Raw genomic sequence first — 72,089 nt, 5'->3', positions numbered from 1 at the left:
GGCAGCCCCAAAACCCCTCAAGTATATATAGGGGGAGAGGGGGGGCTGCGCCCCCACCTAGGGTTCCACCCCTAGGGGTGGCGGCCAGCCCAAACCCATCTAGGGTGGCGGCCAAGGGGGGGAGAGGGGAAACTTGCCCCCCAAGTTAGGTGGGTGCGCCCCCTCCCCCAACCCTAGGCGCCTTGGGCCCTTGTGGGGGGCGCACCAGCCCACCTGGGGCTGGTCCCTTCCCACACTTGGCCCATGCAGCCCTCCGGGGCCGGTGGCCCCACTTGGTGGACCCCCGGGACCCTCCCGGTGGTCCCGGTACGTTATCGATAAAACCCGAAACTTTTCCGGTGACCAAAACAGGACTTCCCATATATAAATCTTTACCTCCGAACCATTCTGGAACTCCTCGTGACGTCCGGGATCTCATCCGGGACTCCGAACAACATTCGTTAACCACATACAAACTTCCTTTATAACCCTAGCGTCATCGAACCTTAAGTGTGTAGACCCTACGAGTTCGGGAACCATGCAGACATGACCGAGACGTTCTCCGGTCAATAACCAACAGCGGGATCTGGATACCCATGTTGGCTCCCACATGTTCAATGATGATCTCATCGGTTGAACCACGATGTCAAGGACTCAATCGATCCCGTATACAATTCCCTTTGTCTAGCGGTATAGTACTTGCCCGAGATTCGATCGTCGGTATGCCGATACCTTGTTCAATCTTGTTACCGGCAAGTCTCTTTACTCGTTCCATAACACATCATCCCGTGATCATCCCCTTGGTCACATTGTGCACATTATGATGATGTCCTACCGAGTGGGCCCAGAGATACCTCTCCGTTTACACGGAGTGACAAATCCCAGTCTCGATTCGTGCCAACCCAACAGACACTTTCGGAGATACCTGTAATGCACCTTTATAGCCACCCAGTTACGTTGTGATGTTTGGTACACCCAAAGCATTCCTACGGTATCCGGGAGTTTCACAATCTCATGGTCTAAGGAAAAGATACTTGACATTAGAAAAGCTTTAGCATACGAACTACGATCTTTGTGCTAGGCTTAGGATTGGGTCTTGTCCATCACATCATTCTCCTAATGATGTGATCCCGTTATCAACGACATCCAATGTCCATGGTCAGGAAACCGTAACCATCTATTGATCAACGAGCTAGTCAACTAGAGGCTTACTAGGGACATGGTGTTGTCTATGTATCCACACATGTATCTGAGTTTCCTATCAATACAATTATAGCATGGATAATAAACGATTATCATGAACAAGGAAATATAATAATAACTAATTTATTATTGCCTCTAGGGAATATTTCCAACAGTCTCCCACTTGCACTAGAGTCAATAATCTAGTTCACATCGCCATCTGATTAACACTTACAGGTCACATCACCATGTGACCAACATCCAAAGAGTTTACTAGTGTCACTAAACTAGTTCACATCACCATGTGATTAAGTCTCAATGAGTGCTGGGGTTTGATCATGTTTTGCTTGTGAGAGAGGTTTTAGTCAACGGGTCAGCAACATTCAGATCCATATGTACTTCGCAAATCTCTAGGTCATTCTGTAAATGCTGCTTCCACGCTCCACTTGGAGCTATTCCAAATGGTTGCTCCACTATACGTATCCGGTTTGCTACTCAGAGTCACTCGGATAGGTGTTAAAGCTTGCATCGACATAACCCTTTACGCCGAACTCTTTATCACCTCCATAATCGAGAAACATGTCCTTATTTACTCCAAGGACAATTTTGACCATTATCCAATGATCCATTCCTGGATCATTCTTGTACCCCTTGACTGACTCATGGCAAGGCACACTTCCGGTGTGGTACACAGCATAGCATACTATAGAGCCTACGTCTGAAGCATAGGGGACGACCTTCGTCCTTTCTCTCTATTCTGCCGGGGTCGAGCTTTAAGTCTTAACTTCGTACCTTACATGTCAGGCAAGAACTCCTTCTTTGACTGATCCATCTTGAACACATTCAAGATCATGTCAAGGTATATGCTCATTTGAAAGTACCATTAAGCGGTTTTGATCTATCCTCATAGATCTTGATGCTCAATGTTCAAGTAGCTTAATCCAGGTTTTCCCTTGAAAAACACTTTTCAAATAACCCTATATGCTTTCTAGAAATTCTATATCATTTCTAATCAACAATATGTTTACAACATATACTCATCAGAAATTATATAGTGCTCCCACTCACTTCTTTGGAAATACAAGTTTCTCATAAACTTTGTATAAACCCAAAATCTTTGATCATCTTATCAAAGTGCATATTCCAACTCCGAGATGCTTACTCCAATCCATGGAAGGATTGCCGGAGCTTTGCATACCTTTTAGCATCCTTAGGATCGACAAAACCTTTCTGATTGTATCACATACAACCTTTCCTTACGAAAACTGGTAAGGAAACTCGTTTTGACATCCATCTGCCAGATTTCATAAATGCAGCTAATGCTAACATGATTTCGACGGACTTAAGAATCGCTACGGATGAGAAAATCTCATCGTAGTCAACTCCTTGAACTTGTGAAAAACTCTTCGCCACAAGTCGAGCTTCATAGACGGTGACATTACCATCCACGTCCGTCTTCTTCTTGAAGAACCATTTATCTCAATGGCTTGCCGATCATCGGGCAAGTCCACCAAAGTCCATGCTTTGTTCTGATACATGGATCCTATCTCGGATTTCATGGCTTCTAACCATTTGTCGGAATATGGGCCCACCATCGCTTCTCCATAGCTCGTAGGTTCATTGTTGTCTAGCAACATGACCTTCAAGACAGGATCACCGTACCACTCCAAAGCAGTACGCGTCCTTGTCGTCCTATGAGGTTCGGTAGTGACTTGATCCGAAGCTCCATGATCACTATCATAAGCTTCCACTTCAATTGGTGTAGGTGCCACAAGAACAACTTCCTATGCCCTGCTACACACTGGTTGAAGTGATGGTTCAATAACCTCATCAAGTCTCCACCATCCTCCCACTCAACTCTCGAGACAAACCTTTCCTCGAGAAAGGACCCGATTCAAGAAACAATCCCTATTGCTTTCGGATTTGAATTAGGAGGTATACCCAACTGTTTTGGGTGTCCTATTAAGATGCATTTTATCCGCTTTGGGTTCGAGCTTATCAACCTGAAACTATTTCACATAAGCATCGCAGCCCCAAACCTTTAAGAAACGACAATTTAGGTTTCTCCAAACCATAGTTCAAACGGTGTCGTCTCAACAGAATTACGTGGTGCCCTATTAAAGTGAGTGCGCTTGTCTCTAATGCCTAACCCATGAACGATAGTGGTAATTTGATAAGAGACACCACAGTACGCACCATATCCAATAGGGTGCAACTATGATGTTCGGACACACCATCACACTATGGTGTTCCAGGCGGTTTTAATTGTGAAACAATTTCCACAATGTCTTAAATGCGTGCCAAAGCTCATAACTCAGATACTCATCTCTGTGATCATATCATAGACATTTTATCCTCTTGTCACGATGATCTTCAACTTCACTCTGAAATTACTTGAACCATTCAATAATTCAGACTTGTGTTTCATCAAGTAAATATACTCAACATCTACTCGAATCATCTGTGAAGTAAGAACATAACGATATTCACTGCATGCTTCAGCACTCATTGGACTGCACACATCAAAATGTGTTACTTCCAACAAGTTGCTATCTTGTTCCATCTCAGTGAAAACGAGGCTTTTCAGTCATCTTGCCCACGTGGTATGATTTGCATATTTCAAGTGATTCAAAATCAAGTGAGTCTAAACGATCCATCTACATGGAGTTTCTTCATGCGTATAAACCAATAGACATGGTTCGCATGTCTCAAACTTTTCAAAAACGAGTGAGTCCAAAGATCCATCAACATGGAGCTTCTTCATGCGTTTTATACCAGTATGACTTACATGGCAGTGCCACAAGTAAGTGGTACTATCATTACTATCTTATATCTTTTGGCATGAAAATGTGTATCACTACGATCGAGATTCAATAAACCATTCCTTTAGGTGCAAGACCATTGAAGGTATTATTCAATTTAATAGAGTAACCATTATTCTCCTTAAATGAATAACCGTATTGCGATAGACATAATCCAATCATGTCTATGCTCAACGCAAACACCAAATGACAATTATTCAGGTTTAATACTAATCTTGATGGTAGAGGGAGCGTGCGATTTTTGATCACATCAAACTTGGAAACACTTCCAACACATATCGTCAGCTCACCTTTAGCTAGTATCCGTTTATTCCGTAGCTCTTTTATTTCGAGTTACTAACACTTAGCAACCGAACCGGTATCTAATACCCTGGTGCTACTAGGAGTACTAGTAAAGTACACATTAACATAATGTATATCCAATATACTTCTATCGACCTTGCCAGCCTTCTCATCTACCAAGTATCTAGGGTAATTCTGCTCCAGTGGTTGTTCCCTTTATTACAGAAGCACTGAGTCTCGTGTTTGGGTTCAACCTTGGGTTTCTTCACTAGAGCAGCAGCTGATTTGCCGTTTCATGAAGTATCCCTTCTTGCCCTTGCCCTTCTTGAAACTAGTGGTTTTACCAACCATCAACAATTGATGCTCCTTCTTGTTTTCTACTTTCGCGGTGTCAAACATCGCGAATACCTCAAGGATCATCATATCTATCCCTGATATGTTATAGTTCATCACGAAGCTCTAGCAACTTGGTGGCAATGACTTTGGAGAAACATCACTATCTCATCTCGAAGATCAACTCCCACTCGATTCAAGTGATTGTCGCACTAAGTCAATCTGAGCACAAGCTCAACGATTGAGCTTTTCTCCCTTAGTTTGTTGGCTAAGAAAATCATCGGAGGTCTTATACCTCTTGACATGGGCACGAGCCTGAAATCCCATTTTCAGCCCTCGAAACATCTCATATGTTCCGCGACGTTTCGAAAACGTCTTTGGTGCCTCTACTTAAACCATTTAACTGAACTATCACATAGTTATCAAAACGTGTACGTCTGATGTTCGCAACATCCACAAACGACGTTTGGGGTTCAGCACACTGAGCGGTGCATTAAGGACATAAGCTTTCTATTGTCCGCATAATCACTACTATCAACTTTCAACTATATTTTTCTCTAGGAACATATCTAAACAGTGGAACTAAAGCACGAGCTTACGACATAATTTGCAAAGAGCTTTCTATCTTATGAACTCCCACTCAGATAGACATCCCTCTAGTCATCTAAGTGATTACATGATCCGAGTCAACTAGGCCGTGTCCGATCATCACGTGAGACGGAATAGTCATCATCAGTGAAGATCTTCATGTTGATCGTATCTACTATACGACTCATGCTCGACCTTTCGGTCTCTTGTGTTCCGAGGCCATGTCTGTACATGCTAGGCTCGTCAAGTCAACCTAAGTGTTTCGCGTGTGTAAATCTGGCTTACACCCGCTGTATGTGAACGTAAGAATCTATCACACCCGATCATCACGTGGTGCTTCGAAACGACGAACTTTCGCAACGGTGCACAGTTAGGGGGAACACTTTCTTGAAATTTTAATGAGGGATCATCTTATTTACTACCGTCGTTCTAAGCAAATAAGATGCATAAACATGATAAACATCACATGCAATCAATTAGTGACATGATATGGCCAATATTATATTGCTCCTTTTTGATCTCCATCTTCGGGTCTCCATGATCATCATCGTCACCGGCATGACACCATGATCTCCATCATCATGATCTCCATCATCGTGTCTCCATGAAGTTGTCTCGCCAACTTATTACTTCAACTACTATGGCTATCGGTTAGCAATAAAGTAAAGTAATTACATGGCGTTGTTCAATGACACGCAGGTCATACAATAAATTAAGACAACTCCTATGGCTCTTGCCGGTTGTCATACTCATCGACATGCAAGTCGTGATTCCTATTACAAGAACATGATCAATCTCATACATCACATATCATTCATCACATTCTTCTTGGCCATATCACATCACATAGCATACCGTGCAAAAACAAGTTAGGCGTCCTCTAATTGTTGTTTGCATGTTTTACGTCGCTGCTATGGGTTTCTAGCAAGAACATTTCTTACCTGCGCAAAACCACAACGTGATATGCCAATTGCTATTTACCCTTCATAAGGACCCTTTTCATCGAATCCGTTCCGACTAAAGTGGGAGAGACTGGCACCCGCTAGCCACCTTATGCACCAAGTGCATGTCAGTCGGTGGAACCTGTCTCACGTAAGAGTACGTGTAAGGTCGGTCCGGGCCGCTTCATCCCACAATCCCGTCGAAACAAGATTGGACTAGTAACGGTAAGCATATTGAACAAAATCAATGCCCACAACTACTTTGTGTTCAACTCGTGCAAAGAATCTATGCAATAGACCTAGCTCATGATGCCACTGTTGGGGAACATAACAGAAATTCAAAATTTTCCTACGAGTCACCAAGATCCATCTATGGAGAAACTAGCAACGAGGGGAAGGAAAGTGCATCTACATACCCTTGTAGATCGCTAAGCGGAAGCGTTCAAGAGAACGGGGTTGAAGGAGTCGTACTCGTCGTGATCCAAATCACCGGAGATCCTAGTGCCGAACGGACGGCACCTCCGCGTTCAACACACGTATAGCCCGGTGACGTCTCCCACACCTTGATCCAGCAAGGAGAGAGGGAGAGGTTGAGGAAGACTCCGTCCAGCAGTAGCACAACAGCGTGGTGGTGATGGAGGAGCGTGGCAATCCTGCAGGGCTTCGCCAAGCACCGCGGGAGAGGAGAAGGGAGAGAGGTAGGGCTGCGCCAAGGAGAGGTGAAACTCATCTGTTGGCAGCCCCAAAACCCCCCAAGTATATATAGGGGAGAGGGGGGGCTGCGACCCCACCTAGGGTTCCACCCCTAGGGGTGGCGGCCAGCCTACACCCATCTAGGGTGGCGGCCAAGGGGGGGGAGAGGGGAAACTTGCCCCCCAAGTTAGGTGGGTGCGCCCCCTCCCCCAACCCTAGGCGCCTTGGGCCCTTGTGGGGGGCGCACCAGCCCACCTGGGGCTGGTCCCTTCCCACACTTGGCCCATGCAGCCCTCCGGGGCCAGTGGCCCCACTTGGTGGACCCCCGGGACCCTCCCGGTGGTCCCAGTACGTTACCGATAAAACCCGAAACTTTTCCGGTGACCAAAACAGGACTTCCCATATATAAATCTTTACCTCCGGACCATTCTGGAACTCCTCATGACGTCCGGGATCTCATCCGGGACTCCGAACAACATTCGGTAACCACATACAAACTTCCTTTATAACCCTAGCATCATCGAACCTTAAGTGTGTAGACCCTACGGGTTCGGGAACCATGCAGACATGACCGAGACGTTCTCCGGTCAATAACCAACAGCGGGATCTGGATACCCATGTTGGCTCCCACATGTTCCACTATGATCTCATCGGATGAACCACGATGTCAAGGACTCAATCGATCCCGTATACAATTCCCTTTGTCTAGCGGTATAGTACTTGCCCGAGATTCGATCGTTGGTATGCCGATACCTTGTTCAATCTCGTTACCGGCAAGTCTCTTTACTCGTTCTGTAACACATCATCCCGTGATCAACCCCTTGATAACATTGTGCACATTATGATGATGTCCTACCGAGTGGGCCCAGAGATACCTCTCCGTTTACACGGAGTGACAAATCCCAGTCTCGATTCATGCCAACCCAACAGGCACTTTCGAAGATACCTGTAATGCACCTTTATAGCCACCCAGTTACGTTGTGACGTTTGGTACACCCAAAGCATTCCTACGGTATCCGGGAGTTGCACAATCTCATGGTCTAAGGAAAAGATACTTGACATTAGAAAAGCTTTAGCATACGAACTACGATCTTTGTGCTAGGCTTAGGATTGGGTCTTGTCCATCACATCATTCTCCTAATGATGTGATCCCGTTATCAACGACATCCAATGTCCATGGTCAGGAAACCGTAACCATCTATTGATCAACGAGCTAGTCAACTAGAGGCTTACTAGGGACATGGTGTTGTCTATGTATCCACACATGTATCTGAGTTTCCTATCAATACAATTATAGCATGGATAATAAACGATTATGATGAACAAGGAAATATAATAATAACTAATTTATTATTGCCTCTAGGGCATATTTCCAACATTGAGTGCCAAAACATATATCAAGTGAATCAATATGATACCCCATTGTCACCACGGGTATTCATAGCAAGACATACATCAAGTGCTCTCAAATCCATAAAAGTAATCAATCTGATAATAACGAAATCTCAAAGGGAAAACTCAATTCATCACAGCAAGATAGAGAGGGGAAAACACCATATGATCCAACTATATTAACAAAGCTCGTGATACATCAAGATCGTACCAAATCAAGAACACGAGAGAGAGAGAGAGATTAAACACATAGTTACTGGTACAAACCCTCAGCCCCGAGGGTGGACTACTCCATCCTCATCATGGTGGCCATCGGGGTGATGAAGATGGCCTCCGGTGATGATTTCCCCCTCCGGCAGAGTGCCAAAAGAGGGTACAGATTGGTTTTTTGTGGCTACAGATGCTTGCGGCAGTGGAACTTCTGATCTAGGGTTATTTCTGGGGGTTTCTATATATATATAGGATTTTTCTTCATTGGAATCATGTGAAGATGGGCCACAAGGGCCTCACAAGGTACCAGGGCGAGCCAGCCCCACCTGGCACGCCGTGGTGCCTTGTGGAGCCCTCGTGGCTCTTCTGGCCCTCCCACGAAGCTTCTAGTGCCTCTTTTCTTCGAAAAAATCGTTAGAAAGTTTCGCTGCATTTGGAGAACTTTGATTTCTCCACAAAAAACAACACCACGGTAGTTCTGCTGAAAATAGCATTAGTCTAGGTTAGTTCCATTTAAATCATATAAAATTGCACCCAAACCATATAAAATTGTTGTCAACATGGCATGAACACTTGATAAATTGTAGATACATTGGAGATGTATCAATGAATATGATTTGTGAGTAGTTACTTGTGTTCTTTCGGACATGGGAGAAGTCTTGTCATAAGTAATCATGTGAATTTGCTATTCTTTCAATTTTTTAATGATATGTATGTTGTTGCTTGCTTTAGTGGTGTCATGTGAATGTCGGCTACATGACACTTCACCATACTTGGGCCTAAGGGAAGGCATTGTAGAGTAATAAGTAGATGATGGGTTGCTAGAGTGAAAGAAGCTTATACCCCAGTTTATGCGTTATTCCGTAAGGGGCTTATTTGGATCCATATGTTTCATGCTATGGTTAGATTTATCTTAATTCTTATTTTGTAGTTGCAGATGCTTGCGAGAGGGGGGTAATCATAAGTGGGAGGCTTGTTCAAGTAAGAACAACACCCAAGCACCGGTTCACCCACATATCAAATTATCAAAGTAGCTAATGCGAACCAAACAAACATGATGAAAGTGACTAGATGGTAATTCCCATGTGTCCTCGAGAACACCTTGCTTACTATAAGAGACCGATCCGGATTGTCATTTGCTATAAAAAGGATTGGGCCACCTTGGTGCACCCTTGTTACAATTGTTACTTGTTTCTCATTACACTACAAACAACACTTTAGTGATGATACGTCACGTTTTTGCCATGCATGTACATCTATGACAAATTTATGACAGAATCAAGATAGTCATACCTCTGATGTCGTGGAAGTGTTCCATGACTACATCGAAACTATCATCACAGAAGTGTCCACTTCCATGACAATAAATTCCACATCATGGAAGTGTTTCCATCAAGGGTAACCGACATCCACCGTCACGGGTCACCGTTATGCTATCGAGTCTGTCTCGTGGTATAACATGGCCACCTATGGGACCATTGGCCCCTTGTGGTTCGGCAAGGGGGAAGAGCACATTGCACAAAGAGCGGAGAGCATAGAGCAGCACGACAGTGATGACACGAGCAGTTTTTGCCCAGGTTCGGGCCGCCGCGAGGTGTAAAACCCTACTCCTGCTTTGGTGGATTAATGAAAGGACCATGGTGGAGACACAATGCTCTAGCCCGGCAAGGTGGCCTCGGGAAGAGAGCAGCTGCGCGCGTATGAGTATACAAGAGTCCAAATATTTCTAAGGTTGCCACGGCCCTCCTTTTATAGGTCAAAGGGTCACCACAATGGAAAAACAGTCATTGCTCAGTGATTATAGATAGCCAAAGTGCTATCATACCTAACTCTACAGATATGACAAGGCGCATTAAATGCACCGCTTAGTGTCACATCATGGGTGTAGCCCGGCAAGCCTTGCCATGCTATTTATCCACCTTCTCGCCTGCCTGCGTGACACGCCTCTAGACAGGTGTCATTTGGAGGTGATTTCCTTTTGAGATGGCTGCCACGTGCTAAATAACAGCCACTTAATCACTTGGGGGCTCGACACCGCACCGATAGGTGACTTGCATTGCTGTGAGGTGGAGCGGTGGATCTTTGGCGGGGTAATCCACACTTGGTGTCCCCAGCAAGCTTGTCGGGGCAGTCTTGAGACTTGTCTACTAGGTGACCTCGACCTTGCCAGGTTCGCCTACCTGGTGAGGGAGATTTTTCCTTAATGATATCTTGACCATTTGGCTTGACTTGGTCTTCTTGATCCACCCTTTGATTTCTCAAAGAGTTACCTCTTCTACTTGGCCTTGTCTTCGATGCTTGGAGCAGCTTGCTTTGTCGCTGTCATGCCGGAGACTTGCCTATCGGGCACAAGTCAGAGGGAAACATACGCCCCCGCTTGTGTACCCCGACAGAAGACCTAGGGCCTGAGCCATACATGTCGCCGGGCACGTTGGGCTTGGCCCCGAAATGGCCCACAGACATGTGTCGAAGAGGTGCTACACGCGCAGTGATTTGTCATGATGACCAGTCAATCCAACGTTGATGTTTGCTTGAACTACATCGGTATTTCCCCAAAGAGGAAGGGATGATGCAGCACAACAACGATAGGTATTTACCTCAGTGATGAGACCAATGTTATCGAACCAGTAGGAGAATCACGCAAAACACAACGTAAACAGCTCTTGCACACAAATAACAAATACTCGCAACCCGACGTGTTAAAGGGGTTGTCAATCCCTTTCGGGTAACGGTGCCAGAAATTGGCACGGAGACGGGATAAAGTTGTAATAGATTGGATAAATAGATTGCAAATAAAATAAAGTGCAGCAAAGTATTTTTGTATTTTTGGTTTAATAGATCTGAAAATAAAAGCAAATAAAAATAGATCATGAAGGCAAATATATCAAAGAAGAGACCCGGGGGCGTAGGTTTCACTAGTGGCTTCCCTCGAGAAAAAATAGCAAATGGTGGGAAAACAATTACTATTGGGTAATTGATAGACCTTCAAATAATCATGACGATATCCAGGCAATGATCATTATATAGGCATCACATCCAAGATTAGTAGACCGACTCCTGCCTGCATCTACTACTATTGCTCCACACATCGACTGCTATCCAGCATGCATCTAGTGTAGTAAGTTCATGGAATAACGGAGTAATGCAATAAGAACGATGACATGATGTAGACAAGATCTATTTATGTAGAAATAGAACCCATCTTGTTATCCTTAATAACAACGATACATACGTGTCATTTCCCTTTCTGTCACTAGGATCAAGCACCGTAAGATCGAACCCATCACAAAGCACCTCTTCCCATTGCAAAATAAATATATCAAGTTGGCCAAACAAAACCCAAATATCGGAGAAGAAATACGAGGCTATAATCAATCATGCATATAAGAGGTCAAAGAAGACTCAAATAACTTTCATGGATAAAAACATAGATCTGATCATAAACTCAAAGTTCATCGGATCACAACAAACACACTGCAAAAAGACTTACATCATATGGATCTCTAAGAGACCATTGTATTGAGAATCAAGAGAGAGAGGAAGCCATCTAGCTACTAACTACAGACCTGTAGGTCTACAAAGAACTACTCACGCATCATCGGGGAGGCACCAATGGACATGATGATCCCCTCAGTGGTGGTGTCTAGATTAGATCTGGTGTTTCTGACACTTGCGGCGGCTGGAATTGATATTCGTCGACTCCCCTAGGATTTCTGGAATATTTGGGTATTTATAGAGCAAAGAGGTGGTGCAAGAGTCCACCGAGGTGGGCATAACCCACCTGGGCGCGCCTGGGCCCCCAGGCACGCACTGGTGGGTTGTGCCCCCCTCGGGGCACCCCTCTGGCACTTTTTCGGCCCAACTTGTGTCTTCTGGTCCAAAAAATCCACAAAAAGTTTCACTGCATTTGGACTCCGTTTGGTATTGATTCCTGCGATGTAAAAAACAAGCAGAAAACAGCAACTGGCACTAGGCACTATGTCAATAGGTTAGTACCAAAAAATGATATAAAATGATTGTAAAACATCCAAGAATGATAATATAACAACATGGAACAATAAAAAATTATAGATACGTTGGAGACGTATCAGCATCCCCAAGCTTAACTCCTGCTCGTCCTCGAGTAGGTAAATGATAAAAATAGAATTTTTGATGTGGAATGCTGCCTAACATGTTCATCACATATTCTTTTCTTTGTAGCATGGACATTTGGACTTTATATGGTTCAAAGCAATAGTCTAGTTTTGACATGAAGACTTTAATAATCAAGCATATCAACAAGCAACCATGTCTTTCAAAATATCAACGCTAAAGCAAGTTATCCCTAGCCCATTGTGCTCAATAATTGATCCATTCATGAAACACACTAGAATACTAGCTATACCCAATGCTCAAGTATGATCATAGTGCCCCTTAGTTGGTGCTTTATAAGAGAAGATGGAGACTCGAGTTAAAAATAAAAATTTCATAAAGTAAAAGAGAGGCTCTTCATAGAGGGAAGTAGGGATTTGTAGAGGTGCCAGAGCTCAAAGCGAAAATTGAGAGATAAAAACATTTTGGGAGGCATACTTTTCCCACCAACGAAAATGACTTAGAATTCCCAACACTTTCCATGCTAGATATATCATAGGCGGTTCCCAAACACAAAATAAAGTGTATTCCTTTTTCCACCATACTTTCACTTTCCATGGCTAACTGTATCCACGGGTGCCCTCGATACCAACACTTTCCAAGAAATTTATTATTTGACAACATAAAGTAAGTTCATTTTTTTTATTTCGAGACTGGGCATCCCTAATACCTTTGCCGTACTTTCGTGCAATGACAAGTGAATAAACACTCATCGTGAGAATAACACATCTAGCATGGAAAACATCGGCCACCCCTCACCACCTCGTGAGCGGTACGAGCACACAAAAGAGAAATTTATTTTTTAATTAGAGATGGCACATACAAATTTTCTTAGAACGGCATGGAAATACCGCATATAGGTAGGTATAGTGGACTCATATGGCAAAACTGGTTTAAAGGGTTTTGGATGCACAAGTAGTGATCATACTTAGTGCAAATGAAGGCAAGCAAAAAGACTGAGAAGCGTCCAACCAAGAAACGGAAAATCTCGTAAGCGAGCATTAAGCATAATTAACACTGCATAATGCACCACAAGTAGGATGTAATTTCATTGCATAACTATTGACTTTTGTGCTTGCATAGGGAACCACAAACCTTAACACCAATATTCTTACTAAAGCATAATTACTCATCAACATGACTCACATACCATATTGTCATATCTCAAAACCATTACAAAGAATCAAATTTATTTTGTCCAATGATCTTCATGAAAGTTTTTATTATATCCTCCTTGGATATCTATCACTTTGGGACTAGTTTCATATGTTGCTTTTAATAGGCTCAAACAAATTTAAGTGAAGAACATGAGCATACTATTTCTTTCTCTCAAATAATTTAAGTGAAGCAAGAGATAATTTAATTAAAAATTTACTAACTCCCAAATAAATCTAAGTGAAGCATGATAGCATTTCTTCACAAATAACAAAGCACACCATGCTCAAAAAGATATAAGTGAAGAAATAGAGCAACTCCAAGGCTCTAAAAATTTAAGTGAAGCATAGGAGCAAGCATAGCATAATTTTTGGCTCTCTCAAAAAGGTGTGTCTAGCAAGGATTAAAGACTTGAAACACAAAGCAAAACAAGCAAATACTCATATCATACAAGACGCTCCAAGCAAAACTCATAATATGTGACGAATAAAAATATAGCTCCAAGTAAAATACCGATGGTTGTTAGAAGAAAGAGGGGATGCCACTTCGGGGGCATCCCCAAGCTTAGTTGCTTGCTACTTCTTGAATATTACCTTTGGGTGCCTCGGGCATCCCCAAGCTTAGGCTTTTTCTAATCCTTATTCCTTCATCCATCGTAATATCACCCAAAACTTGAAAACTTCAATCACACAAAACTCAACAAAACTTTCGTGAGATCCGTTAGTATAAGAAAGCAAGCCACTACTATAAGTACTATTGCAAACCCATTCATATTTTATGTTTTTGCATTATATCTACTGTATTCCAACTTTTATATGGCAAAAACTCTTCAAAGAAAACCATAGAATTATCAAAACAAGCACATAACACAAAGAAAACAGAATCTGTCAAAAACAGAGCAGTCTGTAGCAATCTGACTACTTGGAATACTTATGTAACTCCAAAAATTCTGAAAAATTAGGACATCGTGAGCAATTTGTTTATTAATCTTCTAAAAAAATAATAAACTAAAAATCACTCTTCTGTTAAAAATGGGAATTATTTTCGTGAGCGCAAAACTATCTGTTTTTCAGCAAGATTAAATCAACTCTCACCCAAATCATTCGAAAGGCCTTGCTTGGCACAAACACTAATTTAAACCACAAGAACACATATAATCATAGGCATAATTGTGTATTTTATTGAAAACAACAAGAAAAGCAAAAAGCAAAAATATACAAGTTGGGTTTCCTCCCAACGAGTGCTATCATTTTACGCCCCTAGCTAGGCATAACGCGTAGGATCTAAGTTTTGCCATCTTTATCTTCCAACTCTTTGATAAAACACTTAGAATTTTCAAGGATTTAGCATATCAATTCTCAATGAAAATACTTCTAGGCACGAGATTGAAAAACTCATTTTTGCAAATAGGGTCTCTTATAACTTCAATAAAATTGGGATGGATACTAATCATCTTAAGATCTCCTTTATCATTACTAGAAGTTGCACCCTAGTTTTTAGTAACTCGAGTAGTCTTACCAATTTTTACGGGAGTTTTAGCGGAAGCAAAATCCGTACTTAGATTAGTAAAAAATTCTTCCAATTTATCAATCGTAGATGTGCTTTCTTCAATTCTTTCATGAATTACAGTCCCCTTTTCCTTTAACAACATAAAAACTTCTCCCGCTTTTGACCCAATTTTAGTAGCAAAATTTTGCGTCTTCCTATCCAAGTTTTCAATATGTTCTTCGGTAAGCATTTTACTTTCAATAGCATCTAGCCTTTCCATAACATGCTCGAGAGTCACAATTGTTTCATTGATCATGAGTGGTGGTGAACCCACTAAATTTCCCAAAGCATTAAAAGCCTCAAGAGAAGGAAACATCAAGAAATTTCCACTGGTAATCTTATCTAGGACGAATCTATACCAAGTGGTGATGCCCACATAAAAATAGCGAAGAAGGACAACGGTAGTTTGCTTACGGATAGATCTATTATGAGCATTGCAAATCCTATACCAAGCATCTTTTAAATTCTCCCCTCCCCCTTGTTTAAAGTTAAGAACCTTGTTCTCGGCGGTATACGCAATAGAGGAAGAACTATCCATAACGACAAAAGGTGGTCAACAAGATTGCACTCAAAAACAGATCTGACGAGAAAATAGCGAACGAAAAAGAGGGCGAATAAAATGGCAAATTTTTGTGAAGTGGGGGAGGGGAAAACGAGAGGCAAATGGAAAATAATGGAAATTGCAAGGAGATGATTTGTGATTAGGAACCTAGTTGATGTTGATGATGTCTCCCCAGCAACGGTGCTAGAAATTCCTTTTGATGTTTGCTTGACCTACGTTGGTATTTCCCCAAAGAGGAAGGGATGCTTCCGCACAGTAACGGTAGGTATTTCCCTCAGTGATGAGACCAAGGTTCTCGAACCAGTATGAGAACCATGCAACACAACGTAAACAACTCCTACACACAAATAACAAATACTTGCAACCCGACGTGTTAAAGGGGTTGTTAATCCCTTTCGCGTAACGTCGCCAGAAATTGGCACGGAGACGGGATAAAGTTGTAATAGATTGGATAAATAGATTGCAATTAAAATAAAGTGCAGCAAAGTATTTTTGTATTTTAGGTTTAATAGATCTGAAAATAAAAGAAAATAAAAATAGATCGCGAAGGCAAATATATCAAAGAAGAGACCCAGGGGTCGTAGGTTTCACTAGTGGCTTCTCTCGAGGAAAATAGCAAATGGTGGGAAAACAATTATTGTTGGGCAATTGATAGAACTTCAAATAATCATGACGATATCCAGGCAATGATCATTATATAATCATCACGTCCAAGATTAGTACACTGACTCCTGCCTGCATCTACTACTATTACTCCACACATCGACCGCTATCCAACATGCATCTAGTGTATTAAGTTCATGGGAAAATGGAGTAATGCAATAAGAATGATGGCATGATGTAGACAAGATCTATTTATGTAGAAATAGACCCCATCTTGTTATCCTTAATAGCAACGATACATACATGTTGTTTCCCTTTCTGTCACTGGGATCAAGCACCGTAAGATCGAACCCATCACAAAGCACCTCTTCCCATTGCAAGATAAATAGATCAAGTTGGCCAAACAAAACCCAAATATCAAAGAAGAAATAGGAGGCTATAATCAATCATGCATATAAGAGATCAAAGAAGACTCAAATAACTTTCATGGATAAAAACATAGATCTAATCATAAACTCAAAGTTCATCGGATCCCAACAAACACACCGCAAAAAGACTTACATCATATGGATCTCCAAGAGACCATTGTATTGAGAATCAAGAGAGAGAGAGAGGAAGCCATCTAGCTACTAACTACGGACCCATAGGTCTATGAAGAACTACTCATGCATCATCGGGGAGGCACCAATGGACATGATGATCCCCTCAGTGATGGTGTCTAGATTGGATCTGGTGTTTCTGGAACTTGCGGCGGCTGGAATTGATTTTCATCGACTCTCCTAGGGTTTCTAGAATATTGGGGTATTTATAGAGCAAAGAGGTGGTGTGGGAGTCCACCGAGGTGTTCATAACCCACCTGGGCGCGCCTGGGCCCCCAGGCGCGCCCTGGTGGGTTGTACCCCCCCCCCCCTCGGGGCACCCCTCTGGCACTTCTTCGGCCCAACTTGTGTCTTCTGGTCCAGAAAAAATCCAAAAAGTTTTGCTGTGTTTGGACTCCGTTTGGTATTGATTTCCTGCGATGTAAAAAACAAGCAGAAAACAGCAACTGGCACTGGGCACTATGTCAATAGGTTAGTACCAAAAAATGATATAAAATGATTGTAAAACATCTAAGAATGATAATATAACAGCATGGAAGAATCAAAAATTATAGATACGTTGGATATGTATCAGACACCAAATACCAGTTTTTGCCAATGCGGATACCTCTACTTGGACTCTGTCAAAACTTCACTGATATAATAAATTGACCTCTAGACTGGATATTCTTTGCCAGCCTCCTTGCTCTCCATGATGATTGCAACACTGACTGATTTATTATTAGCAACAATGTACACGAGCATAGGCTCTTTGTCAATAGTAGCAGCAAGAACGGGTGGCTCAGCTAACTGCTTCTTGAGAGCTTCAAAAGCATTCTCTGCATCATCGCTCCAGACAAAATGGTCAGTCTTTTTCAACATCTGATATAAAGGAATCGCCTTCTCACCGGGGCGACTGATGAACTGGCTCAAAGCGACAATGTGACCCGCCATACGTTGGACATCATTGATGTTGGCCGGCTTAGCAAGGGAGGTTACCGCCTTGATTTTCTCTGGATTAGCTTCAATGCCTCACTTAGACACTAGAAAACCTAGCAATTTGCCTGCAGGAACCCCCAAAACACACTTGGACGGGTTAAGCATCATCTTACAAACCCGAAGATTATCAAAGGTTACCTTGAGGTCATCCAGCAGTGTTTCCTTCTTCTGGGACTTGACTACGATATCATCAACATAAGCATAAACATTGCACCCGATCTAATTGTGAAAACAATTCTGCATGCAGCGCTGATAAGTGTCTCCTGTGCTCTTAAGCCCAAAAGGCATAGAGACATAGCAGAAAGCCCCAAAGGGTGTGATGAAGGATATATTTTCCTGGTCCTCAACAACCATCTTTATCTGATGATAGCCGGAGTAAGCATCCAGGAAACATAAGCTCTCACACCCAGCAGTGGAATTGATAATCTGATCGATGCGAGGGAGGGAAAATAGGTCTTTGGGGCAAGACTTGTTAAGATCTGTGTAATCTACACACATACCCAAGTGTCGTTTTTCTTGAGAACAAGTACTGGATTGGCTAGCCAGTCAGGATGAAATACTTCCACAATGAACCCGGCAGCTAGGAGTCGGGCTACTTCTTCCCCGATAGCTTTGCATCTCTCCTTTTTTAAATGATGGAGGTATTCCCGGACTGGTTTCATCTTAGGACCAACATTGAGGTAGTGCTCAGCGAATTCCCTCGGTACACCAGGCATGTCAGAAGGTTTCCATGCGAAGATGTCCTGATTCTCATGGATGAACTCGATGAGCGCGCTTTCCTATTTGGGATCCATGCCATTCCCAATAGTGAATTGTTGAGATAAGTCGCTAGGGGTGAAGTCAACCTGTTTTGTGTTGTTAGCCGACTTAAATTTGAGCAGGGGATCAAACTCTGTGGTGGGTTTCTTCAGAGGGGTCATGTTAGCTGGGTCAACATTGGATGTGTAAAACTTCAACTCCTCTGCTGTGTAGGCTGACTCGGGATAAGTTGCGTCACCTTCTTCACACTCACAAGCAATTTTTCGGTCACCATCGACCGTGATAGTGTCCTTTAGCCTAGGCATTTTGAGCTTGAGATACACATAGCAGGGCCGGTCCATGAAGCAAGCATAAGCCGGCCGGCCAAACAAAGCATGATAAGGGCTTCTGATCTTGACAACCTCAAATGTCAGGAATTCTGTTCTATAGTTATACTCGTTGGCAAACATAACTTCTAGTTTGATCCGCCCAATGGGATAGACAGACTTTCCATGAACAATCCCATGAAAAATGGTTGAGGATGGCAGGAGTTGATTCTCTGACAAGTTCATGCGCCTGAAAGCATCATAATACAGGATGTTGATACTGCTTCCTTCGTCCATCAGTACCTTAGTGAGCTTATAGCCATCGACCTGAGGCACCACCACCAAGGCCAAGCAACCAGGATTCTCAACCAGGAGGGGGGTGGTCTGCCCTACTCCAAGTGACAGGTTGTTCTGACCAATTCAAATATTTAAGCATGGCCGGCTCAACCAGGTTGATAGCACACTTCTGGAGTTTGCTATCCTGCTTGTAGGTGCTAGTCGTAAAGACGTGATACTGCCCACTATTTAACTGCTTGGGATTGCTCTGAAAACCTGTCTGGTTACCCTATTGCTGAGTACCTTGGCCAGAATGTTGATTTCCACCTCCATGATTGCCAGACCCCTCATACCCAGATCCAGAGCCGCCAGGACCAGGAAAACCATCGGACGAGCCATCTCCAGGAAAACCGGATCCTGGGCTGCCGACACTCGGTTGGCCTGGGTTTCCCCCACCGCCACCCTGGTGATTCTGGAGCTTGATTGTGAAGTTGTTGCATAATATAACAGTTCTCCCAGGAGTGGTTTGCCGTCTTATCCTGTGTACTATGCTTGGGACATGGACCCTTGAGGGCTTCCTCGAAATAGCGAGCTTTATTTGCATTGAATGACCTCCCGGAGTTATTCCGTATCTGGCCCTTGAAACCAGTGTTGGTATTGGCAACAAAACCTGAGTCGCCCTCTGGGTTTTTGTGTTTACCAACATTGCCTTGACCACCATGGTTGCCACTGTACCCCGAGTTCCCTATTGCTGACCCTTGCTGCAACCATTTTCTTTCCCTTACTAGCCTGATCGTCATCTGGGCTAGGATCTTTCGTGGTGTCTGACTCTGCATATCTAGTCAGGACATCCATGAGTTCGCCCATGTCCTGAACCTTTCGCTTGAGTCACCCAAGCTTCTGAACGAGAGGGTCAAAATGACAGTTTTTCTCAAGGATCAAGACATCTTGAGCAGCTAATGTGCCATCAGAGGAGTGGATAATATCTGTGACCCGGTGGGACCAATGATGAGCTGACTCGCCCTCACGCTGGACACAATGCTGTAAATCAACAATTGTCATTGGGCGCTTGCAGGTTCCTTGGAAGTGCTTGATGAAGCACGCCTTAAACTCTGACCAAGTGTTGATGGAACTAGGGGCAAGTTCTTCCGCCAAGTACGAGTTGGTCCCTCCAGCATCATGGTTAAATACTTAGCGCAAACCACGTCACTAATGTCCAACATGTCCATGGTGATTTCGGAACTCTTGATCCAAGCCGCCGGTTCGAGGACAGGCGTGTAATTGGAAACCTTACGAGGGCCTTTGAAATCCTTAGGCATATGCTCATTGCGTAGAGCCAGCGCCAGGAAGGGAATCTTGATAGTTCTGCCACTCGATCCTACGCCTTGTGAGGCCAAAGGAGTTGAATGAGTGATGGTTAAGCAGCCGCGTGGGCCGCTTCTCCTTCCCGCCGTGCGCGGGCTGTGTTAACGATCTCCTGGGAATCTAGGGCTCCATGCTGAGGCGGGTCATGCGGCTGCTTGCATCTTCATTAGGCACTGCTAGAGATGGCTGGCGACTCTATGTGGCGGCTCCTGCTGCGGCTTGGATGCAGGGTGGAGTGGAGTCGATGCTGACTACAGGAGTAGTTTTCTTGTTGTGCAACCGCAGTCTTCAACATCTCGATGGCGTGCAGAGGTTCCCTCTCAACTAGGGTATTCCCTATGAAAGGAAATGCGGCGCGGTTGGTAGCTATTGCCAACAAGTTATCAACAGGATTGGAAAAGTGGCCGCCGGTGTCACAAAACGGTTTGGAGTCATACGAACAGGCGGCGGGTGTTGGGCCAGCTCGAGCTGATGTTGTTGAGCTAGTTGTCAGGGCTGAGCTGCTGGTGGTCGCCCGTCTCCATCCTGGGGCACGACCCGGTTCAATTGGGGTATAACCAGAGCCCCCAGAGTACTTGTCCCAGCCCCCGGTGTAGGTGTGTTGGACAGATGCCTAGGCTCGTAATCAATGGGCAGGCAGGTCTCATGTCGCCTCCTATGAACCATATCTGAAGCATTTTGCCGCTGACCCATGTGTCAGGCCTCCGTCCTCTGTCCCTCTATTTCCTATTGGATTTGGGCTCGTAGCTGCACCATGCGAGAGTTCTCGGCGTTGACATCCTCCTGAGCCTTAACCATCTGCTCGGGAATTTTAGCTACCTCTGCATTGCATTCCACCTGGTTCTCCGTTGTTAGTGGCGACTCAAGGATCATCATCAATGAGGCGACTAGCTCTGAAAGAACTTGAGTTGGTGTTTTAACTGGGCCAGACGCACTTGGATCAACTGTTGAAGCGTCGGTTCCTCCCATTGTGCCTGCTGCAGTAGAGTCGAGGGCCAGCACAGTGCCTGCCGTGTAGATGGTAGTCCAGTGGGGAGGCTCATCATCAACCGGAGCCGGCTTGTCATCAGAGCAGCCCCCAAGCCTGCCGTCATACAACGGGAGGACTGACTCGTTATCCCCGACAGATGACTCGCTGCCGGAGTAAACAAGGGTGTCCCCACCAGACGTGGAGTTATCCGCGAGATCAACCCCCTGGGTGAAGCCGATGAAGACATGGTTTCGTCCGGCTTGGGTCCGGGCAGGTTGCGTGCGCCGAGCCGGCTCGACGATGTCGGTGTAGATGTCCGGCTCGGGTCCTAATTCGCTGATTTTGCCGATGAAGACGTGGATCTTGCCAAAGGGGACCTGGTACCCGTACTCGATTGAGTCAGCCTCAGGGCCCCAGCCTGAATCGTCGATGTAGAGCATGCCGCGGCGACTCTTGGCCATGCAGCCGATTGTGTATCCCTCGATCCTTGGGAGAGCTCCCTCCAAGAACTCGACACTACCGAGCGATAGCCCCACGATGGGCGCCAACTGTCGTGGTTTTGTCACGGCAGGTGTCCTCGTGAAAGGACTTAGTCGTGAGGCCATCGTCACAAGGTGGTAGCTTGAACAGGGTTGATTGTAATCGAAAGGCAAGGGTTTACCCAGGTTCGGCCGCTCTCTATGGAGGTAATAGCCTACTTCCCGCTTGATTGATATTGATGATGATGATCTCAATTACAAGGGTGTGACTTGGCTATCCTATACTCGAGAGCTTGTAACTTAAGTCTTTCTACCTCAGGGGCTCTCCTTTATATACAGGTCGAGGCCCTGGGCTTACAACAGAGTCCGGGTCGTACTACGACCCATGCCCTAATTAGTTTCCTACTCGTCTTGCTTCCCAAGTAAGGGAATTACGACATCCTTCGGTGAGCCGCCGCCTCTAGCGCTGAGACATGAGCAGGCCCACTCTACGAGTCGCCCCATGGGCCTTGAGGTCTTGATCACCACAACCCATATTAAGTCTTATTCGTCAGGCCGCCACCGGATAACCTGGCCCTGAACGGGCGGGTCATACCGTGGGGTTACATCCCCAACAAGATGGATGTGTGGCCACACAAGGAAGGACCAAGTTCGGAATGATGATATACGGGATAGAGTTGGGGTAGCGCCGATTGAAGAGAAGCTTGTCCAACATCATCTGAGATGATTTGGGCATATTCAACGTAGGCCTCCAGAAGCATCAGTGTATAGCGGATGGCTAAAGTGTGCCGATAATGTCAAGAGACGTCGAGGTAGACCAAACTTGACATAGGATGAGTCCGTAGAGAGGGATCTGAAGGACTGGAGTATCGACAGAGAATTAGCCATGGATAGGGGTGCATGGAAGCTTGCTATCCATGTGCCAGAACCATGAGTTGGTTACGAGATCTTATGAGTTTCACCTCTAGCCTACCCCAACTTGTTTGGGGCTAAAGGCTTTGTTGTTGTTGTTGTTGTTGTTGTTGTTGTTGTTGTTGTTGCTGTTGTTGTGATGCTAGATGCTCATGTGCATGAAGTCTATGCCAAATTTCGTGGAGTTTGGACATTTCAGCAGCTCTCGGCAAGAAAAAGACAAATTTGGGGTTGTAAGAAAGTGCATTGTTCACATACTGGTTTGAGTGAATTATTTTTTTGACATGAGCTCCTCAGATGTCCAAACAAGCTGAAATTTGGCACGAACATCACGCATTGGAACATCTTCCACCTAAAAAAGAATTAAGAATTTTTTGAATTGCTTTAGTATTTTCATATATTTTTTGAATTTACTATTCACCGGGTGCTGATGAGCCTCGACACCGAATTGAATATACAACATATAAATATGATACATACATGGTCGTATTTATTGTTTTTGCAAACATGTGCCAGTAATAAGTGTACTCCCTCTCTCAGTTTACAGGGCGCACGCGTACCCCTAGATCGTCAATTTGACCAACCTAATACAAGTCATATATTATAAAAAATATACCAATATAAACTTCAGATGTTCTATTTTCAAACGTTGTAATTTTTATGTTATATAGTTTATATTAGTGTGATCAAATTGGCAACCTAGGTATACGCGTAGGACTTGTGAACTGAAACAGAAACAGAGGGAGTACTATAATTTCCTTTGACAGGATTTGGACAATTCGCAGAAGTAGTTATTTTTGTGGTTTAGCTGGACATGCTTTACATTTGAAAACATGTCATGTTTCACTTTTGTTCGATTAGGCAGGTATTCTAAGGAAACTACAATATGTGCTCACAGTTTGTAGGAGAAACATCATTTTATAATTGCTCCATTTGTTTGCTGAGTTTTTGTGTACAGGCATCAATTTTGTTTCCTGAGTTAGATTGCTCTAGAAGTTGGACTCGGGCAGATGGCAGAGTCTTAACTTCCATCTAAAATCAAGTGAAAAGATATTTGATTTACGCAATTGGGATGGGATCACATGCTTCACTTTCACAAGCAACTCGTAGCAGCCACTGAACAAAGGAAGAAATGGAATCACATAAATTGATAGCACAGATAATCGCCACCTTTTATTCGATTTATCTTCGTCATCATCGCTGTTTGGTACATTACCATGGCAGTTCAGGGGAAATGCAGAGAACACGCCATTTCAGGCTTACACGCGCATACGCATACATATATGAAACGGCCTTTGTTAGGCAGCAGAGTTTCCACAAGTCCATGGCTATGTCTTATTTATCTTCACCGGATGCACCAACAGCAGGCTATCCGGTTGACGAGGCAGCGTCCTCAGACAAGGACCTGGGCTGCAGCTAGCCTAGCAATCGGGACCCTGCGAAAAGGTTCCATGTCAAGATGTTAACGGCTATAAATAGCGTCAAGGTAGTGTTAATCCTCCAAATTTCAATATTTCAGCCAACCTGAACGGGGAGCATGAAACATAATCCAGCCCAGCCTTTGCGAAAAAAGCAACTGAAGATGGCTCTCCACCATGTTCACCGCAGATGCCCACCTGTTTGGAAACACGAAATCGATCAGTCAAATGAACTAAGAATGTATCCTGCACAACAGATACAATGTCCTCGGTGGAATACTTACCTTCAAGTTAGGCCTCGCTTTGCGACCCCTCTCTGTAGCAATCTTTACTAGCTCCCCCACTCCTCTCTGATCAAGCACCTGGCATATTCATTAACAGGTAAGTTGCCAAGTACAACATGATAAGGTTATGGCTGTACAAAAAAAAAATCAAGAGAAGAACATGCTAAATGCCTAGATATGTGAGGTGCTCACGTATGTGAAGGATGATAATATGGGTGGTACTACAAACAAACTTGAAGTGGTACGGTCCCAGTCGTAACAAATTTACCTCAAATGGGTCATGCTGGAGGATACCCTGAGCCAGATAGATGGGGAGGAACTTCCCCACATCATCCCTACTGTAACCAAATGTCATCTGCGTGAGGTCGTTTGTTCCGAAAGAGAAGAACTCAGCCTGCTCTGCTATCTGTCAATGGATGTGCAACCAGCACAACGATGTCAGGTACATGCGAATTTTCCCTTGATATATCTGATAAACTAATTCTTGCATTTGGAGAACTCTTATCGACCAAGAGTTCTGCTAACTAATGCATGTATTATTCAGTTTACATGCTGAACGTCAATGGCCAACATTTATGGTTTTACAAAAAGAACAGAGCTATCACAAGCTTTTTACCTCATCTGCCACTAGAGCAGCCCTGGGAATTTCAATCATAGTCCCAACTTTGTAATCAATGGTTTTCCCCATATTGGTGAAAACATTGTTAGCAATTTGGCGGATAAGAGCCACCTGATGTCCCAATTCCTGGCAAAACCAAATGTCAATTGTCAGAAGGAAAAATCAACTGCTGAATCAAACTTGAAATAAAAAAATCAAGTGCGGTTTGAAGAGAAATGAAATGGTCAGGTTTCCATAAATAGGTGGTGTATAGTTCTATCCCATCAAATGGATTGTGTCATTTTTCAACTGCACCAACTGTGAAGTGAAGGTACACATTTATACCAGCCAAAGAAGATACACGTGAAGAAAGACATACCTGAGGTGTTCCAACAAGAGGAACCATTATCTCTGGAAATACTTGAATACCCTGGTTGGTCATGGATATAGCAGCTTCAAAGATGGCCCGGGCTTGCATTTCTGTTAATTCAGGATAGGATATACCAAGCCTGAAATATTAGCATCACCAGCATTAGTAAAGGAAAGAAAACAGAATTGCGAATGAGAACAGGCAAGTAAATGAATGGGAAAGGAAAATTTGATTCAAACAGTGGTTGTGTTAAAAATATGAAAAAGATTTACACTTTATTCTGTTGATCAAATGGATATATTTCAATCTCCAGCATAGCTAAACAAATAAACAACACCAACCTGCAACCACGGAAACCAAGCATTGGATTTACTTCTGAAAGTTTCTCCATTCTTGCAAGGACATCATCCTCAGCGGCTCCAGTTTCAGCACATAGCTCACGCACAATATCCTCCACATGCCCTTCTGGAAGGAACTCATGAAGTGGAGGGTCCAACAGCCGAATAGTCACCGGGAGCCCTGAAATGCAAACATTGATGCTCAGGTGGTTCTGTGTGACAAAAATGTAGTTTGGATTCCCTTGCAAAAAGTGCAGTCTATAACTAATGTCGTATGCCATCGATGGAAAGTGTTTATTTGATATCAGTTTCCATGGGACATGTTATTACATATACCACTTTCAACGAAAGAATGAACAAGCCCTGGTAGAATTATATACCCTAAACTACATGATGAGTGCCAAAAAAATACTTCAAGGTTAGAAGCACAATTCTTATAAGATCCTGTAATCTTGCAATTTTTTCTACTTTGTGTCTTCACAGTTAACACCCAATAGTCAATATTCGCTTATTTAAGAAAGTAAGCCAGCTCGGGGTATTTGAACTCTAGTGCACCTCATCTAGTGAGACAGAACAATATATTTCCTCCGTCTGGAATTAGTTGACGCTCAAACAGATGTATCTAGCACTGAAATACGTCTAGATACATCTATTTGAGCGTCATCTAATTCCAGACGGAGGTAGTATATGAATACATAGAGATTTTCCACATACCATCCATGGCACGGAAAATGCCTTCAAAGTCGGACCTCTGGTAAGGCAGAAGACGATCTAGTGCTTTCTGCCTCAGTTCGACAGTTGGAGCCATTATCATCTGCCTCACAGCCTTAATTCTCTCATCAGAAGCAAAGAACTACAAAGTATACAAAGGAGAACATTAGCCTTTTTTTACTTGCCTAGAAGAGCAGAATTGTGTCCATAAAGTTCACTTCGAAAGTTGAACTGCAAAGAATAACTATCATAACAAAACAAATCCTCAAAAAAGCAAACAGTAAAGAAGTTAACACCAACCATGTGTTCTGTCCGACAGAGTCCAATTCCTTCTGCCCCATTTTTCCTTGCTGCCAATGCATCCCCGGGGGTGTCTGCATTAGCCATAACCTAGAACACGCAACATATGCATAATAAGGATTTTTTGTTGAAGCTTGTGTAATGCTTAGGCCTAAGGCAGTTAACAAGACTGATGTAATTTTTAGTTGAAGTCAACTTGAGGTAGTTTCTGTTCTTGTTTTTACTCCTAGGAAGTTTACCTTGAGCTGCCTAACTTCATCAACCCAGGACATGAAAGTTTCCAAGTCAGCACTAAGGGCTGGTGGGGAAAGTGGCTGTTTGCCAAGGATCACTTCACCAGTTGATCCATTGAGTGATATCCAGTCACCTTCATAGAGCATCTTGTCTTCAATAGCTACCACCTATGCGTATAGACCATATACCAAAGTAAGCACCTCTATAATACAAAATGATGAACACAGATTTATCATACTCCCATTATGAATTTTAAGGCTGGAATGAAGTGTTGCGCCTAACAATGTATTTCCTAGACATCTGCAGCGATAAGTTCAATCACCTTTTCAATTTCATTTACACGCATGCTTGAGCACCCTGACACACAGCATTTTCCCCAACCACGTGCTACAACGGCAGCATGAGAAGTCATACCACCTCTTGCTGTAAGAATTCCAGCGGCTGCATGCATGCCACCAACATCTTCTGGGCTGGTCTCTGTCCTCACCTTTACATTCAGAAAGTTCAAAAAATATCAGGATAACTCAAGAATAGGACAAGTCCAACCCAAAAGGACATAGAAAATGAAGGAGACATCCTGCTATAAAAAACGAGGATGATAAGGACATGTACAGACCAGAATTGCAGATTTCCCTTGGGCATGCCATGCTTCAGCATCCTCGGCAGTAAATACAATTTGTCCCACAGCAGCCCCAGGTGATGCTGGTAAGCCTGTAGTAATAACTTTGCCTTTGTATGAAGCAGCCTCAGGGTTCGCAAACTGGTTGTCATAACATAAGGGTAATAAAACTGTGTCAATATATTGCCATTATCCAGTTGCAAATAAAATTCAAAAGAGGGATGTCAATATAAGGGTTAAAATAAAGTTCCAGACACCAATACATCTGATTAAATTTGAACTTGTATAGTAAGAAAGCAAGCAACTATCTATATACATCAGATTTTAGTAGTATATCAGAATCATAGGACTATTGAATAAGTATACTATCTTCATTAATTACGAACGCATTCTCAACATGCAAACGATGTGGTTCTTGTGTAAAATCATTAAGTTATGCAAATATATCCTGAAAGAGCAGATAATTTATTGGGATAACAGAGGCACTAACAAATTACATGCATGTATTTACATGGATCAGTTTTATACACCATTCGGGCATATTCTATTATCTTATACCTGTGGATGAAGAAGCTGGTCCAAGTGACCTGGTTCTACCATCTTAATCGCTGTATTGCGATCAACAAGAGCCTCATTAACCATGTCTACAGCAATCTTCACAGCTCCTGTGCCAGTACGCTTTCCGGATCTGCATTGTAGCATCCAGAGCCTATTTTCTTGAACTGTAAATTCAATATCCTGAATTAAACATGAAAAATGCAAGTTATTCTCCATTGGAAATAATAGAGGTTCAGGTTAATCTTTTGACATATTAAGGCAGGATCATGACCAAAGAGCATTCATGTCATGTGGGCAATTGTAGAGAGCACTGTAATGGTGCTTGAAAATGATCACATAAACTAATTAGATAGCTAAGTTCTTGAAAATGTTTCAGAATAAGTTGTATATCACGCTATGGGTCAAACGCCTTGTTGCATAAAAAAGCAACACTGACAGGCCCCTCAGCAGAGCTTCCTGCAAACAGTTGGTAAACTAACATACCATCATTTCCTTATAGTGGCTCTCCAGTATTTCACAGTTTTCAACAAGCTCTGTATAGGCCTCCGGCATGTGATCCCTCATGGCATCAAGATCCTCCGGGGTTCTGATTCCAGCAACCACATCCTCACCCTGCATAAGGCAAAAAAAAAAAAAAACAGTTAAATTATGCGCAGCCATTCAATGAATATGCAATATCCACAGACTGTATTATCTTGATTGCATAATCTATTTTGATCAAAGTGGGCAACATACTGCTCTTTTGCTGTGCGCACATACATAGAGCATGGCAGCCAGAATTCAGAAGCAACTAGGAGCGATCAGAACCGAGCCATACCTGAGCATTGACTAGGAACTCGCCATAAAGCTTCTTCTCTCCAGTGCTAGGGTTCCTAGTGAAGAGGACACCTGTTCCGGAGGTGTTCCCCATGTTGCCAAACACCATGCACTGCACGTTCACGGCGGTGCCCCTAAGTCCGGTGATCTGATTAATGCTTCTGTACTTGTTCGCTCTCGGACTGTCCCACGAGTCGAACACGGCCAACACCGCTAACTGCAGTTGCCTCTTGGGATCTATGCCAAGGCAAGAAACAACAAACATATACACATATCAACTGGGTGCCAAAAACACAATGTCAGTTTCAGAACATACAAATAAAAAGGTGAAATTCATGAATTCAACCTGAGGGAAATTGTTCCCCTTTGGCTTCAACGTAGACGTTCTTGTACTGACCCACTAGCTCCCTGAGGTCATTGGCAGTGAGGTCGGTGTCGTTGTCCACCCCCTTGGCTGCTTTCATGGCTTCGAGCTTCTCTTCGAAAAGCGCATGGGGAATGTCCATGACCTGGCCAGAGGAAATATCCTGCTAAGAAACAAGGATCCTGCTACTGCTGCTAGTTGCTAGTACGAACTACTGTAAACAAAACGTCGACCAAGTTTTCGGTACAAAAGAAACTGCTATTTAGTGAGGAACGCACATCCCAAAATGCAGTATTGAAAATCCAGTTGCCAGATTAACTGGGCTGGATCCAGCTGACGTCCCACTTTTTGTGGAACAATGTACCAAGGAAACGAGTAAGAAGAATTTGATTAGCTCAGACGTTCGACCCACAGCCATCTTGTGCTAAAACAAAATCTGTTCGATCCAAACGAGCAATGACTCGATGTTCACCGCAATCGGAGCCGATCTAGCCGCCGGGGTCGAGCTCCAGCCTCCATGAGGGGCACAGCGGCGGCCGGGCGGTCTGGCCTCCAACCGCGCGGTGCGGGCTCCGCCGCCGCCGCCGTCCTGCCGCGCTCGCAAGTGAACCGGTGAAGTGGAGTCTTTTTTCTTTTCTGTTTTTGGTTTGCTGGTGATGTGGAATCGTTGGTGGGCATTGGACTGGTGAAGTGGAGCCTTTTTCTTTTCTTTTCTTTTCTTTTAGAACAGAGGGAGTACTAGTAAAACTTGGTAATATCACTGGACTGCATTTTCACTCTAGAGCTAGAAGACAACACCAACTTGGCAGGCAGTTTCCAGGGCGTGCACGTACCTCTAGGTCATCAATTTGACCAACCTAATACAAGTCATATATTACAAAAAATATACGAATATAAACTTCAGATGTTCTATTTTCAAACGCTATAATTTTATGTTATATAGTTTATATTAAGGTGATAAAATTGGCAACCTAGTTATACGTGTAGGACTTGTAAACTGAAACGGAGGGAGTATATGAATGAATATTGCAGATGTCATGGCTCAATTAAGTTGGAGCTGAAATTTTTGTCATGTTTTTCGTCACCCCAAACTGACTGTTTTAATTGTTTTGTTTCATAAGAACAAGACAAATCTTTTCATGAAAACAGAAACCTACTATATGAATTAATTTTGCAGATGTCATGGATCAATGAAGTTGGAGCTGAAATTTTTTGTCATGTTTTTCGTCACCCCAAACTGACTGTTTTAATTGTTTTGTTTCATAAGAACAAGACAAATCTTTTCATGAAAACAGAAACCTACTATATGAATTAATTTTGCAGATGTCATGGATCAATGAAGTTGGAGCTGAAATTTTTTGTCATGTTTTTCGTCACCCCAAACTGATTGTTTTAATTGTTTTGTTTTCTAAGAACAAGACAACTCTTTTCATGAAATCGGACTTTTTGTGCTACGGAAGAATGCTTGTCCTATTGTTTTATCGAAGTTTGTCTCGTTGCTTTTTGTCTTATTTCAGAAGTAACAGTGTCAAAGTTTGCCCTCCTTTTTTGTTTATCTTATTTTCAGAGTGGAGTGAAATAATAGTGTCTGCAAGACAGAGGTCGCCTTCACCAATCACCAGTGATTCCTTTTCTCCGAGAGAAACAGTTGCGGTCAAAATACGGCAGTGTTGCCGTGCAAACTGTCCTTGGGAATCGGATTAACTGTGCTGACAGTAACAGGAAAAAAAAGCTTCTGAAAGTGTTTGTGGTTTGCACGTACAGGTAGCATGTGCTGCGGCTCAGCTTTCTTCATGCAAAAATATAGTATTTTTTATTAACAAAAACTCCTCTTTCTAAAGCAACCAATTTCATATATAATTTTCTTCATATTTTTTAAGCTTCTGTGTGATTTGATCTCTTGTAAATTACTAGCCAAGCGTACTTTATTTACTTCAATAAATAACAATCATTTTCACCGGTTAACTCTACCACCGGGCGTGGCGGGCACCCCAGAGATACCCTCACAAGCATACAAGAACCCCAACGTAATCCTTGTCACCTTCATCATAATGCAGCAGCAGCACCAGCCAACGTCTCGGCGACGCAACCCGCGTCAGACGCACGTCGCTCCCTCCCAAAGCAACGGTTGCTCGACGGACGCAAATTAACTACTCGTACAAGCAAGCGATGGAGCGACGCACATGCATGCATGGAGCTAGGCTTAGCTTAACTTAGTCAGAGCCAGGTGTGGTTGGTATACTCACGACGTTGCCGAACATGTCGAGGAAGCGGCGGTACGAGTCGTAGGCGAAGCGGTCGCCGCTCTTGGCCGCCAGCCCGGCGGCCACCTCGTCGTTGAGCCCCAGGTTGAGCACCGTGTCCATCATGCCGGGCATGGACACCGCGGCGCCGGAGCGGACGGAGAGGAGCAGCGGCCGCGCGGGGTCGCCGAGGCGCGCGCCCATGTACTCCTCCACCCACTTCAGGCCCTCCAGGGTCTCCTCCCACAGCCCCGGCGGCAGCGCCTTCCCCGCCGCCTGGTACTGCTCGCACGCCTCCGTCGACACCGTGAACCCCGGCGGCACCGACAGCCCGATGCTCGCCATCTCCGCCAAGTTGGCGCCCTTCCCGCCCAGCTGCACACACCATGCATCCACGATCCGGTCATCATAATCAGCACACATAACGAATTATTAGTGAAAATACATCAACTGAGATGATGGATCTCATCTAACGATTACGTACCAGGTCCTTCATGGCCTTGTTGCCCTCGCTCTTGCCCTTGCCGAAGTGGAACACCCTCTGCACGCGCGCGCATTGAGCAGGAGCCATTAGTGCAACGCAATGCTAGTGACGACGAACAGTAGTAGTACAACTCGATGGTTGCTGATGAATGAGCTTGTTGGATGCTCATGGAGTGAGAGCCGGGTTCTATTTATAGCAAGGGGAGGGCGCGGAGGCCTTGGCCACGTAGAAATGGCGTGGCACCCCGGTGAGACCCACCGTGAGACGTCACCGCACGATCGTCGCATACGGGGGACGGACCAGCCCGGGGGAGGGGCCGGGTGGGCGCGTGCTCCTCCGGCGAGCTCCCTGCCAAGTGGCACGCATCTTCAACGCCGATCTTCAAACCGCATGCCTACGCCTGAACCACGGAAGTCATCCAACATGGGTCTGTATCGGTCCGTAGGACGGTTCGGACGCATTTTCTTCCGTAAACCGGAGACAAACGTAGGGGCTTTACGACCACCTGGATCACTGCCATGCCCGCATCTGACCACCCTGGCCCATCCTAACCCCCCTCCCGTCCCTCGCATGTTTTCCATCCTAGGCGTCGCATTCATGCCGGTCCAGAGCATGCAACGGCCGCCATGGATGCCCGTGATCTGACCAGACGGGACGGCGGCGTAGACGGACGCGACCTCGCACTATCGGTATTGAAGCGGTGCTCCGGCCGAGAGAGAGCCGCCCGCTGCTCGTCCGGCTGAACACGCCTCCTCGCCACATTGAAACAACCACAGACTGACCATATTCCTCCCCCCCCCCCCCCCCCCCCGCGCGCGCTCTATTTAGACGATGACAAATGCTCCACAAAAATCGTACCACACTCCGCTCTCATCTCCTCCTTGCACCCCATTTTCTCCATAAGCTCATGGCATTTGGTGAGTAGGAAGCCGAGTTCTCCGGCATAAAAGTTGGCTGGGTGGCTCGTCGAGCCAGCCGGATATGAGCCAGACAACTCTCTGATGTGCCTCCATCGACAGTCCAGGTGGCTACAAGCCAGCTCAGGGAGGCAGAAGCTCCAAGCCGGCGTGCCCTTCAGCAACTAGCCGCTCCAAGCGAGCTCGCTGAGGAGTGGCGTGTTGCTCCAGGCCGGCACACGGTGGACAACGCCGTATCACATCGCTCCTCCCGTGCATGCGACTGCACCATCCGCCGTCAACGTGCCCATGACTGCGCCCTACAGGCGGAGGTTGGCGACGCGGCGTCCAGCACGTCCGCGCCCGGTGCAACCGTTGAGGAGAAGTAGAACACGGGTTGCCTCCGCCGCTTGGGTCCCATGAAGGCCACCGCCGAGGCGACGCCGATGTACATAGCCGTTGTCGTGCCCGCTAGCAGTCTATCGTCTTCCCCTTCCCCTCCGGCTGAAGCACATCGCGGCGGTTTCATCCTGATGATCGTCGTTGCCAAACATGGGGAAGCAAGCTGCCCTTTGCACTGAAGCATATGCCTCCAGAGCTCACGATAGTCCGTCGAGCGAACTGCCGGACATTGGGAAGACAAAGGGATCCACCGCAGCACCCCTAAGACTAGTGTAGTTTATATGTGTCGCGGGAATGGAGCTCCGCGCGGCCGGATGTGCGCATAGTTTTAACTATTTTAGTTAAAATATGTCTAAAATGTAACGAATTTCGTTTGGCCTATATCAAGTCTGCTGTGTTTGCATGATTTTTTTTCGTTTTGTTGTAAAAGTGTTTGAAATGTATACGTGCCGCGTTGGATGGCGGCCAACTCTTACGGCACCATGTATATGTACCTATACCCTACCCCTTTATCTTTTCCGTCACCAAGTATGGTTGTTTGTTGGTTATTACGTGAGTTCTGTTAGCTTGAAGTACGTACGTAAGTTTATCTTTGATGCAAATGGAAAATGCATGGAAAAAATCACAGGCTGCCATCGTATCCCCAAGTTAAGGTGCACGTCGTCAGTTGGAAGGCACACAACTGGGCAGCTCAAGGCGTGAAGCTGTACGAACCGGCGAGCCAAAGTGACACCAGCTCAGTGCCCGCGCCACGCGGTTGAGGAACGGAACGAAAAGAAAAAGATAGCGGCGTCCGTCGTGGCATGCCGGATGGGTTGGGGCCGCGTAAAGTGGTGGGTGCGCGCCGGACGGATTCGCGCCGCGGCTCAGGCTCAGCAACACGTACGCACGCTCCCCCCTAATCTCTGCAGGGATGTGATCCCTTTTTTCTGAGGAGTTTACATGCCGTCAGTGACCATTTCGCGACTACGACATCACTTGTCAGGGTAAACCTTTTGGGAAAGGATATCAGGCATATGATGTGCATGCGAAAATGCAATCAATCGTGTATATAAAATGTATTGTTGGTAGGAACCCGGGAAACTGCAGAGGAATCGTGTAGCCAGCGGGTAGAAACTAGGAGGAAATGGTGTGCGTGACAGGTTTAACTCACCGTGCTCTCTTTGAATGAAAAAAAAAGGGATCAATTCAGCCTGAAGAACGTGCTTGATCGGTGTTCATTGACAACCTGCACGGCGGCGTGTGGTACCGGGCGAAGACATTTTGTTTAGAAATGAGTCTGCGTGGCGGCCTCTTCTCTAATGGATCGAATCGAAGATCGTCTGCCGCCGGTCAAACGAAGATAAGTCAGGGAACAACGCGACCGAGCTGGAGCAGAGTGTTTCGCATTTGAACGGTGGCTTCGATCAAATCAGTTGCGCAGTACGCACGCACTACTTGTGGTGGTTTTGTTAATGTTAATAAAATGAAAAATGAACAAAACACTCCTGGTGGGTTTGGATTGCTTCTCCCGCCGTGATCGGATCGGATAGTATCGGCACGTACGCCGTACACGGCTCCGTGCTGTCACGCAACCACCATCGGTCCGCGACTCCGCGCGGTTGCAGCAGCAGCACGCGCTACCCAAGCTCAGCCGGGTCCGGTATGTACGGGCAAAACAAACCCGCGGGGTGCGGGTCCCAGGCACCCTCCGTCCAGCGCGCATCGACTCCGCCGGAAAGCCGTGTACCGCGCGGATGGGTGAGGGGTGTTCTGCCGCGCCATGCTGAAATTGGAAATGTCACGCTATCGAGCGGTACGTGATCTGTGCACGGTTTCTCTCTCACACTACACCAGTAGGGCTGGAATTCAAGCCAGAGCCGACCAGCTCTGATCATCATAGCTCGCTAAGATATAGAATTAGCTCAGCTCGGATTGCCAGGAATATGTGAGTTTCATTTTATTCCAAATAAATAGGGTTACAATCAACCAAAACTAGCTCTGAAGTACAGAGGCCATATGCGGAAACTTATCCACTGACACCTCTCATTATCTACTTGTATATCAGTTGCTAACATTGCTAAGCAAAGTCACTGTCCTGCGGTAGAATTGCCTTGCAGTTTAGTACATGAACCCGCGGGTAATTCAGCCTCTGGTTTTCTAAGCACGACGGTTTGTGAAAATAGCGAGGTTTCCAAAGCAAGAAAATGGCAATAATAGATAAGTTAATAAGTTTTTTTTGCAAGGAAGATAAGTTTTTTTCGAAAAGGAAGATAAGTTAATAAGTTAAATGTGTTCTAAAGCAGTTAGCACAGACTTATAATGTTTTGCAAGGAGTACTATCATTATCCTCGGGGAATTCTCTCCAGCTGCCATGAGTGTTTTTTTCAACTAAGTGAGACCTTGTAAACGTTTTTTTTGCGGGTGCAATGATTAGTTAAGAGTTGTGTGCATTAATCGGTACAGAGACCTGGAGCATGATCTTTTTTTTCTTTTAAAGAAATTTCAAGGCAAATACACAATAGCTCCTAAACTTCCTAAATTTTGGACCAAAATACTCTGAAGATGTGTTATGGTGCTACTCCCGTTGCAATTTGCCAGTAAACAAACACACACTGAACAGATCGATGCTGAAAACATGTGCACCGTATATACATCCCTACGTAGGACGTGGTTTTCTCGTGATGCTGCCAAGTGAAATGAACCTCCGCGACATGAACAAATGCCATTCGTCACTGATGTACCCTGCTGCTACTTGGCTGCGGCTGTCAAAAACCCCGTGGTTTCTTGTACGATTGTACTTGGCGAAATCAAAACCCAAAAGTAAGCTGGTTCTTGTTTTTACATGCGTGATCACAGCCTTGGCCACTTGCTTGATGGTCATGCCGATCGACTTAATCAAATTGCTAGATTGCCAAAATGCGTTTGGCCATGCCTTACCGTGGATTCCAAGCCTGATTCGTTTCACATTCTCCATGTACTGGAACATGGAAGGAAATTAGCTCTTTGCCTAGGCCAAGTTGTGCCCGTTTTTCTGGTTTGGTGAAACCAGGGGCTTGAGTTGCAATCTGAATAGCAGAGTTCTGCCTAGCCATACATGCATCTATGCAGCACAAGAAAATTGGAAAATGTCTGTACTTGATAGATGGCAGCCTCACATATCTGAGTTACGCATAACTTTATCTTATTTCGGGCACTTCAAACGATGGAATGGTTCTGCAGTTTTTAACCTTTTTCTTAAATGGTCTTTTTTGTACCTGCTATAGAACAATTTTTTCTACATTTTGTTCTGTTACTAGAGATAACTGGTCATGTGTGGCAGCAGGGTATAAATATTCTAGTACATTAGCTCATAATTTACCGTACATATTAATGTGATTGTGTAAGAAAGTAGGATTTTATTTGGTAAGCAGTTACTCCCCCTGTAAAGAAATATAAGAGCGTTTATAGCACTAGTAACGCTCTTATATTTCTTTACAGGGGGAGTACTTGGTAATGTTTATTGGCTTATCAAAGCAAAAGATAATTTTATTTGGTAAGTCAATGAGTGGTGGACTAACTGAGCTAGTGTTTAAGGGAACCGATGAATAAAAATTAGAGATGAAAAGAAAAACAAAATAGGAAGAGGAAGGAGGAAACATATTTGGACAACAAAAGAAAAGCGAAATTTTGGAGAGCGAAATAGGGAGCCTCACCACTCTTTTTAAGTAGTGTAGACTAGGTAATTGCGCATAAGTTGCAACAAGGAATAAACATTATAGTAGGTTAGTTTTTGATTTGCCTGCCCGTATTAATGTGATTGTGTCTAAAATATATTATTATATTTTATTTGGTACTACCTCAGTCCGGGTTTATTAGTCCCCTTTGTAATTTGTGCTAAATTTTGACCAAAGATTTAACTGACAAAATGTTAGTGCATGTCAACAAAAGTTATATCGCTGAATTCGTATTTGGACGTAGTTTCCAATGATATAATTTTTAGTGACATGCATTAACATTTTGTTAGTTAAGTTTATGATCAAAATTTGGCACAGATTACAATGGGGACCAATAAACCAGGACGGAGGTAGTAAACACTTATCTGGTGAGCATTTATTGGCTAGAAAACAAAAAAAATTGTAAGTCAATAAAAGTTGGGATGTTAAGGCTGTTTTCAAAGCAAATTGATGAAAAAATATCAAGCATCGGGGAAAAACAATTAAAACAAGGAGAGGTAGGGGCAAATGTACGTAAAGCTAGACGAAGGACGAGGGGTGGATAGAACATATTTTCCTTTTAAATGAAAATAGGTATAGAGATACAAATTCCTTGATTGTCAATCTGGCAACAACAACCGTCAAATAGAAAAAAGACTGATCATTCGGTCCATAGACCATAGAGGCCGGTTCTGAGGGTAATGTCTAGGTATCACTTATTGTTGATGTCGCTGGGATTTGCTCCCTGGTCTGCCATGTTGATTGCAGCGCAGCAGACCACTCAGGCTAGGCTCTTGAGCTTTAGGTATCACTTATTATTGCAAGACCAAACATGTCATTACCTTAGCGTCCGCTAAACAGGTCACGCTCATGAGCACATAAGCACGAAATACACATGAAAAATACACTACGCGCGCAAGAATGTATGCTGGTTCTTTTTCCTATTATTTTTCTTACTTTTAAATGTCCTAAAAAATAGATTGTGAACATTTTAGAAGAATATTCATGGAATGTAAACATTTGTTTGCACAATTTTAAAAATTATTCATACCAAAAAGTATTCGTGTTGTTTAAAAAATGTTGACGCATTTAAAAATTCTTTACCCTTTCCTAAAATATTCATTAAAATATAAAAATTATTCATGTAAATTTCTTAAAAAAGTTTGAACTATTCAAAAAAATCATGAAATTTCAAAAATATTCACAAAAATCTTATGTTACAAGACATGTTACAGTCCAATTTATACACTCTAGCAAACCTTCACGCATTAAACCAATTTTAACATGTTTTAGATTTTCATGAAATATAAAAAGATGTTCATGACAACTGAAAAATATATGTCCTATTTTAAAATATTGTCCACAACACTTAAAATAGCATACATATTAAAGAACATAAATTTTTGTTCGCGTAATTTTTCAGAAATATTCTTGACATGTAAAAAGAAGTTCTTACAGTAAACCAGACATATAAAAAAAGTTCATGGAAGAAAATTAAATAAATGAGAAAAAAGAAAAACCACAAAAATTGTAACGAAAAAACATAGAAAAGAAGAAAGTAAAAAAACTGGGTTGGATCTTCCCAAAACCGGCGAAATGTTATCAAAACTAGTCTCAACTGCTATTGGGTCGACCCACTCGGAGGAACCCTATAGGCGAAAGCTCTATACTTCACAGTAAGCGAGATTTAGCCTTGGCGCATGTTCTGTGAATGAAGGGTGGGTCCCCTAGGTGGCATGCTCAACCCAGGTATGACATACTTATTTTAAAGATGATGTTTAACCCCTTGGAAGGCCTAGTTCACTACGAATATATTTGAATGTCGGATGAAATACAACATATTAAACTATTTTCATGACCATACATTTCAATCCACAGTTGGTTGCAAATTATTTGGACGACCAATACTTTTTTGTCAACTCTAGTTTGTTTTGGTTGCCGACTTTGATCAACTCATAATTAAGCAAAACATTGAGCAATATTTTGGCTAGCCAAACATTTAGCATGGGAAGCTTGGGATCAAACTAAGCATATTCACTACGACATTCTCTATCAAGGTCATTGTCTTTTCACTTCTTACATCATAGACTAAAAAGAGACAACGCCACCGCTAAGCTCTGTCTGGTCATTTTTATATCTCACCGGTTAACGGAGAAGTTGAATCCTAATCATCTCTGCCTTTTCTTTTGAGGGGGTAATCATCTCTACTTGATTTTGGATAGTTTACTAGAGATGTCTCTAAATATCTAAGTTCAGTTACAGTTGCCAAACCGTTCTACGGTGAACTTGTTGTAAGATGATACGGTAAACCCACCAAAGGAAACTATGTTGTCATGTTTGCCAAAGTCAGATTAAGTTTAACAATACCCGCATTTTTTAGTTTAACCAAATCAAATCACAAAAAAAAAATTTGAACAACACACCACAAATGAAGATCTCTTCTATTTTTTTAGTTAGCCACACATGGGTTTCTATACCGAGTTTACATAGCTGAACGTCTAAATATGTAAAGACAACTCGACTGCCAATGTCTACAATGGCAAATACTGACTTACAATTGGATCATTCCTCTTTTTTTGTATTTTGAAATGAGATCTATTCAAGTGCCCCACCCCCTTTGTTTCAATCAAGAAAGAAAAAAGATCGACAAACTATGGTGAAGTTATGTTGTCACTTGTGACCATGGAACTTAGCTATATGTATAATGATGTATTGGAAAAAAGGAACTTTGAGTGTAATAAGTTAAAGTTTTAAAACTTTGACCTGATTTATAGGAAAAAGTAGCAGTATTCATGACACTAAATTAGCATCACTATGTCCATTTTGTATTGTACTTTTATAATATACCAATTTGATGTCATATATGTTAATATTTTTTACTATAAAGTTGATCAAAATTTCAACACTATGACTTAGAAAAAAAGATAGAAGTACACTTATTCACGGACGGAGGGAGTATATAGCTTTGAACTCACGGAATGTGAATCATACGGACCCCTATGCGACCTATAATTCAATTTGAAACAATATAGATGAGAATATGCTGAGCACTTCTGTCCAGAAAAATGTAGATCATTTTAGTTGCCAAGAACCCATGAACAAGAGAATGCATTCCATCGTATTGTAATTTTGAAGATACTTTATTTTTGCCGGGTAATTTTGAAGATACTTAATCATGTGTAAATCGAGTGCTCATATTGTGGATCTACCTCAGACACGTAGTACCTAGTAAACTAGTAATTAGACAAGTGTCTGCGTTTGTACCGTGCTTTTAGAAAAATAAGAAAAATAAATGATCATACGGATGCCATTTGAATTAGGAAAAAGCCCGCACAAGTGAACCGGAAACGATAACACTCCAGTGGCACACACGAGTCGCGAACTGTTTACCTTCTTTGTGGCGGGCATAGGCGCCGCGACTGCGTTGGGAGGCGAGCAATGCCGGCCCCGCGCCGGGTGGATCATCGTCTTCGATTTCGCGTGACGGGCTCTCGGCGACGCCACCGATCGGGCCGCCTCCCTGCTCCTCCCGCCGCCGCTCGTGGTCGGCCTCTGCAAGCACACGGCCCTCGAAACCGACGGCATCCTTCCACCTCACCTGCACCGATTCATCCATACGCCAGCTACTTCACCGCGTGATCGGTCACCGGAGCAGAATCGAACAGGGCAGTGGAGCACCAGCCGGCGTACGTACCTGACCGGAGCTGAGCTGAGCTAGGCGGGAGCGGGGTGGAGCTCCAACGATGCGGGACTGCGGGAGAACCACGGGATCGTGGGCTTGGAGGGCCGGGGTAGATGTATCTGTATGTTTGTGTGTGTCAGTACGTATGGGCGGCAGCGCGTGTGATCGAGGCGAGATCGCGCGGAGAAAGTGGAGACGAAGGGGTGAATCCGGCGGCTGTGGAATATACTGCCCCCGACATGTGGCGCGACGGTGGTCACATGTGAGCCAGTCGCGGCGGGTGCACCTTATCCCGGCCCTTGGCCCCGTTGCCTCCCCGCGTCGTCGCCACGAGTGGCTCTAGACGCGAAGAGCCCCGGCTCCAGGGAATTCCCGAAGCCCGGTTCCGGCAAGTGGTGGAGAACACCGGAGTTCATCAACCTCACGGCCTCCCTTTTTTGTGGTGGCATCGACCGTAGGAGGACCACTCTCACATGCTGATGTGACGTGAGAAATATCACTGTTGAGAATATGGTTAATTCCTATACCTAAGAGCATCTCCAACAGGCGCCCAACGCGCGGCGCGCAAAAATCTGGTTTGCGGCGCACGTAACGCCATGTTTGACGCGGCGTAGCGCGTTGGCTCCAGCAGCCGCGCTAAAATGCAGCGCGCGCAGCTTCAGCAGTGCGCTAAAATGCAGCGCGCGCGATCAGCCGCACATCCACATTTGTTGCATTTTCACAACACATTTCACACAAAACATAGCCATGGCATAATTTTTAAATCACAAACATCATTCACAACCAAGTTTAAATGAATAGTTCAATTTATTACAACTCATCAAATAAATAATATTTTGAAAAATACAAGAAATAGTCAATAATACAACATCAAACGCACAAATCATGATGATCTTCGGCGGCCATTCTAAGCCCACCACTCCTCAATGAGATCCTTCTTGAGTTCATTATGCGCTGTCGGACGTGGAATGACATGATAGGAGGCAACAAAACGGGCCACCCTTTCAGCCCTCCGCCGCACTCGCATGGGATGTCCCAATAGCTCATACTGAGAGTAGTTTACATCTTGGCCACGCTCATTCTCAATGATCATGTTGTGCATGATCACACAAGCATGTATTATGTACCAAAGCATTTTCTGATCCCAAAATCTAGCCGGTCCTCTCACAATAGCAAATTGGACTTGCAAAATCCCAAAAACTCTCTCCACATCTTTTCTAGCCGCCGCGTGAGCATTTTCAAAATCAAGATATTTCTTACCTTCTGGTTTTTTCAACGGCTTCACAAATGTTTGCCATTTTGGGTAGATGCCATCCGCAAGATAGTAGCCATGGTTGTATGTACGACCATTAGCTACAAACTGCACCGGTGGCAGTTCACCATTTGTAATCTTACTCATTAGTGGTGACCGGTTGACAACGTTGATGTCATTCAAAGAGCCAGACATTCCAAAAAAAAGCATGCCAAATCCAAGTGTCGTGATCGGCCACCGCTTCAAGGATTATAGTGTAACCCTTTTTTTGTCCGTGGAATTGTCCATGCCATGCCTTTGGACAATTCTTCCAACTCCAATGCATGCAATCTATTGAGCCAATCATACCTGGGAACCCGCGAGCTTTGTTCATCTCCAATAGCCTTGCGACATCTTCAGCATTGGGAGTTCTCAAGTACTCTGGGCTAAATACTTGCACAATTCCGACTGCGAAGCGCTTGACACACATGATGACTTGGCTCTCACCCATGGCCAAGTGGTCACCAACTAGATCAGCCGGAATACCGTATGCCAACATATGCAAAGCGGGTGTCACCTTCTGAAAGGTGCTATGCCCGGGCTCTCCGGCGGCATTCCTCCTCTGCTGAAAAAAACTAGTCATGGCTCGCTAGTTTCTCTGCAATGCGCCTGAACAACTCGGTGCTCATCCTAAACAGGCGACGAAAGTACGACTCGGGGTATGTGGGATTCTCCACAAAATAGTGCCTCATTAATTTGTTGTGGGCATCAATCCTATCCCTCCAATTTTTCTGCCGACCCATAACCGAACGACTGTGCTTCGGCTTTTTATTGATGTGCATAGCTAGGATCATTGCAAGATCCTCCTCCTCTTCCATATCAAATTCTTCTTCAGAAGTGTCATAGCACGAACTCATTTAAAATGTTCAAAACTAGGCTATAAACAACATGCACCAAATTTCATGCAAAAATGTGCAAGTTGGAAGCAATATATACCTTTCGGGCGTTTTGTCGAACACCTTGCGGGCGCCAAAGCGGCGGTGGGCGGCCGGGCGCTGTTCGTCTGAGACTGCCGCGCGCGATGGCGGCGCTTACCAGAGAGAAAGGGAGGAAGCCGCGGCCGCGTGGAAAGAGACTGGGGAAGCGCCGGAACGGTAGCCGGAAAAAATGGGGTGGCGCGGGGCGGCGGCGGCGCGGCTGGATGGGTTGGTGGAGTGAGATCGAGCGCTCGAGAGTTCAGCGCGCGGGAGCGGGCACAACAAATAAGCGGCGCGCGATGGCGTTTCTGCCCGCCCGCTGAATTACATATGCCGTGCGCGCTGATTTTGCGCGTCCGCTGGAGCGCCAGGAACGGTAGCGCGCTAGCTAAAACCACTATTTTTTCGGCGCCGCGCGTTTATAGCGCGCCTGTTGGAGATGGTCTAATACTCCCCCGTCCCATAATATAGGACGTTTTTGCGGTTCAGATTAAACTGCAAAAACGTCTTACATTATGGGACAGAGTAGTAGAATCTAGCAGAGCCGCTAAAATCTTGGCCGTAAAAATGTTTTGCGGCTCACCCTATATTGAATTCGTAGTATGGTTACAATCCCGGCCATCTGCCTCCCAGGTCACACAAGCATCCGACTCCGGAGGTTCCCCCAACCATAGTTTAGCAGCCCCAGATTTGATCTCCCCTGGCCGCTGCCGCTGCCAGCGCCGGCGATGGCGGTCACGCCCGACAGACGAAGCCGGCGGGTGATGGCTGCACCCCCTCGATTTCCTCACTTCATGCAGAGCGAGACTTCTTCGGGGCAGCCATGGTGGTGGGGAGGCCGGCGGCGCCTTTCGCGTTGGTGGTCGTCGGAGCGCGGCAGAGTGGCGGATCCAGGCAAGGTGCACAACAGGGTGGTGGAGGTGGGTGGTGCGCCGGCTCTGAAGACGGCGGCGACACGAGCTCAACCATGGAGGCGGCGGCGCCGAGGAGGCCCTGCCAGGAAGGAGATCCTGGCGGGCAGCGGGCGGCCGGCTGCCTCCATGGGAGTAGCGTGCGGTGATGCCTTAGAGGTGTTGGCGCCGGAGTGGTCGGAGTTGCGGGTCAGATCCGATCTGGAGGTAGTCCCCTGGTGCGGGTGAAGGCCAACGTGATGGATCTGTCCTTGCACGACATGGTTGGGTGTTGTTGTTCCTTGACTGTGTTGAAGGTGGTGGCTTGGGTCGCATTCTCTCGGCAGTGCAGGTGGGAGAGAACCACGGCCGTGCCGCTTCGACAACAAAGTGCTGCGGTGGCAACGGTGCGAGGCATCATGGTCCATGCTGCTCAAGACCTTGGAGATGTGGAGATGCGCAACATTACGGATGAAAATCTTGTCTGGTTCTAACCGGGCCGGTGATGATGGCACCCGTGGGTGTCATTCCCCTTCCTGAAGGCGTCGTCAAGTGTGTTGCTATTTCCCTCGCCTCCTTGGTGCCGGGAGTTGTCTCTGGGCAAAAGCCTTGATTCGGTGCTGGATCGGCACGATGGCGGCATCTTCCACGTCGTCCCTCTGTATTTTATTTGGAGCATCGTTCCGGGAGACATGGTGATCCTATGTTGCACTCCTCCGGTGTTCACCATTGCCCTGATCGATCTGCTCCGGCGTAATGTACGGTTGTCATCGGTGAATCCAAGATGGTGCCTTCTTCGGGTCGGATCGAGTCCCACCATCCTCTTGCCACCTCCTTGGGCATTTAGGGGGGGGGGGGGTGATGCGTCGACAAGAGAAGCTTGGCGGGATTTGCTGTTCTTCGGAGGTGATTGGCGTCGGTCGAGACGCGGTGAGGCTCTTGGTTTTTGGGTAGGATCTTTTGCATTGTAGTTGCGGTGTCGTGTGTGGCTATCCATGGACTAGCCGGATGTGGAGTTGTGCTACGCTCGTTGTTCGCAGCGAGTGGTAGTCGTCTTGTACTTGCAATTCTCTTCTTCTATAAAGCTATGGTACGCAATTTGCGTACTCTAAAAAAAGAATTTGTAGTACGGCGCGACGTCTGCGATACGGGTGTACGGCATCTATTCCTTCATATGCCACGCGGTACTGCAAATCCATACCGTAAATCATCATTTTAGGCACATATAACTCAAATAAAAACATCAATAAATATTAAACTTAAATGTTTTTTAATATCAGACAACACAATAATTATCTCATATACTCCGGAATAACAAATGGTTCGGCATTTACACTAACAAATCATCTCGAATTAAAACAATTGTTTACCTCACACATGAAAACAAATAGATCAAATTAATAAATGTCGTCTAGGTTTCTGATAGGTTTGACACGGCTACCAATATTAGGGAAAATATCTGGTGCACCGGAGCTTGTGGTGCTACCGGTGCACCGAACTCGCATTGTGTTTTTAATATGTTCAAAAAAAATTGAATTTTTTTGGCACACTCACACAACATCAATGTAGGTTGTCACAAAACTTATAGTCAAGATTCTAAACATAACTCGGGAAAGAAAATGACAAATTCAACACTGAATAGTACATAACATAATTTGGGCTTTAGATTTGGCCCATTATTACACTGATGTCAAATTTGTCATTTTTGTATCTCGAGAAGTATTTCAAATTTTTATATGGAATTTTTTGACATCATACATTGATGTTGCGTTAACGTGCTAGATTTTTTTTTTCAAATTTTAAACCATTCTATGGCGTCCTGTGCACCGGTAGCACCACAAGTGCGGATGCACATGATACATTCCCACCAATATTGTCATAGAAAAACTCTAAGTTAAATCCCTCTCATCCTTGATGATCATATTGTGTAGAATTACACATGCAACCATTATGTTTGAGAGGGATTTTTTTATCTTAGAAGCGAGCAAGACCTCGAACAATGGCAAACTGAGCTTGCATCACACCAAATGCGCTATCAGTATCTTTTCGGCATGCTTCTTGTGCTTGGGAAAAATATTTTTTTTTTGCCTACCAACTTGCTAATTTTCTTGACAAATGTTTACCATGAAGGACAAATATCGTCGACAAGATAATACCCTATGGTATAATCATGTCCATTGACCGTGTAGTTGCAAGCCAGAGCATTACTACTAACTAGTTGCGCAAAAAGATGTCATCTGTGCAATAAGTTGATATCATTGAGAGACCCCGCCAATCCAAAGAAGCAATGCCAAATCCACAAGGCATGCGGAGCCATGACTTCGAGCACAATAGTTGGTTTGCATTGGTACTCGGTGTACTGTCCGCCCAAGCCTTTGAACAATTCTTCCAGTTCCAATGCATACAATTCACACTCCCAAGCATGCCCGACCATCCTCTTGCTTCGTTCATCGCCATTAATTTTTGGTGTTTTCCTCCTTGGGGGCTCGGAGGTACTCGGGACCAAATACCCGAATCATTGTTTTTGCAAACACACACACATATTTGAGCGTGGTATCTTCTTGAATGCAAAGATACTCATCGGTGTAATCTGCCAGAATACCATATGCTATCACTTGCATTGCTGCCTATATTTTTTGGTATGCACTAAATCCTAGCAAATCAGCAGCATTTCTCTAGCGAGTGAAGAACCAACAAATTTGTTCGCAAGCTTCCACAATGCGAACAAAATTAGACCTACGCATTGGATAATGCCTGTGAAAGAGATGAGCTGGATAGGTCGGTGCCTCGGCAAGGTAGTCTTTCATTAGCAACTTTTATCCGAGAGCTCGGTTGCATGGAATGCAAAGCTGGCCCACCGTCAAGCTTCGGCGCCTCTTCTTCTTGCCGGCTTCAAATTTGTCGACGAGGTGCAACAAAAGAAGATGCTCGACATCGTCGTCAAAAAGCATATATTCTATGTCAGAATCATCCGACTCTGAGGACAAGGACGAACTCCAAATATCATCCATCTATGAAAAAAATTGAAACTACATCAAAATTCTCCCATCAGCCGATTTGGAGCTAAAAAGTGATGCAAAGGAGCAAATCTTACCTTTCACCAGCGAAAAACACAGCCGTCGAAGCCGCCTTCTCCCCCCCACCAGCCGAAAGCAAAGCCACCAAAGCATGTCCTTATCCATCATAACCGACTGCCTCCTCTATTTCCCCTTGCCAAGCTTGGAATCGCGCGGATGATGGCTGCTCAATCTTGCCCGGAGCAGCCGGGTCCGCCCTAACGCAACACCAATCAAAGCTTCCGCCCGGATCCATGGCAATGTGGCCGCAACCTACTATCGGCAAAAATGGTAGCTTCCACACTCGAATCTCAATGGAGAAGAGGTAGGAAAGGATGATCGAAGCTATCCACGGTGCGGAGTGGCTGGAGGTGGTTCGAGGAAGCAAGAACCGTAAGAGATTTGGAGAGGGGTCGGCAGCGGAACGTTGGGCGGGCGCGGAAATTTCCCTCCCACCAAGATTCACGTGGATAGGGGAAACCGCAAAGTAGGATAGGAAAACACAAGATTTGGCAGCCGGTGGGCGATTTTCAAAGCTTTCCCTAAAAATTTTTATGAGCCAACTAAATATACGATACCTATTTTGGCTAGTTTTCTGGCCTAGTATGGTATATCGGCAGTTATTTTGCAGGCCAGGCGATATAGCTGCTCTACTAGAGATGCTCTAGGAGCTTCTCTAGCAGATCCCCAAAAGTAATATTTGAAGCAAAAAAATTCGGTTTGAGGGATTAATCCTTAGCTAGTAGATTCCTCGCTTGCACGACGTTCTCTCATCCCAATAGAAGAGCCGCCGCCTCCACCCCGATTACACTTCCTAGTTGTTGCCGCCGCCGCCTACCTCTCTGACATTCCTTCACCTTGCCATTGCTAGAGACTAGTGGTTAGGCTAAGCCCCTGACGCGGCTTGAACTACGTCGGTATTTCCCAAAAGAGGAAGGGGTGATGCAGCACAACTACAGTAGGTATTTCCCTCAGTGATGAGACCAAGGTTATCAAACCAGTAGGAGAACCACGCAACACCACGTAAACATCTCCTGTACACAAAGAACAAATACTTGCAGCCTGACGTAAGAGAGGGGTTGTCAATCCCTCACGGGTAAAAAGTTAGGTAAAATTGTGGTCGATTGGATAAATAGATCTCGCGGGAACGCGAGATAAAACAAATAAATAAAAATTGCAGCAAGGTATTTTTGTGTTTTTGTATTAATGGATCTGAAAATAAAATAAAATAAAAATAGACCTCGAAGGCAAATATAATAAAGAAGAGACCCGGGTCCATAGATTTCACTAGTGGCTTCTCTTGAGAAAAATAGCATACGGTGAGTAAACAAATTACTGTTGGGAAATTGATAGAACTTTAAATAATCATGACGATATCCAGGCAATGATCATTATATAGGCATCACGTCCAAGATTAGTAGACCGACTCTTGCCTGCATCTACTACTATTACTCCACACATCATCCGCTATCCAGCATGCATCTAGTGTATTAAGTTCATGGAAAAATGGAGTAATGCAATAGGAATGATGACATGATGTAGACAAGATCTATTTATGTAGACATAGACCCCATCTTGTTATCCTCGATAGCAACGATACATACGTGTCGGTTCCCCTTCTGTCACTAGGATCAAGCACTATAAGATCGAACCCATCACAAAGCACCTCTTCCCATGGCAAGAAAAATCGATCTAGTTGGCCTAACTAAACCAAAGATTCGAAGAAGAAATACGAGGCTATAAATAATCATGCATATAAGAGATCAGAAGACTCAAATAACTTTCATGGATAAAAACATAGATCTGATCATAAACTCAAAGTTCATCGGATCCCAACAAATACACCGCAAAAAGAGTTACATCAAATAGATCTCCAAGAGACCATTGTATTGAGAATCAAAAGAGAGATAGGAAGCCATCTAGCTACTAACTACGGACCCGTAGGTCTACAATGAACTACTCACGCATCATCGGAGAGGCACCAATGAGGATGATGAACCCCTCTATGATGGTCTCTAGATTGGATATGTGGTTTCTGGAACTTGCGGCGGCTGTAATTGATTTTCGTCAACTCCCCTAGGGTTTCTAGAATATATGGGTATTTATAGCGCAAAGATGTAGTGCGGGAGGCCACCGAGGTGGGCACAACCCACCTGGGCGCGCCTGGGCCCCCAGGCGTGCCCTGGTGGTTTGTATTCCCCTTGGAGCACCCTTCAGGTACTTTCTTGGCCCATCATGTGTCTTCTGGTACAGAAAAAATCAACAAAAAGTTTCACTGCGTTTGGACTCCGTTTGGTATTTATTTCCTGCGAAGTAAAAAAACGAGCAAAAAAACAGCAACTGGCACTAGGCACTATGTCAATAGGTTAGTCCCAAAAATGATATAAAGTTGCTATAAAATGATTGTAAAACATCCAAGAATGATAATATAGCAGCATGGAACAATAAAAAATTATAGATACGTTGGAGACGTATCAGCATCCCCAAGCTTAATTCCTGCTCATCCACGAGTAGGTAAATGATAAAAATAGAATTTTTGATGTGGAATGCTGCCTAACATGTTCATCATATATTCTTTTCTTTGTAGTATGGACATTTGGACTTTTATATGTTCAAAGCAATAGTCTAGTTTTGACATGAAGATTTCCATACTCAAGCATATCAACAAGCAACCATGTCTTTCAAAATATCAACACTAAAGCAAGTTATCCCTAGCCCATTATGGTCAATCATTGATCCATTCATGAAATACACTCGCATATTAGCTACACCCAATGGTCAAGTACAATCATAGTGCCCCTTAGTTGGTGCTTTATAAGAGAAGATGGAGACTCAAATAAAAATAAAAATTGCATAAAGTAAAAAGAAAGGCCCTTCACAGAGGGAAGTAGAGATTTGTAGAGGTGCCAGAGCTTAAAGCAAAAAAGGTAGAGATAAAACATTTTGGGTGGCATGCTTTTCCTGTCAATGAAAACGATCGAGTAGTTCCCAATACTTTCCATGCTAGATATATCATAGGTGGTTCCAAATAAAAATATAGTTTATTCCCTTTTCCACCATACTTTCACATTCCACGGCTAACCGAATCCACGGGTGCCGTCCATACCAACACTTTCCAAGGAATTATTATTTGATAACATAAACTAAATTCATTTTTCATTTCGGGACTGGGCATCCCTAATACTTTTGCCGTAATCTCGTGCATTGACAAGTGAGTAAACACTCATCTTGAGAATAACACATCTAGCATGAAAAAACATCAACCACCCCCTACCGTTTCATGAGCGGTACGAGCACACAAAAGAGAAATTTATTTTGAAAATTAGAGATGGCACATACAAATTTGCTTAGAACGGCAAGAGAATACCACATATAGGTAGGTATCGTGGACTCATGTGGCAAAACTGGTTTAAGGATTTTGGATGCACAAGTAGTGATCATACTTAGTGAAAATGAAGGCTAGCAAAAGATTGAGAAACATCCAACCAAGAAACAAAAAATCTCATAAGCGAGCATTAAGCTTAACTAACACCGAATAATGCACCACAAGTAGGATATAATTTCATTGCATAACTATTGATTTTTGTGCTTGCATAGGGAATCACAAGCCTTAACACCAATGTTCTTACTAAAGCATAATTACTCATCAACATGACTCACATATTATATCAACATATCAAAAAACTATTACAAGGAATCAAGTTTATTTTGGCCAATGATCTTCATGAATTTTTTTATTATATCCCTCTTGAATATCTATCACTTTGGGACTAATTTCATATGTTTCTTTTGATAGCCCAAACAAATCTAAGTGAAGAACACGAGCATAAATTTTCTTTTCTCAAAATAATTTAAGTGAAGCAAGAGAGAATTTCTTAAAAAATTTACTAACTCTCAAATAAATCAAAGTGAAGCATGAGGGAATTTCTTGAAAAATATTAAAGCACACCGTGATCAAAAAGATATAAGTGAAGCACTAGAGCAATTCCATAGCTCATAAAGATTTAAGTGAAGCATAGAGAGCAATTCTAACAAGTCATAGCATAATTTTGGCCCCCTCAAATAGGTGTGTCCAGCAAGGATAGATGACTTAAAACAAAAAGAAAAACAAGTAAAGCCTCATATCGTACAAGACGCTCCAAGCAAAACTCATGATATGTGACGAATAAAAAATATAGCTCCAAGTAAAATATCGATGGTCGTTAGAAGAAAGAGGGGATGCCACTCGGGCATCCCCAAGCTTAGTTTCTTGCTTATATTTTAGATAATAGGTTGGGTTTCCATGGAGCATCCCCATGCTTAGGCTCTTCTTACTCCTTATTCCTTCATCCATCATGATCTCACCCAAAACTTGAAAACTTCAGTCACACAAAACTCAACAAAACCTTCATGAGATCCGTTAGTATAACAAAGCAATTCACTACAATAAGTACTGTCGAAAACCCATTCATATTTAATTTTTGCATTATATCTACTGTATTACAACTTTAATATAGCTTATACCCTCCAATACAAACCATAGATTCATCGAAATAAGCACACAACGCAAAGAAAAAAGAATCTGTCAAAAACAGAACAATCTGTAGTAATCAGGGAACTTTGTATGCTGCTGTAACTCCAAAAATTATGAGAAATTAGGACAACGTGGGCAATTTGTATATCAATCTCGTGTAAAAAAATTCAGAGAAAATGCACGTTTCTGTGATTTATGAAAATTATTTTTCTGAGCACAAAAGTTTTTGTTTTTCAATAAGATCAAATCAACTATCAACCAACATGATCCCAAAGGCTTTGCTTGGCACAAACACTAATTAAAACAAAAACACAATAATAACAGTAGCATAATTGTGCAAACACTCAAGAATAGAAAGGAAAAGTCAAAAATAAATTTTATTCATTGGGTTGCCTCCCAACAAGCGCTATTGTTTTATGCCCCTAGCTAGGCATAAGATTTAAATGATGCTCAAATGAAAGATAGTAATTGAAACATGAAGAGAGCATCATGTAACGGGTGAAAAACACATTTAATTCTAACATACTTCCTATTCATAGGAATTTTATAAGCAAACAAATTATCAAGACAAGAAATTTCTAGCATATGCAAGGTAGAAGATGTTGGGAAACGTAGCATGCAATTTCAAAAAAATTCCTACGCTCACGCAAGATCTATCTAGGATATGCATATCAACGAGACGGGGAGAGTGTGTCCATGTACCCTCGTAGACCGAAAGCAGAAGCCTTAGCTTAACGCGGTTGATGTAGTCGAACGTCTTCTCGATTCAACCGATCAAGCATCGAACGTACGGTACCTCCGAGTTCTGCACACGTTCAACTCGATGACGTCCCTCAAACTGTTGATCCAGCAGAGGGTCGAAGGAGTAGATGAGTTTCGTTAGCACGACGGCATGGTGACTATGATGGTGATGTGATCCGCGTAGGGCTTCGCCTAAGCACTACGACAATATGGCTGGAGGAGTAAACAGTGGAGGGGGGCACCACACACGGCTAAGAACAATTGATGTGTCTTGAGGTGCCCCCCGCCCCCGTATATAAAGGAGGAAGAGAGTGTAGGAGCTCTGGCCTAGGGCACGCCCAAGTGGGGGGAGTTCTACTAGGACTCCTAGTCCTAGTCCCCCTTCCTTTCCAACGGAGGGGGAAAGAGGCAAGTAGAGGGAGAGGGAAAGGAAGAAGGCAAGGGGGCCACGCCCCCTCCCCTTGTCCAATTCGGACTCCCCATGGGGGGGGGGAGGGGCGTGCCACCTCCTTGTGGCCTGCCTTGCTTCTCCCCTATGGCCCATAAGGCCCATTACTTCCCCCCGGGGGTTCCGGTAACCCCTCGGTACTCCGATAAATTCCTGAAACGCTCCGGAACTATTCCGGTGTCTGAATACCACCTTCCAATACATCAAACTTTACCTCTTGACCATTTTGAGACTCCTTGTCATGTCCATGATCTTATCCGGGACTCCGAACAACCTTAGGTCACCAAAACACATAACTCATATAACACATATCGTCATCGAACATTAAGCGTGCGGACCCTACGGGTTCGAGAACTATGTAGACATGACCGAGACACCTCTCCGGTCAATAGCCAATAGCGGAACCTGGATGCTCATATTGGTTCCCACATATTCTATGAAGATCTTTATAGGTCGAACCACAATGTCAACATACGTTTTTCCCTTTGTCATCGGTATTCTACTTGCCCGAGATTCGATCATCGGTATCTTCATACCTAGTTCAATCTCGTTACCGGCAAGTATCTTTACTCGTTCTGTAGTGCATCATCCCACAACTAACTCATTAGTCACATTGCTTGCAAGGCTTCATATGATGTGCATTACCAAGAGGGCCCAGAGATACCTCTCCAAAACTCGGAGTGATAAATCCTAATCTCGATCTATGCCAACCCAACAAACACCTTCGGAGATACCTGTAGAGCATATTTATAATCACCCAGTTACGTTGTGACGTTTGATAGCACACAAGACATTCCTCCGGTGTCCGGGAGTTGCATAATAGCATAGTCGGAGGAATATATATTTGACATGAAGAAAGCAGTAGCAATAAAACTGAACTATCATTATGCTAAGCTAACGGATGGGTCTTTTCCATCACATCATTCTCCTAATGATGTGATCCCATTCATCAAATGAAAACACATGTCCATGGCTAGGAAACTTAACCATATTTGATAAATGAGCTAGTCAAGTAGAGGCACACTAGGAACACGGTGTTTTGTCTATGTATTCACACATGTATCAAGTTTTCGGTTAATACAATTATAGCATGAATAATAAACATTTATCATGAATAAGTAAATATAAAATAACAACTTTATTATTGCCTCTAGCGCATATTTCCTTCTATCTCCCACTCGCACTAGAGTCAATAATCTAGATTACATTGTAATGAATCTAACACCCATGGAGTCTTGGTGATGATCATGTTTTGCTCATGGAAGAGGCTTAGTCAACGGGTCTGCCACAGTCAGATCCGTATGTATTTTGAAAATCTCTATGTCTCCCTCCTTGACCAAATCTCGGATGGAGTTGAAGCGTCTCTTGATGTGTTTGGTCTTTTTGTGAAATCTGGATTCCTTCGCCAAGGTAATTGCTCTAGTATTGTCACAAAAAAATTTCATTGGACCCGATGCACTGGTATCACACCTAGACCGGATATGAACTCCTTCATCCAGACTTCTTCATTTGCTGCTTCCGAAGCAGCTATGTACTCCGCTTCACACGTAGATCCCGCCATGATGCTCTGCTTGGAACTGCACCAACTGGCAGCTCCACCATCGAATAAAAATATGTATCGGGTTTGTGACTTATAGTCATCCGGATCAGGGTCAAAGCTAGCGTTGACGTAACCACTTATGACAAGCTCTTTGTTACCTCCATGAACGAGAAACATATCCTTAGTCCTTTGTAGGTACTTTAGGATGTTCAGGATGTCCACTGATCCACTCCTGGATTACTTTGGCACCTCCCTACTAAACTTATAGCAAGGCACACATCAGGTCTGGTACACAACATAGCATACATGATAGAACCTATGGCTGAGGCATAGGGAATGACTTTCATTTTCTCTCTATCTTCTGCAGTGGTCGGGCATTGAGTCTGGCTCAACTTCACACCTTATAACACATGCAAGAACCCTTTCTTTGACTGATCCATTTTGAACTTCTTCAAAACTTTATCAAGGTATGTACTTTGTGAAAGTCCTATCAAGCGTCTTGGTCTATCTCTATAGATCTTGATGCCTAATATATAAGCAGCTTCACTGAGGTCTTTCATTGAAAAACTCTTATTCAAGTATCCTTTTATGCTATCCAGAAATTCTATACCATTTCCAATCAACAATATGTCATCCACATATAATATTAGAAATGCTATAGAGCTCCCACTCACTTTCTTGTAAATACACACTACTGCAGGTTGCTCCTAACGCGACACTACGATCTGAGACCCTTCGAAGAAACTGTGTGCGATGCAATAATCGCAAACGGTGGTGTAAAAAACCCTCAAAAAAGGTGTAAAAAATTTGCGATGACGGCTGCATCAAACACGGTTCAAATTTTAGTTGGGTGTGCGAATCAAGGCATACAGTTGATCCATACGAACTGTTTGCGATTAGATAGAATAATAGAAACGGGCAGCCATATCAATGTGTGTGCAATATACGACATAAAGTTCGCTCTGATGAACTATTTGCTATTAGGGAAAGCAACATAAATGGTCAGGCATATCAAGGCGTGTGATATACGGCATACAGTTCAGTCGAATGAAATGTTTTCGATTAGGGAAGAGAATAAAAATGGTTCAACTTAACAAGATGTGTGTGATACGAGGCAAAAAGGCCCGAAGGTTAATTCGAGAACAAGTACACAAAGGTTAATTTGACATACATGACTTATAAGTTTCACAGAAATCATATCACTATTTTCGGAAAACATTTAATTGCATTGAATGTATAAAGTGCTCCGTCCTATAAGTTGAATAACCTCGAGGTCCATGTTTTGGAAACATGTCGTAAAGTAACGGGATAGACCTTCATTCAAGACAATGAACATGTGTTCAATTTTTTTTATCAAAAAGTAACGAGATAGACCTTCTTCAAGCCAATCAACATGTGTACAAAAAACAAAAAATGTAGGATCCCTCTTTGCAAGGAACTTGTCCTCGGCAAGGAACTGCTCCATAGTTTGGATGGAGCTCTCCACTGAGACCGGATCGTCCGTGTACACCACCGAGAGGGCCTTACCCCTCACGTGGGTGTCCACTATGTGATGCGTGGTGAACTGCCTGCCGTTGTCGTCATCGGCCGCTGGGAGCGCCATTGGAGCCACGGGGATCGCCACTGGAACCGCTGGATGTCCTCTCTGCATGAGTCACCATGGTTGTGCTTATTGTGTCATGCGCCGGCCCCAAACACTGGCAACACAACTTATAAATTGATGCATTGAGTAACAGTGATGCATATAATTAAGCAAAGGGATCACACATGTCTGTATTGACTAGAACGAGAATGCAATAGCACAATAAGAATTAAGGCCACGATGATGCGATTGCAGTGGTGGTTACATGAGGCAAGAAGAAAGATGCATCCATCAACATACAACCTCCTCCTCCTCAACTCAGTGCACCGGGCCACCGACCGGCGGCTAAGGAGCGACAACTTTTGTGGCGAGGTCAAGGGGCTTCTCAGCAAAGGCATCCAAGGCTTCCAGCCGGTTGAAGAAGGCCAATGTCGTAGCGTCCTCACTGGCCTTGTAGATAACTATGTACACAATTTTCTCGTACACGTGGATGTGTAGGTCGATGAATTCTTGCAGGGCGAGGCGCCTCGCGGCGAGCGTGACCTCCAGGTGGACATTCTTCGTGGCATCAGCAGGCAGTCGCAGGGCCACCAGTGCTTGAAAGAGGGTTCGACCATGGAGGCTGATTAGGGTGGTAGGCAATGAGGAGCCCAGGCGCGCGGGCTGGAGGAGTACGGTGATGTCGTCCGCAAGCTTGTTGACGACGTTGAACTTGTTGGTGGTGGCAATGATCATCTAGTCCAACTGAGAGTCGTAGCTGACATCGACAACGGCCATCCACCAGCTGGTCGCCAACACCGTCTGGAGACGATCCTCGGTGCCATGCCGCAGGCCGGCATCGTGGACCGTCTGGCACAGCCGCTAGCCGCTTGCGCGCATCGCCACCATGGGTCTAGAGTGAGCACTTTTGCACTTAGTGTAGGTGCTTAGGCAAATGCTTAGGTGCGTACGATGTGGTAGATGCATTGGAATGGAGGGGTGTAGGTGTCAAAACCGGTGGATCTTGGGTAGGGGGTCCCGAACTGTGTGTCTAAGGCTTATGGTAACAGGAGGCGGGGGACACAATGTTTACCCAGGTTCGGGCCCTCTCTATGGAGGTAATACCCTACTTCGTGCTTGATTGATCTTGATGAATATGAGTATTACAAGAGTTGATCTACCATGAGATCGTAATGGCTAAACCCTAGAAGCCTAGCCTATGATTATGATTGTTCTCTTCCTATGGACTAAACCCTCTAGTTTATATAGACACCGGAGGGGGCTAGGGTTACACAAAGTCAGTTACAGAGAAAGGAATCTACATATCCGAATTGCCAAGATTGCCATCCACGCAAAGGAGAGTCCCATCCGGACACGGGAAGAGGTCTTCTATCTTGTATCTTCATAGCCTAACAGTCCGACATATCTATATAGTCCGGCTATCCGAGGACCCCTTAATCTAGGACTCCCTCAGTAGCCCCTGAACCAGGCTTCAATGACGATGAGTCCGACGCGCAGATTGTCTTCAGCATTGCAAGGCGGGGTCCTTCTCCTAATACTTCAAAGTAGATCTTGAACACAAGAATCATGTCCGGCTCTGCAAAATAAATTCGACATACCACCATAGAGAGTATAATATTCCATGAGTCCAATCTACTGACAACTTTTCGTGGCGTGACATCACACCACGACCCGGTCATTTATTCGAACTGTTTTTTAGCCAGCCCCTCCGTATTTTGAGGTGCGGTTTCATTGGCACATCTTGTCAAAGCAAAGATCGTGTCCCCTTATTGCGAGATTCTCATCAATACGGGCATGGGTAACCCAACCGTGCCATCTACACGACGTTTGGGGAAAAGGCAAGTTTTAAGGCGAGTAGGGAGGCGCATGATTTTTACTGCCTTTATAAAGGGATAAGGATTCACCCTTTTCACCCACGCCTTCTCCTTCCTCTGCCCATCCATTGTCGAGCTCTAGCACCCAAGCTCTCGTTTACTCCGCCCAAAAAAGCACTCCAATCATGTCTAGATCCAGAGGAGGTGGCAAGTGGATGGTGAAAGTGCAACTATCCCTGGGTGGTTTTGGTAATTCCTAACAACATATAGCTCATTGAGCTAATGCTATTACAAGATAAATATTTTAGGAAAGCTCCATGTTTGGCATGGCATGGATGAGAAATGTGGACCCCTCAAAATGCTAAGGACAAAAGGATTGGCTCAAGCTCAAAGCACAAGACTCTACATTTTACTTTTAGTGATCCAAGATCACATTGAGTCCATAGGAAAAGCCAATACTATCAAGAGGGGATGAGGTGTTGCTTAATGAGTTTCTTGCTTGAAGTGCTTAGTGATATGCTCCAAAAACCCTCAAGTACTTTCTCACATCCACATATGTCCCAAACCAAAAGTCAAACTCGGCCTCACCGAAAGTTTCTATCCGGTGCCACCGAGTTCAGTTGACATAGCCACTGCCACAAACCCTACTCTTTTCGGTCTCACTAATAGGGATCTCGATCTCACCGAGATGGGATTGTAATCTCTCTGTTTCCCTTCGTAACGTTTCGGTCAAACCAAGATGAATGATCGGTCCTACCAAGATTGCAATGCAAACAATCTATTTCCCTTTCGTAATGTTTTGATCAGCCCGAGATGAGTGAATTGGTCCCACCGAGTTTGCTTGACCAACTCTCTGGTTATCTTATTACCAAAATTGGTCCCACCGAGTTTGTGTAATCAGTCTCACCGAGATTACATTATGCCCTAACCCTAATGAAATCAGTCCCACCGAGTTGACATGTCGGTCCCACCGAAATTCCTAACGGTCACATTATGAACTGAATCGGTCTGACCGAGTTTCATGATTTAGTCCCATCGAGTTTGATAAGTTGTGTGTAACGGTTAGATTTTGTGCGGAGGCTATATATACCCCTCCACCCACTCTTCATTCATGGAGAGAGCCATCAGAGCATGCCTACACTTCCAACATACATTTTTTTGAGAGAGAACCACCTACACTTGTGTTGAGATCAAGATATACCATTCCTACCACATAAATCTTGATCTCTAGCCTTTCCCAAGTTGCTTTCCACTCAAATCTTCTTTCCACCAAATCCAAATCCTATGAGAGAGAGTTGAGTGTTGGGGAGACTATCATTTGAAGCACAAGAGCAAGGAGTTCATCATCAACATACCATTTGTTACTTCTTGGAGAGTGGTGTCTCCTAGATTGGCTAGGTGTCACTTGGGAGCCTCCGTCAAGATTGTGGAGTTGAACCAAGGAGTTTGTAAGGGCAAGGAGATCGCCTACTTCGTGAAGATCTACCCTAGTGAGGCAAGTCCTTCATGGGCGACGACCATGGTGGGATAGACAAGGTTGCTTCTTCATGGACCCTTCGTGGGTGGAGCCCTCCGTGGACTCACGCAGCCGTTGCCCTTCATGGGTTGAAGTCTCCATCAATGTGGATATACGATAGCACCACCTATCGGAATCACGACAAAAACATCTGTGTCTCCTATTGCGTTTGCTTTCTCAAACTCCTCCCCTTTACCTTCATATGCAATTGTTTTACATTCCGCTGCTATACTCTTAGAATTGCATGTGTAGGTTGATTGCTTGACTTGTGCTAAGTTGCTAAAATCTGCCAAGAACTAAAATTGGGAAAAGGCTAGATTTTTATTTTGTCAAGTAGTCTAATCACCCCCCTCTAGACATACTTTTGATCCTACAAGTGGTATCAGAGCTTTGATCTCCATTTGCTTTGATTTCCATAGCTTTTGGTGGTCATAGCCTTGGTTTCACAACCTAGGAGAGTATGGCATCTAGCGAAGGAAATTACCACCATAGAGGTCGTTACTTTGATGGTACTAATTTTGCTAGTTGGAAGCATAAGATGAAAATGCATATTCTTGGACATAACCCCGCCGTTTGGGCTATTGTGTGTATTGGCTTGCAAGGTGAATTCTTTGATGGGAGAGAGCCGAACCATGAAGCTACCGCGGAAGAGTTGAAGATGCTGCAATACAATGCTCAAACTTGTGATATTCTTTTCAACGGATTGTGCCCCGAAGAATTCAACAAAATCAGCCGTCTTGAGAATGCAAAGGAAATTTGTGATACTTTGATTGATATGCACGAAGGTACCGACTCCATCAAGGAATCCAAATTGGATGTGCTTCAAAGTCAACTTGACAAGTTCAAAAGGAAGGATGGTGAAGGCGTCGCTGAAATGTACTCTAGGCTTGCTCTCATCACAAATGAGATTGCCGGCTTAGGAAGTGAAGAGATGACCGAAAAATTCATCATCAAGAAGATCCTAAGAGCCTTGGATGGAAAATATGATACAGGGTGCACATTGATCCAAATGATGCCCAGTTACAAAGATCTCAAGCCAACGGAAGTCATTGGAAGAATTGTTGCTCATGAGATGTCACTCAAGGATAAGGAAGAGCTCCACAACAAGTCAAGTGGTGCTTACAAAGCCTCATGTGAAGCTCCCACATCATCAAGTGAGAAACAAACCTTCAATGAAGAATTGAGCCTAATGGTGAAGAACTTCAACAAGTTCTACAAGAGTAGAAGCAAGGAAAGAAGTTCCAAGTCAAGGTCCTACAATGACAAAAGATCTTCTAGTCGTCAGCGTAATTGCTACAATTGTGGAAGACCCGGACACTATTCCAATGAGTGTACGGCTCCCTACGAAAGAAGAGAAGATTCTCCAAAAATAAGAAGTAGAAGAGAAGAATCACCATCAAGAGAAAGAAGGAGTAGAGATGATCGTTATGAACGAAGAACATCCCAGAGAAGCAAGGATTCGGAAAGGAAGGACAAGTCATGAAAGAGCTACACAAAGCGAAGACATCACACTCATGTTGGTGAATGGGTATCCGGCTCCGACTCCGACAATCACTCCGAGAGAAGCTATCACTCCGACTCCGAATATACTCAAGATGAAGGTGTTGCCGGTCTAGCACTTGTGTCAACCAACTCCTATGACATATTTGACCCACCAAATGAAGGAATTGGAAGATGCTTCATGGCTAAAGGCCCAAAGGTATCACACCCCGAGTATGTTGATTTCAATAGTGATAAAGATGACTTGTTAGGTGATGATGATTTACTTGTTGACAACTCTAGTGATGAATACTATGATGGAACGTCAATTAATCATGCTAATCAAGATAAAACGAATGGCAATGATAAAGAGAAGATTGAGTGCCTAACTAAAGAACTAAACACTCTTAAGTTAGCTCATGAAACTATCTTGGAAGATCATCGAGAACTTTTAAAGACTCATGAGAAGTTACGCTTTGAAAAGCTCAACCTTGAACAAGAGCATGAGTTTTTAAAGGCAATCAATGATGATCTTCACAAGAAAAGTTCTTCTTACATTGCCAAGCGTTTACTCTTATCCACTTACATGCCACAAGTCAAGTCTAGTAACAAGAACCAGAAAGATTCTTCCTCTAGTAGTAACAATAATCATGCTAAATCCAATGTTTTTGCTTCTAGTAGTTCTCTTGATTCCACTAATGATTCTCTTAGCCAAGTTACACTTGAGCAAGAAAATAGTTTATTGAAGGGAATTATAGAGAAAGGTGTTTACAAGAGCCTTGCCGGAAGTAAGCAATTTGAGGAGATTGTACGGAAGCAAGGAAGGCACCGGAAGAATCAAGGTGTTGGTTTTGAACGAAAGTTCAATGCCAATGGAGTTGAGTGGGAAGAAGATCAATACCCCAAGACAAAGTTTGTTCCTCAACAAGAGAAGTACGATCCTACTTATTTCAAAGGAACACAAGCTCAAGATGATCTTCCACCACAAGACCACAAGCAAAAAGGCAAGGACAAGCTTCAAGAGGAGATTGATGCATTTGAAGAAGCTCCTAAGGCCTTGGTCAAGTGGGTTCCCAAGACTACATCAAGTTCTACTTCATCAAGTACGACTACAACTCCAAGGATTCACATCAAGATGATGTGGATCCCAAAGAAGAAGAACTAGAGAGTTCTTGAGGGTGACTCCGCCAACATACTTCACTCATATCATTTTGGCAAGGACAAGTGCAAACAACTTCCACATCTTGCACTAGTTCAAGGAGTCACAAACCCTCTTGTTGGTAAGACAAGGGACAAGGTAACCTAATGCTTTCATGGACATCATCTTGTGTTTGTGCATCACTCTATGTCTATGGATATCCTTGTTTGTTCCTTGTGGGGCTAACCCGTGTAGGTATTGAAAGTGCAACTCACTCCAATGGATTGCTTTGAATGATCTACATCAACATTGAGCATCCACATCTTCAATGCCTACATGAAGTCATCATCGACAAAACCCAAGGTTAGTTCATCCCTCTTTGGGGGGATCTCACATCTAGGGGGAGCTTTGCTCTAAAGAATTGAGCTAAAGCAACTCTAATGGTGTGAACACAACAATGCTTTATGTAAAAGTGGTAACCCCACTTGTGCTTAAACGATGAGTATGACCTATGATCAAATGTTCTCATTTGACTCCTAAGTCAATATACTCATATATAGATGACCTAGTCATCGCCAATTGCTTGATAGATGCTAGAATTGGTTGTGCATGCTTTGCCACATATTTCATTTGTCATTTTATTATGTGAGCATGTTGGTTGCATATTTTACTCATTCGATGACATCCACTTGTTGTTTTGATTGTTTGGTTTCTTTCCTTTTGCCAAGTGGATGGTCAAGAATGCCTAAGAGCCTTCTCTAGCTATCTATGATTTCTCGTCTCAAACTCTATTCATGCTACATCACAAAGTTTGATCAAGTCAGATTCGAACCACTCTGTGTGAGGAGCACTCAGAGTCCCTGATCACCATAGACTTAAACTTCCAAAACCTCTTTGTGCATTTTGGTCTGACCGAGAAATCCATTTCGGTCATACCGAGATCACTAAGTTGATCTAGTTTTTCAATCTCGGTGCAACCGATTAGAACCTTCCCGTCACACAGAGTTGCAGTAACTGCTCACATTTTTGCATCTCGGTGCCACCGAGTTGTTCCACTCGGTCACATCGACAGGGTCAGGTTATATATACCGATGGGTCAAATTTTGGAATTTTTTCAGAAACCCTTTCGCCCGCGCATGACCGCTCTGCCTCCTCGGGTCTCCGGATCGTCCTCTTGCCGACAGCGACCTCCCGCCATTGGTCTCCGCCGCCGTCAACAGCATTCTGCCCTATCATTGCTGCAGTAGCAAGTTCACCGCCGAAACTAGGGTATGAACTTGATCTTTGTGCTATTCATTCACTCCAACTCTTAGCACATTGCGTTGCCATGATTCTTGCCTCATGTGAAATCATCCTGTCCAGCTAAAACGTCCCATAGATTAGATTTGATTTGAAAATTTAGGGTTAGGTCTCCCCCGATCTCATCTCGGACCGACCGAGTTGTAGAAATCGGTCTCACTGATTTGGCTTAGGCCATTGCACATGTGTTTTCGGCCTGACAGAAAATTGCAAATCGGTGTGACGAGTTTGATTCTTTGTGAAACCCTAGCAGTCTCGGTGCCACCGAACTGTGACTCGGTCTGACCGAGTTCACTAGTTTAGGTTCCAAAAGCTGCTTCAATATCATCGAGTTTACAAATTGGTAGCTCTGAAATGCTTTATGTGGAGAACTAAAACTAAGTTTTTAAGTCATCTGTTTTTCAAAAACTCTGCACCTTGTGATGCTCATCTACTCTACCTCATCTAAATCTGTTCACAGGGTCAGCTGTCAGTTAGTTTGCAGAGATGTGTGATCAAAGTGATAGCCAAAACAGATCTGAGCAGCCAGGGCAGTTGAGTGAGGGCACTAGTCCCTCTAGTACCTCAGATGTGGGCAGCAGGTGCACACCCAGCAACTTGCCAAAGGCAGCCACCAGGACAAGGAAGAAGAGAACATCTTAATTAGAGGATGAAGATTATGTGGCTGTTGAGGATGAGGCCACTTCAAAGAAGAAAGTACCAAAAAAGGAGTATGCCACAGCTGCTGCAACAAAGCCTGGAATGAGAACAAAGGCTCCAGCAAGAAGAGTGCCAATGTCAAAAGCGAGAACCTCAACTGCTGATGCTTCTAAGTCTACAATGGAGTTCACTCTTGAACCCAAAGAAGGAGGTGACGACAAGAAGAGGAAAGAAAGGGTCAATAAGACCATTGCCAGAGTTATTGGGAAGCCATCAATGGTTAGATCAGATGATGAAGAGGAAGAGGATGCTGCACCAGCACCTAAAGCTCAAAAGTTCATGGGAGATGCTATAAAGTCAGGGGCTGCTCCATCTAAGCCCAACGCTGCTCCCAAAGCTACTGCTCCAGCTCAAAAGACTGCATCCAAGAGGAACACCAGAAGTATACCAGCTGTGGAGAAGAACAAGGCCCCAGTGCCTGAAGCTGAAGCCCAAGACCCCTGATCACAATGATGCTTATCCTGTTGCAGAGAACATGAAAATCAGGAAGGATGCAAGGCTGATATTGTGGAGATAGTCTGATCCATATGCTGTCAGGAGAAGAACTGCTATTCACTACATGTTTCACACTAAGGAACATCAAGACTTCTATGAAACAATTTTAATTGACAAGAAGCCTATTGTCTGTGACATGAGATGGGTTAACTGGGAGTACATCAAGGAAAATGAAGATCACTATCCAGGAGTATATGACAGCTTCAAAGCATGTGGTGTTGATTCATTTGTTGCTAAGAAGCTTACCAAGTGGAATGATGAGCTGATCATGCAGTTCTATTCAACTGCCCACTTCTACCTAGATGGGAAGATCATTTGCATGTCAGAAGGTACTAGGTACCAATCCTCTGTGGAAGAATGGGCACAATTGATCAATGCTCCAGAAGAGAATGAGGATGACTTGGATGTTTATGCTGAAAAGAAGAAAGACCATAACACTATGGCACCCATATACAAAGAGATCCCAGATGATGCTTTGGAAACTCACAAGTTTGGTTCTGTCCACTACTTGTTGTCTGGATTGCCTACTATCAACTGGATCCTAAGGCACACACTGCTAACCTAGTCAGGTGATCGCAAGATGATCAGAGGACATGCTATCAATTTGCTCCATTTATTTGATGTGCCTCAAAAGTTTAAGGTGATGAGTCTGATTGTGGAAACAATCAAAAGGACTGCAGCTGATCAGAAGAGATCTTGTGGATATGCCCCACAAATTCAGGAGCTCATTAACTCCAAGATGGGCAAAGGCAAATATCTATTGGATAAGGAGCACCTGCCCATCTACCCTGAATTTAAAGACAACACAGTTGTCATGAATGAAAACGAACCATCATCAGCACAAGCACATGAAAAGAGGGAGAAGGCAAGGGCAGAGAAAGCTGCAAAGATGCCAACTGCTGAAGAGGCATCTCAAGTGTTCCTGAAGAGCAAGCAAGATCAACTTGGCTATTTGATTGCCTCCACCTTGAGGATTGAGAAGGGCTTGCCACCTTGACTCAAAACCAGGAGAGTTTGGAGAGAATCATAGAGCAAAAATTCTATGATCTTGATGTCAAGGTCACTGAGATCCAGTCAGTTGTTGAGTAACTTCAGGAGGAAGTGGAGGAGAATAAGGGCAAGTCTGCTATAGAAGCTTTTGCTAGAGTGCCCAGAGGACAGAGATCTGCTGCAGTGCCAGTCACAGATACTAGAGCTACAACATCTGCACCAACTGCTATAGCCTCAATGCCACCAGCTCCAGCAGCCACTCCACCAGCTCCAACTACATCAACTGATGCTTTCGTCCTTGGAGTCATCTCTACACCACCTCATGAAGACCAAGCTTGAGAGTCGTTTAGCACTATGCATTCTTTGAACTTTTTGGTAACTTGTTGCCAAAGGGGGATAAAATGTATAGATCACAGGCTTCGAGAGAGAGTGTTGCTTTTTATCTCTCTTGATTTTGGTTGAACTTCTTGTTTGTGTGCTTGATACCTTATGTCCTTTTGTGAGCTACTTGTTTACTTGGATGATCATGTGTTTGATCATATGCTACTTTAATGTGTGCTTGAATGATATATTCTTCATATCCTTATATGATCATTCACTTTGCTTGGTGATGAGTGCATGTGTTCAATCATTATCATTTTGAGCGCTCCACCAAGATGTATGTGACATGGAAGAGTGACCCATGATCTTAACACATCATGCATTTGTAGTCCAAAGAAAATTTTAAATAATGCACAAATTTAGGGGGAGCTCTTGCTTATCACATACTTCTCAAAGCGACGATGTTATTCAATCTTATTATCATTTGTCGAAGCTTTGATCTATATGTTTTCATCAATTACCAAGAAGGGGGAGATTGAAAGTGCAACTATCCCTGGGTGGTTTTGGTAATTCCTAACAACATATAGCTCATTGAGCTAATGCTATTACAAGATAAATATTTTAGGAAAGCTCAATGTTTGGCATGGCATGGATGAGAAACGTGGACCCCTCAAAATTCTAAGGACAAAAGGATTGGCTCAAGCTCAAAGCACAAGACTCTACATTTTACTTTTAGTGATCCAAGATCACATTGAGTCCATAGGAAAAGCCAATACTATCAAGAGGGGATGAGGTGTTGCTTAATGAGTTTCTTGCTTGAAGTGCTTAGTGATATGCTCCAAAAACCCTCAAGTACTTTCTCACATCCACATATGTCCCAAACCAAAAGTCAAACTCGGCCTCACCGAAAGTTTCTATCCGGTGCCACCGAGTTCAGTTGACATAGCCACTGCCACAAACCCTACTCTTTTCGGTCTCACTAATAGGGATCTCGGTCTCACCGAGATGGGATTGTAATCTCTCTGTTTCCCTTTATAACATTTCGGTCAAACCGAGATGAGCAGTCGGTCCCACCGAGATTGCAATGCAAACTCTTTGTTTCCCTTTCGTAACGTTTGGGTCCAACCGAGATGAGCGAATCGGTTACACCGAGTTTTCCTGACCAACTCTCTGGTTAGCTTATTACCAAAATCGGTCCCACCGAGTTTGTGTAATCGGTCTCACCGAGGTTAGTTATGCCCTAACCCTAATGAAATCGGTCCCACGGAGTTGACATGTCGGTCCCATCGAAATTCCTAACGGTCACATTATGAATTGAATCGGTCTGACCGAGTTTCACGATTCGGTCCCCTCCACCCACTCTTCATTCATGGAGAGAGCCATCAGAGCATGCCTACACTTCCAACATACATTTTCTGAGAGAGAACCACCTACACTTGTGTTGACATCATGATATACCATTCCTACCACATAAATCTTGATCTCTAGCCTTTCCCAAGTTGCTTTCCACTCAAATCTTCTTTCCACCAAATCCAAATCCTGTGAGAGAGAGTTGAATGTTGGGGAGACTATCATTTGAAGCACAAGAGCAAGGAGTTCATCATCATCACACCATTTGTTACTTCTTGGAGAGTGGTGTCTCGTAGATTGGCTAGATGTCACTTGGGAGCCTCCGTCAAGATTGTGGAGTTGAACCAAGGAGTTTGTAAGGGCAAGGAGATCGCCTACTTCGTGAAGATCTACCCTTGTGAGGCAAGTTTTTTGTGGGCGATGGCTATGGTGGGATAGACAAGGTTGCTTCTTCGTGGACCCTTCATGGGTGGAGCCCTCCGTGGACTCGCGCCGCCGTTACCCTTCGTGGGTTGAAGTCTCCATCAACGTGGATGTACGATAGCACCACCTATCGGAACCACAACAAAAACATCCGTGTCTCCTATTGCATTTGCTTTCTCAAACTCCTCCCCTTTACCTTCATATGAAATTGTTTTACATTCCACTGCTATACTCTTAGAATTGCATGTGTAGATTGATTGCTTGACTTGTGCTAAGTTGCTAAAATATGCCAAGAACTAAAATTTGGAAAAGGCTAGATTTTTATTTGGTCAAGTAGTCTAATCACCCCCCTCTAGACATACTTTCGATCCTAAAGATGGCCTCCTCCATCAAGGATAAGGACATCAAGAAGCTCCGGGAGGCCGGGTACCTGGCCAAGGAGATCACCCATCGGCTTCCGGCCGAGGGACAAATCGTCCCCACCCCGGAGCCCCAGGAGAGGGTAGTGTTCGTCTCTCACTTCGTCCGCGTACTGGGATTTTCCCTCCACCCGTTCGTCCGTGGACTTATGTTCTACTATGAGCTGGACTTCCATGATCTGGCCCCCAACTCCATCCTTAATATCTCGGCGTTTATCGTCGTGTGCGAGGCCTTCCTCCACATCCCACCTCATTTTGGACTATGGCTGAAGACTTTTAATGTGAAGCCAAAGGTGGTGAGCGGTCAACAAGTAGAGTGCGGAGGCGCCATGGTGGACAAGATGCCCAATGTCACCTGGCCCGAAGGCTCCTCCATGGAGACGGTCAAAGGATGGCAGTCGGCGTGGTTCTACATCACCGAGCCGCGTGACACCAACTGGGTCGCGACTCCCGTATTCCGGTCCGGAGTCCTGATGCGGCTCACTCCTGGCAAGAGAAGGGCCTGACCTAGTCTTCCTCGACGAGCTGACGGCAATCCAGACGCACGTCAAGAACATGATAAACAAGAGAATCAAGATCGTCAACATGATCTAGGTGATGCTTGTTCGCCGAATTCTTCCGTGCCAAAGCCGGACTTGCAATTTATGGGAGTTCGATCCGGCCAAGCACCAGACCCTACTGGAGCTCTTCGGCACGACACACGAAGATATCTGGAAGGTGCTCTTCAAGGCCAACGAGGTGCCGCCACCCACGGACGAGGATCGCGGGCACGACTCAACCCACCCAACTAGTTCGGTAAGTTTTTTCATGTTTTCAAGGTGTACCCTTTACTTGCTATTCGAGGAAAGTGTCTGAGCCTCCCTATCGATTTTTTCAGACTTGGATAGAGAAGGCGAAGCGGATCAAGTGTCCGGCTCCGCAGCCCGAAGACCCAGAAATCCCGCTTCTAACAAAGACGCTGGTTTCGGCGCCTTATCAGGTGCCGGAGAAGAAGGCGAAGAAGAAGGCCAAGGAGACCAGAGGTGGTCTCCATCGCAAGGGCACTTCGGACGCGATGTTCGAAGACGCCGAGGCTCACTCCTCCGCCGCCGAAGATGACGAGGAAGAGGAGGAAGAAGAACACTACGAAAAAAACACTTCTGTGATGATACATGTTTGTCACAGTAGGTCGCATTTTCTGTCATGCATGTACATCCATGACGATTTTATGATAGAATCAAGATAGTCATAACTGTGCTGTCATAGAAGTGCTCCATGACAATACCAAAATTATCATCACGGAAGTGTCCACTTCCATGACGATAAATCGTGTGTCACCGAAGTGCTTTCATCAAGGGTGACCGACACGTGGCATCCACCGTAACGGAACACCGTTAAGCTATCGGGTCCGGTTTTGGATCCGATAACCCATTAACAGCCCCGACCAATGGGGATTTTCCACGTGTAAAATCATCATTGGCTGGAGGAAACACGTGCCGGCTTACCGTTGGGACATATGTCATCCACTCATTGGACCCAAGGCGCCTATGATACGTCGACACGTGGCACGGCCCAACAGAGGCCCATTCCTGTGAAAAGGCCGACCCATTTGACTTGGTCAAAAGGTGGCGGGTCGGCCCATGGAAAGCCTGTTAACGGCCTGTCCGCATATACCCCATCAACCCGCTAACCCAGGGCCCGTTACGCCCTATCCGAATTAGGCCCAGTAGCGTCATCTGGGCTGTCCAATATGATTCCAGCCTGTTTTAACTTCCGGCCCATGTGTGGCCCATGACTTCTTTCGGCCCATATAAGGCCCTTTGTAACTCTTGGCCCATTAATGGCCCATGGTGAAACTAGCCCATAATGAACAGTGTATCACTTTATACCCATTAACGACCCATTATTCCACTTGGCCGTTTCCAGCCCAAGTTATCTTTCGGCCTTCTCAGGGCCCATTTATTCTTGGGCTCATTTGTAGCATTCGGTTACTTACGGCCCGTTACTGTCATTTTCTGCTTGTGGGCCAAATTCAGCCCGTCGTTACAGTCGGCCCGTTTGTGGCCCGTTAATACGTTGGGCCGTTTTCATGTCAAAAAAACCCGTTGGGCTGTTTTCATACAATTATCAAATACGGCCCATTAATGGCCCGTTATGGTCCACGAATAGTATGACCCATGATTGGTGAAATGATGATACGCCCCGTCGAAGGCCCATGGATCCTACAGCCCGTAGAAGGCCCATGGACCCTACGGCCCGTAGAAGGCCCATGGATCCTACGGCCCGTACAGAAGGCCAATGGATTCTACGACTGTAGAAGGCCCATGGTTACAACAGTCCGTGTGCTTCCATGATTATTTTGGCCTAGTTACCAAAAATAGGCTATTGTGTCCACTAGAAAAACACAGAAAAAGAACTGCAGTGACTACAAGCAAGCAAGTAAACAAGACAATGAGGAAATAAATAAGCAAGCAATTAACACTACCCTATTACCGCTATTACACATATTACATCCACTGGGCATCAAAGTTTGCCACCAGTGCAAATATAGGGAACAAAGCAGCATATTACATACACTGGCCGTCAAAATTGGCCACCAATGCAAATAAACGCGACAGCAAAACAAGAGCATAACTGAAGCACCTTCAGAAGAGCTCAAGAAACGTTATCTTGGGTATCCACCATGCTGGCAATAAGCTTAGCAAGCTTATTAGCTTTGTCCTGTTTGGCCCTAAAATCCTCCAACGCTTGCTGTTGCACCAGAAAGTATGCATCTGAATGCTCCAGGGACTTCCGCAGTCCTTCCGCTTCTTGTCGCAGCACAACTGATCTATGTCTTTTAGCTTGTAGTTGAGACTCAAGAAACATAATTGATTCAGACAGTGAGTTTGAATAGCTTGTGCAAGAGGTAGTGGCCAGTAACTCGAACACTAAACCAAGACAGAACTTTGGGATTGTCTCACTATCTTCAAGATAGTCTTCCTTAGCTGTTTTATCAGCTTTGTTGGAGACCAACAAGGATGTGTCACTATCCTGAACCTTATCTGCATTACTTCCTTTACCATTGATTAATAAGGCACTCTTCCCCAATATTCTGTCAGTATTCTAAAAGAAGAAACAAGCAGACACATAACAGGTTTAGCATGTACTAGTATATGAAACTCATTCGGTGAACCAGTTCATTAGTAAGGTGGACATGATTAAACTACCAATTCTTCTATTGCCAAGTACTAGTACATAATAAAAGCATCAAACAAACATATATCTATGTCATATGGTCACTGCATTGTCTTGCCAAATCAAAATAGAGACATGGTTCAAATCATATCAGTTCAAGACAAAGCAACAGTGAAAGAATACAAAGTGTGGGAAACTACACGGCACAACAAGATTTCAGATGGGTACCACGGGTCTACATGTACAACAACACTATTGTCTCTGTTGTGATGCTAGTAATATGCATGATATGAGAAGTCAACTGTATACACAATTGAAATTTAAATCAGTGGAGCTATTGATAAGAGCAAACCTGTTAGACAAACATGCATGAACATACCTGCTGTGCCATTGGAGTTTCGATTGGATCCTTCAATTTAAAAATAAGTTTGTATGAGTAAATACAGTGATATAAGAGCAAAGCAATATGCACGATAGCAATCATAGTTAAAAAAAAGGCGCGCCTAGGCTCTAGGCGTTGGCAAAACACATTGTGCATAACTATGCTTAATCTGTGCATAACTGCGCATAAGCATGCGCTTTGGTCAGTAAAGCGCAAGGCGGTGGCAAAACGCACAATTAACGCCTAGCGCTTTTTGAACTATGATAGCAATGGAATCTTAAATTAGAACAATTGTTCTTCAGGTTTAGGCACTTGTTCAACATGAACAGAGTACAGTAAGACGCAAGAATATAGTATTTAAAAATAGAAAATGATCTCATAGACCTTACCACATTCTTGGTTCGGGACCAGTATAGAACAAGCCGTTCCCAGTCATCGTCCAGTAAATGTGTCTCAGGAGAACGTAAGGGAATTTGATGAGTTTCTTTGCCGGTGAAGTACGTTTTCTTTAGGTAATTCCGATACTACCACCAAGCATTCTTGAAGATAGTAGAGGTATTAACACAGGTTACCTC

The 72,089-nt window shown here is 44.2% G+C and overlaps 1 protein-coding gene across 2 annotated transcripts; it reads right to left on the bottom strand.

Moving 5' to 3' along the window:
* Positions 1-24,211: 24,211 nt before the first annotated feature.
* LOC123132411 (pyruvate, phosphate dikinase 2) lies at positions 24,212-41,374 on the bottom strand. Of its 2 annotated transcripts, XM_044552199.1 has the most exons (20): positions 41,068-41,374; positions 40,764-40,971; positions 32,402-32,458; positions 31,921-32,292; positions 29,657-29,819; positions 29,312-29,547; positions 28,978-29,106; positions 28,495-28,674; positions 27,934-28,077; positions 27,640-27,804; positions 27,323-27,484; positions 27,084-27,173; positions 26,787-26,925; positions 26,076-26,253; positions 25,744-25,873; positions 25,383-25,511; positions 25,035-25,172; positions 24,767-24,844; positions 24,589-24,680; positions 24,212-24,500 (listed from the first exon to the last, which is right to left on the bottom strand). In XM_044552199.1, exons 2-20 carry the CDS (start codon positions 40,956-40,958, stop codon positions 24,458-24,460), a joined length of 2,820 nt encoding a protein of 939 aa, XP_044408134.1. In that variant the 5' UTR covers positions 40,959-40,971; positions 41,068-41,374; the 3' UTR covers positions 24,212-24,457. The 2 variants fall into 2 exon arrangements, with proteins under 2 accessions (XP_044408134.1, XP_044408142.1); XM_044552207.1 differs by lacking the exons at positions 31,921-32,292; positions 32,402-32,458 and having other exon boundaries at positions 41,068-41,373.
* Positions 41,375-72,089: the final 30,715 nt, after the last annotated feature.

Source organism: Triticum aestivum, chromosome 1B (genome assembly GCF_018294505.1).
Source record: "Triticum aestivum cultivar Chinese Spring chromosome 1B, IWGSC CS RefSeq v2.1, whole genome shotgun sequence".
NCBI classification, from domain to species: domain Eukaryota; kingdom Viridiplantae; phylum Streptophyta; class Magnoliopsida; order Poales; family Poaceae; genus Triticum; species Triticum aestivum.
Note: the sequence above shows the minus strand (reverse complement) of the source record. Positions and strands in the feature narration are given on the sequence as shown.

Bases quoted from the DNA above. Each gene is read 5' to 3' on its own strand.
- LOC123132411 (XM_044552199.1), bottom strand. From the start codon at position 40,958: ATGCCGTCGGTTTCGAGGGCCGTGTGCTTGCAGAGGCCGACCACGAGC. The intron at 29,548-29,656 runs GTTGAATTCATG...GCCTTGGCATAG, and splicing joins AGGGGAACAATTTCCCTCAG to ATCCCAAGAGGCAACTGCAG. The intron at 26,254-26,786 runs GTATGTGGAAAA...TTTGCATTTCAG, and splicing joins CATTTTCCGTGCCATGGATG to GGCTCCCGGTGACTATTCGG.